At 36.3% G+C, this 72,089-nt stretch overlaps 4 protein-coding genes, 1 long non-coding RNA gene and 1 pseudogene across 7 annotated transcripts in view; 3 read left to right on the top strand and 3 right to left on the bottom strand.

The window, feature by feature from the left end:
* Window positions 1-4,470: 4,470 nt before the first annotated feature.
* Window positions 4,471-7,240, bottom strand: LOC147496812 (uncharacterized; annotated as a pseudogene).
* Window positions 7,241-15,631: 8,391 nt separating this feature from the next.
* Window positions 15,632-20,802, top strand: LOC147496811 (protease Do-like 7). 2 transcript variants are annotated; one of them, XM_086562489.1, is made up of 7 exons: window positions 15,632-16,072; window positions 16,247-16,327; window positions 16,402-16,469; window positions 16,564-16,666; window positions 18,857-18,936; window positions 19,005-19,232; window positions 20,454-20,802. In XM_086562489.1, the coding sequence occupies exons 1-5, from the start codon at window positions 15,908-15,910 to the stop codon at window positions 18,884-18,886; spliced, it is 447 nt and encodes a 148-aa protein (XP_086418615.1). In that variant the 5' UTR covers window positions 15,632-15,907; the 3' UTR covers window positions 18,887-18,936; window positions 19,005-19,232; window positions 20,454-20,802. The 2 variants fall into 2 exon arrangements, with proteins under 2 accessions (XP_086418615.1, XP_086418616.1); XM_086562490.1 differs by lacking the exons at window positions 15,632-16,072; window positions 16,247-16,327; window positions 16,402-16,469; window positions 16,564-16,666 and adding an exon at window positions 18,452-18,737.
* Window positions 20,803-30,393: 9,591 nt separating this feature from the next.
* On the top strand, window positions 30,394-31,040 carry LOC147496810 (uncharacterized). Its single transcript, XM_086562487.1, has 3 exons — window positions 30,394-30,480; window positions 30,580-30,672; window positions 30,766-31,040. The coding sequence occupies exons 1-3, from the start codon at window positions 30,397-30,399 to the stop codon at window positions 30,928-30,930; spliced, it is 342 nt and encodes a 113-aa protein (XP_086418613.1). The 5' UTR covers window positions 30,394-30,396; the 3' UTR covers window positions 30,931-31,040.
* An 11,933-nt stretch (window positions 31,041-42,973) lies between these two features.
* On the bottom strand, window positions 42,974-43,510 carry LOC147496809 (uncharacterized). Its single transcript, XM_086562669.1, has one exon. The coding sequence runs from the start codon at window positions 43,508-43,510 to the stop codon at window positions 42,974-42,976; it is 537 nt and encodes a 178-aa protein (XP_086418795.1).
* Window positions 43,511-46,924: 3,414 nt separating this feature from the next.
* LOC147496808 (uncharacterized) lies at window positions 46,925-50,520 on the top strand. 2 transcript variants are annotated; one of them, XR_015196661.1, is made up of 8 exons: window positions 46,925-47,030; window positions 47,144-47,206; window positions 47,288-47,425; window positions 47,522-47,633; window positions 48,389-48,455; window positions 48,570-48,735; window positions 49,492-49,557; window positions 50,249-50,520. It is a non-coding gene; the product is annotated as an uncharacterized LOC147496808 (long non-coding RNA). The 2 variants fall into 2 exon arrangements; XR_015196662.1 differs by lacking the exon at window positions 50,249-50,520 and adding an exon at window positions 50,137-50,225.
* A 21,291-nt stretch (window positions 50,521-71,811) lies between these two features.
* Window positions 71,812-72,089, bottom strand: part of LOC147496807 (uncharacterized) — a 578-nt gene continuing 300 nt past the window's right edge. The window contains exons 2-3 of the mRNA XM_086562668.1: window positions 72,024-72,089; window positions 71,812-71,934 (exon numbers count right to left, since the gene is read on the bottom strand). The exon at window positions 72,024-72,089 is cut by the window's right edge and continues 28 nt beyond it. Coding sequence (XP_086418794.1) covers window positions 71,812-71,934; window positions 72,024-72,089 — 189 coding nt within the window. The remainder of the gene's footprint in view (window positions 71,935-72,023) is intronic.

The following is a 72,089-nucleotide window of genomic DNA, read 5'->3' as shown; positions in this document are numbered from 1 at the left end:
ATATGAGGAAGGAACATCTTCATCATGTCAAGACTTTCAATAACAGGAAGTGCATAGGTAAGATAATCGTTTAGCCAATACAATGAGGGGGAACATTTATCTTAGATTTACCACACTACACCATAACACTGAAATTGCAACATTTAGGAAAATTGATTACTAACACTTCTTCATCCGTTACAATTGTTGTCACACAAGCCCTTCCGTTATAAATGTTACCAACCGTTACATATTTTGTAGGCAAATACCTGATTTATTTTGTCACATTTGATCAATATTATGTGACGGATGGAGAAGTGTTACCTATTGAAAAAACAAAATAAAAGAACAAAATGAAAACAAATGAAAGTGGGTTAAAACTTTGGGGGGAATGTTTTCTTTCTCGCGCTCATCTCTCACCCCTTTCAATAACAAAAATAAAAATGAAGAGAAGCACAGAGAAAACCGCTGTTGTCGCTGCCGCTGCCGCCACCGCTTCCAGTGTTGCTAACTGGGGTAAGTCGTCCTTTTCTCCTTCATTGTCTTCATCTTATCTTCTTCTTCCTTTGTAACAATAAGGGTTTTGGATAGGGTGTTACATACACAATCAATTGCTCCATCTACTGAAGGAAGCTTCTTCTTTGGCCTGCAATTAAAAAGATGATTCACTAAATAAAACATTACCTGGTAGACGTGAGTTGATGTTATACACAAATAGATTCTGGGAGTCTTCCTGATTGCATGGTAAGTACATACAAAAAAGGTACTTGGTGTCTGCCTGATTGCACAATTGGACTCCTATGACCAAGACTTTTACGCAGTCAAAATGCTCCCATAATTTGGTTAAGGCTTTTAGTGTTTCAATTTTTAGAAAAAAAAAAGGAATTAGCTTTTGGGTTTGTGTAGACATAAGATTATTAGGGTGTATGTTAACAATATATAAGTATAAATTGTCAACCATGGCAAAAGGTTGCATCTTTATATGATATATTTATTTTATCTTAATGTTCTGATCATGTTGGCTTCAAATAGGGAACCCAAATAGCAAGTCTGTTAACTTTTCACTTTGATTTCAAGTTAATAGTTTATTTAATTAACAAAGTTGTGTGTATTGAATCTTATCACTTTAGGTTTTGAATTATGTACTAAAGCTTTTTTCTTGAAGTGTGTTTTTAGAATTTGAAAATGGGTGTTTCTTTCAAATAATTATGGGTTACTTATGATGGTGCTTAGATCTAGTCTATTGTTATTGTTGGTCTTCTCGCTCCAAAATTGATTAAGCTTGATGAAGTCCTCATTTAGATACATGATTGAATGTATAATAGAATGGAATTTTCTTTTTATGTTATCGTTTGTCATTTTAATAATTTCTCATTTATGGTGGCACTCGCAATTGTGTGGATTTTCTTTTTCAGGTGGCAGGCTTCATTGTACTAATTTAACCCATTTTTGAGCTCCGTCAACGCAAACTAAATCTTTGTGTTACTGGTCCCAAGCCCAGATACAGAGCGGGGGGATGATTGGTTTTACAGGTGATGAAGTGAGAGTAACCTCAATTGTCCCTTAAAGCATAGGAGTATGTTAATTTAGTTCCCGAGTTAAATAAAATAGTGTCTACAATTCAAGTGTTTGGTAAGTTATTGCATGTAGTTGTGTTCCTTTGATAGTTATCTATCTTTTTCTTCTAACGAACACTGAATCTTTTGCTAGTTTCTTGAAGGTGAGAATTGTTCGTAGCCTCAGAGGTTGAGTTTTCTGGGGGCTTTTCTTGTTATAGGTGATGGCATGTTCTTCTCCCTTACAAAGCAATTTTGTTATGTATATTATATTTCCACAGTTTTGTGACTTCTAATTACTAATTTACTAATGAGGCAGTAAGCTTTGTCAGACTGGGATTTATAAAGTTCAAAAGCATGGCTGGCAATCAAATGCAACCAATCTGTGATATGATGTGGAGATGGAAATTTTCTACATGCTAAGATTGCACTTTTTCGAGCCATAATGGTTTTCTTACTTTATTATGCTGATACACAAACAATGGGGCTATTGCAAGTTTTCGAAAGATACCAAGTTCATAGTATTTGTGGTAACTCATGCACCCAAACAGATTATAAGTAAGAAAAATCCCACATTCTGCTCTCTTTAACTGGAACATGTAAAGAGAAACAAATGCAAGACAAGAAATGTTTGGTCATGGAGATGAAGCTGCAGGGTATGATGTTGTTGTTATTGGGTCAGGATATGGTGGTTCTGTTGCAGCCTGTTGAATGTTGATGGTAGGGATTAATGTCTGTTTGATGGAGAAAGGTCGCAAATAAGAAGCCCGGGACCTCCCAACCAATAATATAAAGATGTTGTCTATAGTAAAGATAGATAGCCAGAAATGGGGATTTAGTTTTGGCCCTAAAGATGCTTTAATTCAAGTTAGTTTCAACTTCTTTTTCATAGAGTTGAGTTTCTTAAATTATTATTGCAACAACTGGTGGTCCGTATATTTTCTGATTCTGGGAGAATCCTGCGACTCCTTTTGGTTGTTGAATATCTGAAGGAGATATATTTGTTAAAAGGAGGTTACAACATACACTCTCTTATGAATGAGGGAGTAATAGAGCTTGTGGGGAATGAAGAAGAAAAGGATTGTCAAACTGCATGGGGAATTAAGTATCTTTTCTCATAAGAAAATGTCTACTTACGTTGTGAGCTGGATCCATCTTTTCTGTTGGGCCTAAGCTGTGGTATCATACCATTTACCAACCATGACAATGCTAGGAGGGCTCTCTACCAAGAGAAGCACTCCCAACAAGCAATTGGCCGGTTTCCCCACCACAAACCCAAAAATTAGAGTTGATATTTTGTCTCATTAGTTGTACTATCCCCAAAGACCTCTTTCTCGAACAGTGATTTCTGATTGTCTTGGAAAACATGAGTATTCCCTAGGGAAAAATGTTCATCCAATGTGTGAAATCTACAATGGATGAGAATGCCATTGTTCTTTGTAAACGCGTTCACCGGGGTACATCATGAATAGAGCTTCGTAAGAGCATGGCATGTTCCGAATAGAGCACATCCATTGTTACAAGGTCGAGGTTAAGAACAAAGAGATACTTGAAACTAAATGGATGAAGTCAAAGGATAAGATAGACTTTGGAAAAATGCCTAGCAAAATTGGACGTGTTGACAGCCTTAACGGGGATCCCCTTTATAGGTGGGAACTTGCAAGGTGGTGTTATAGTCATTGACAAATGTGCAGATTCTGGGGCAGATCACAGCATCAAACTGAATCACACTGAAAGAGGAAAGTGCAAAAAGTTAACTTGTCAGTAAATGATGAAGGGACAAATTTCGTGGCTTTTTCTCTCCAACAGGTATATCCCCTATTTCCTCCTCTGTTTATCAGACATGATTGCTCGATTGTGATAATTTTCGAATCAGTTTCTAATACTATTGATGGATGTCAAAATGTTTGTTGTCTGTATTCTTCCTAGCGAAGTTTCCATGTGAGATACACATGTTTAAAAAATATATGTTTATATCTAAATCATATTTACTCAGATATGTGTGTTGGTGTCCGACACAGTGAGCTATCTGAAGTATAGGACATGGGGACTCAAGTAATTAAAAATAATATTATTGTCAAAATGTTTGTTGTCTGTATACTTTTTAGCGAAGTTTCCATGTGAGATACACGTGTTTAAAAAATATATGTTTATATCTAAATCACAATGACTCATATACGCATGTTGGTGTCTGACAAGGATACGGAATGTCCAACACAGAGAGCTATATGAAGTATAGAAGATGGGGACACAAGTAATTAAAAAGAATATTATTGTTATTACACAAGTGACAATTGATTCTTGCGGGTGAAGACCTTACAAAGCATCTGGAACTTTTAGTTTGAACTTTTAGTCAATTTTTTTTATCACATCTAGATCTTTGCATGCTGCTTTTAGGTTTGTAACCTTATATTCATCCTCCCAAACTTTTTTTTTTATAAAGTTCTATCTGCACTATGCTAGTTGTGAAGAATCTACCTTCATTGAAATTTGATGCTTATAAATATTTTGTCAAGCTTTGAATGTGATTGTTTTGGATTTGACATTCCTGTTAAATAATGTTATTTGATATAACATCTTTCATAAGTGGAAGGAACGTAGTCTGATGTTTTTTCAATGGTTTTGCTTCACATGCCCTCAAAAAGCATTTTTCTGAGCTCAATTACATGCATTAACAGACTTAACTATAAATGATTGGGTCATTTCCTTAGCTTATGAGTGTAGCGGTCTTTTTGAGCTCAATTATATATATATATATATATATATATATATATATATATATCTGTTTATTAATAGATTTGTTGTGAGATGCATCGTGGTATTTTTTAACCAAGCAATTGGCATAATTGCTTGCATTGATGTCATACAGCCATACAGGTTTACAAAATGCAAAATTATACAAGCAAAGGGTGACTTGTGAACGATTCTGAGGTTCAAAACATCCTTCAATGTCTATTAGCTCAAACCTTCTGGCTCTGAACTCATATCTTCACAGACCTCTTCAAGTCTGTCAAGGAATCCCTTTCTAGAAGTGTCTCGAAGACTAAGGCATCTAATCGCAACACATTTGATGACAATGATGCAGCCTCAAATTCTCTCCATAACTCTTTCTTCAAAGTGTTTTCTCCTGGCTGATTACCTATATTTGTTCTACTTTCAGGTTCCTTCCAGATAGGAGTGCTATCAACAAATGATATACTTGTACTTCCGAGTTCTTGAACAAAAGTTTGCTTAGCTAACGGATCCCTTCGAACATCCTTGTACAATGCAGCTGCAAGAGATGTTGTTTGCTTGTCAAGAGTGCAACCTTCGATGGATAATTTCCCATCAGTAGCCAAACTTTTCATAAGATTTTCGTCTGGTGGCTCCATTAGAACATAAGATTTGAGAGGTGACATACAGCAATATGGTGAATCGATTTGTTTCCTACCCATTCTTGCCTGCTGAGGCCCAAAAAGCTCAGGATACTTTAATGTAAGCCTCTCAGAGAAATAGCTACTCAAAAGTGAACTAGTAGTTTGGCTTCCAACATGATATGGAGTTAACTTGGGAACGTATCTGTCTTGCTAACAGGACTCTGAGATTGGTTCTAGCAAAACACAAGACTTTGGAGGTGACAATTTTGGGCGTGGGGTCATAAGAAACTTGATTGTGATTCCGTGTAATATAAACTTGTTTGGGGATACAAAGCCATGATCTAAACTACTTTTTGATTTCGGTAACAAATGATTTGCTATAATTGTTTCGTATTGATTTCATTTCCTTTCCTTTGAGCAAATCCTCATCAACATGATGACAAAAATTCAATGAGGGGATCTCGAGGTTAGTACTAAAAGGGGCATCTGTTGTTCTTTCGAAGACTGATCTAGACAAACCACGACGTTTGGAGGATAGTTGTTTCGATCTGGGTAATGGCGTAAGCAGAAACAGTTACCTTTGACTTTCGATGGCACACTCACCACACCAAGACACTAGGGGTGACGGAGACACTAATGATTCCAAATCAAAATGTACTGGGCTCTCATCAACATTTTCAGAAGTAAAGGTTTGGCTCGGCAAAAACTGTGCCAACTGATTTTCAGACTCCTTAGTTAGGCTCGACAATACACTTTTGGTAATGCACCTTGTACATGTTAAGTTGTAGATGTTAAGGCACCAATTAAGTTGTACATGTGTGTTAATGCCGAACCTATTCTATGTATTTTTGTTGCCTTCTTTTGTCCGTATGTTTGAGCATGCATGAAATTTCTGATAGGGTTATATACTAAAAGCATTACTTTTGTATTAACTCTAATTCTTTATAGTTTGAATGAGAATCATATGGGCAAATGTTGTACATATTATATATGTTATTAGTTATATGTATGCGTCTAATACTTTATATTGTAGATAATATGGTGTGTGGTGACACATAGAAGATCATATCATCAGTACCTTATAAAGTATAAGTAAACGTTCACAACCTAGATGGATTTTGACAAACCATTGGTACGGCTGTAATATAATTTGGTATTAGTCTATCTTGACTACAGGATTACACTAGTACACTTTGTGTGTATTGAACAGGACCAAGTGAGGTTGTTTCTCTTTATACTGACTATATAAGAGAACAAACACATCTATTATTATGGATGCTTGTCCTCTTAATTCGGATATAATAATGGGCACTTACGTGCATTGTACATTGCTTTAAATCATCAATGAGGGAGATTCATTTGTGAATCAACAAACTCGATGGATTGGGTAATGACATTGTATGTAAGGTGTGTTATTGATTATAGAAGGAATACGTGACCCGCAGGAAGTCGGGTTGATGATGTCCCCTTAAGGAGCTCATAAAGATTGTCATGTAAACCCTGTAGGTGGATTTAATCCGACATGATAATGAGATTGAGTGGTACTACTCAAGGACATAAGAAGTTGATTAATGTAGTCGTCAGTAACTTGACTTAATCAACAGGCATTCTATATCTTAAACATGGGGAGATCAACGAGCATATAATATGGAGCTCATAAATGTAACACGTAATTTGGGATTAGGGCAGTAGTACAACAATGGCCTTTAGTGGAATAAGCTATTTTTTGACGGACTTGGGCCATGTGTTCTGGGCGAACATGGGAAGCCCAAGCCCGTTAGGAGACCTAACCCTGATTTCTCCTCATGGTCCCTGTTGTAGCCTATAAATAGAAACCCTCTTTCTCTAGCTGAACACCAAGGTTTTGGTTAAGAAAAGTGAGATCCAAATTCGGTTCCAACTTTGTAAGTGAGAGAGGCCAAGAGAGAAAGAAGAGGCTGGAAGATCGTTGCCCACACAACGTCCATTCTAAGGATAGGAATACAACAGAAGATCAAGAGGTTGCTAATTTTGTAGATCTTGGATTCTCAGAGATATCACAGCTGATCTAAAGGTATAATTCTAAACAAAATCGTGAGAACCTTTATTCCGCTACGTATGGTTTTCACGATTTGTAAACTGCAACCATAACGGTTCCTACAATTTCCCTCCAATTGTTCCTCTTTTTCTCCTTGAAGTGACCTAGTACTACTAACAATGCATACTAAATTAATGCAGACCAATTGGCATCAGTTCATGGTTCCACGTAGGGCTATTCAATAAAAAACCGAAACCGTTTCTTAAATTATTATAGTGCAATCTTAGAAACCTAAAGCTTTGTTTCATTATCAAATAACTTGAGAACTCCATTTTCAGAACATACGTTAAGTTCATAGTCAATAAGAGTATAAGACAATTAAATTTTTTAGAGTGCTAGGCATATTGTATTTGTTTTTCAAGCTGCTCCTGAAATATAGTATGCTCCTAATGGTAATCATATATTGTGTTTATCGGTTTTATGAGAACTAAAAGGCATATACACCAAGTGAGACACACCATACTAGGTGAGTAGCAGCTTAGACTTTGGTGTTTATCTTGGTGAGTAGTAGTTTAACTTAGAAGCCTTAATCCTTATCATCTTAAAACAGGTGAGTTAGAGATACCTATCATATAATTGCAAGTGTGCTAGACCAAGAACAAGATAAGAGAGCTTCTCTTAAACTTCATTATCTTATGCCTTAAACAGATGCTAATCTCTCTCCTTATTTACTTAGTGAAAACAAAAACTCATCTCTTACTTAGTAGAACCAATTAGTTGGAAGCTTGTGGGAAATCTTTTGAAGCATTTCAATAGGTTAATTATTTGATGAGGTTATGTTTGAATTGTTGATTGGGCAGAAATTTTCAGCAACATTCTTGAAATATCTATCATCAATTGGCGCCGATGGGTTTCGATCGATTTCCTCACTGGGTAAGTTGTCCTCCCCTTTTAATAATTTGTCTTTCATTCTCTCCTCCTTGTTCTTCTTATGTTCTTCTTCTCTTCCTCCCCTTTCAATATTATGTCTAAGGTTCAAAATTGATTTCGGATTTCTAATTTACAAATGTAGGTATCAAACAAGCTGAGATTTCTAAGTGTTCGATGTGTTCAAGTGTTCTTCTTATGTTTTAACCTATTACGCATATTTTATAGTTTCTTAACGTCTTGTTTTTATGAATCTAACTTAGACAAATTTTACTTACTATTATGTATCGATCCTCTCTATTTTCTTAGTATTTTCTTAGTTTTTGGTGTCATTGGTATGGTTGCAGGTGTCGATGACTTTTATGATTGCTAAAGGAAGGACAATGTGAGAGATCAAAGGGTTTCGTTTTAGAGCTATTAGGACTAATTCTATCCATGTATTTTGTTTACAAAAGACTTAATGAGATTATTGATTGTTATTATATTTTTGGTTATTATCTCATTGTTGAATAAAATGTAATCAAAGTTAAGACTTGCGACTTATGAATGAATTATGGAGTATGTTTGGTTTAACTGTTTTTTTTCTCACTATTGTATCTAAGTGTATGTTTCCAGGCTGTGTATAATATGTGGGATGTATACTAGAAGCAGGTGGCCCAAGAATGATTGGGACCAGAATATTGAATTATTTTTTTCAGATGTTTCCAAATTTAACAACGGTTACGTATCCGTTACAAATTGAAGCTTTAGTAATGGTTACGTATCCGTTAGAAATGGAAAATTGCTAACACTTTTATTTGTTGGAAATGAATTAGGAACAAAATTAATAACCGTTACTAATAAATTTACTAACGGTTAATAAGTGTTGCTGAAATTAATTTCAGTAACACTTTATAACCGTTAGTAAATTTTCTAACACTTTATAACCGTTACTAATATCCGTTACTAATATTTGTCACGCTTTTGTGTCAATGCAAGATAACCGTTACAAATAAGCTGTTATGGTGTAGTGTCAGTTGCAATAGGCTCATGAACCAGAGCCAAATGACCAACATCCATCTGCTCCTCTAATAATTGAGCCACATTCTCTGCATCATCATCTGTTCCATCACCTGTATTCACTACTCTTGTGTCTTCAACTAGAACATTAACTGACTGACTACCCATGGTTGCCAATCTACTAGATACAGGACCATCTAGACTAGGTAAAGATGAATCAATCTCCACCTGCTGCAATACCTCTTTGGTCATACTCTCCACCTGATGAGAGTTAGTAGACTTCAACATAGAAGCCACATCAAATGTCACATCTCTACTCAAAACAAATTTCTTATCTTTGGGATCCCATAGCTTATAACATTTAACTCCACTTTTCAGACCCACAAATATAGTTTTCCTTGCTTTAGGATCCAACTTACCATCTTTGACAAGAAAGTAAGCAGGACACCCAAACACACGAAGGGAATCATAATCCTGAGCAGGTTTACCAGACCAGACCATACCGCCATAGGAGTTTTACCTCCAATTGCAGCCGAAGGCAACTTGTTAACAAGGTAGCATGCATAAGTCAAAGCCTCAGCCCAAAACATTTTGCCCAATCTAGCATTGGACAACATACACCGCACCTTCTCCATTAAAGTATGGTTCATGCGCTCAGCTACCCAATTTTGTTGCGGCATACCTTTCACTGTGAAATGCCTCTCTATTCCCTCATCTTGACATACTTACAAGAACAGATCACTGATATATTCACCACCATTATCAGTTCGGAGTCTTGTGATCTTTCTACCAGTCTGAGTTTCAATCAATTTTTTCCACTTCACAAAGCTATCTACGACTTCATCCTTGTTTCTCATGGTATATGCCCATAAAATCCTAGAGTAATCATCAACAAAATGTCACATAATAATGTTTGTTCTCTCTAAGAGAAGCCCTATGAAGAACTTTGGCACTGATACCAATTTGTTACGGAAACAAATGCAGAAGCATGCCAATTGGAACAAAGAAGATTGAATGTGGTGATGGAATCAGCAAAAACAAATTAATAAAAAAAATACTTACCAATGCAAAACGAATAACCAATATAATAAAAGTGGAGACAAGATTTACCAATGCAAAACGAATAACCAATATATATATATATATATATATATATATATATATATATATATATATATATATATATAAACAAATAGAGTACAATCACTGACAAACGAATCCCAAAAAATTCACAAATATCTCTTACAAACGAAGCTCACAAATCTCACAAACTAAACTAGTGTAGAACTCCTAGCTTACAAACTTGAGCATATCTAATTTGAGCTTAACAAATCCCACAAACCGGTCTCGTACTTATAGAGGTCGTAGGTATCGAATTGGTATTCTAATTGGTTTCTAAAAAACCAAGTTAGAAATAGAACCATGTGTGATGGGAACCAATTAGGAGTTAGTTTCCTATATCGAAATAAACAAGTGGCTAGTGTTTGTTTCCAATTGTGAATTTGAACTTTACCAAATTCAAAACCAATGTCCCCAACCACATGCCCTTAATCAACAGTTATATCGGTCATTTAGAGGAAAACCTAGATGTAATAGTATGGGAGGATGCGAGTGGTTGTAATTACACTATATTTTAATCAGTACAGGTCAAGGTCTGCATAACCCTTAACTCTTTAAAACAATCGCTAAAAGGGGCGCAACAAATCAAGTGATAATGGGGTTTTCAGTGAAAAACCTAGATATAATAGTACGGGAGGATGCGAGTGGTTGTAATTACACTATATTTTAATCAATACAGGTCAAGGTCTGCATAACCCTTAACTCTTTAAAAAAATCGCTAAAAGGAGCGCAACAAATCAAGTGATAATGGGGTTTTCAGCTTTGGTTCTCTTAATAATAAGGGTATTAGGCTTTGGTCCAGACTTTATCATTTACTAGACTTTGATCCTCCTGCCCGTGAATCAACCCCGTTGACTAACATGTGGTGTTAGTCTATCTCAGCTCCTACTTTCTTCTAATACTCAGAGTGCCCTTAACGTGCCACACACGTGAGTCTTTGAAAGAACACATAAATTAGTTTTTAGTCCTTATGTAAATATCTTAAATTTTTTATATTTGTGGTCGATCATTTGTATTGGCAGATGATTACTTCCTATCAATGTTGCCACGAAGGCTAGCTCATGGTGGGGTACGTATGGTTGGCTGCAACTCTCAATAGGATTTTCACAACCCAACCATCAATATCGATAGCTTGAAGCAAACATTGGAAGTTGAGAGCTAGTTGAAGATGAGAGGATTAACACCCAAGAGGCCAAGAGAGAACATCTAACATAGCCTTATGTTGAATTAAACACCTAATTAAAGAGACAAAACACAAAGATTTATAGTGGTTCGGTGCCAATGCGGCGGCCTATGTCCACGGGAGAAGAAAGAGATATTATTGCTTGGTTGGTTTTGTTTTTGTGTTACAGAGATGTTTATATACACAACATGAGTGCATATTCATGTCTATAGTTTCCAAAAGGATTGGATACTTTCCTTTATAGAAAACATACGAATCTAGCAAATCTCTGTCAAAACCGACTAGGGCGCGCCCCACGCTCCAATTAGCCTTGCTCAAGGCGCGACCCGCGCTCTTGCCTTGGTCGGCCTCTAGTACCTTCAGCGCGACCCGCGCTCGACTTGGCCTTGCCCAAGGCGCGACCCGCGCTCTCCTCTTTCTTCTCCCACACTCCCCCTCAAGTTGGTGCGAAGATATCCAGCGAACCCAACTTGGAGAGAATATCATGGAACTTGGAAGCTGGAAGTCCCTTGGTAAAAATGTCTGCAAGCTGTTGGTCACTTCGAACAAAGGAGGTAGTGACAATGTTAGACTATACTTTTTCACGCACAAAATGACAGTCAATTTTGATATGCTTAGTTCTCTCATGAAACACCGGATTTGCAGCAATGTGCATATCAGCTTGATTATCACAGTAAAGTGTAGTTGGCATATGCAACCCAAAACACAAATCCTTCAGAAGAGCGCGAAGCCATATGATTTCACTAGTGGTGGAAGCCATAGCCCTGTACTCAGTTTCTACACTAGAACGAGCCACTACACTCTGTTTCTTGCTCTTCCAAGTGACTAAATTACTTCCCACAAAGGTACAATAACTGGAAGTAGACCTCCGATCAACTGGACATCCTGCCCAATCAACATCTGTGTAAGCAGTAATAGATGTATGCCCATTTTTCCGCATCCAAATACCTCTGCGTGGTGACCCTTTCAGATACTACAATATTCTAGAAACTGCATTCATATGTGGAGTCCTTGGAGCATGCATAAAACGACTAACCAAGCTCACTGCATAAGAAATATCTGGTCGGGTAATAGTTAAATATATTAGTTTACCAACTAATCGCTGATACTGACCAATGTCAATAAGAAAATCACCAGTGTTATCCAACTTGGCTCCACTGTCAATTGGAGAATCAAATGGTTTTACCCCCAGCTTTCCTGCTTCACTCAAAATATCCAACACATACTTTCTTTGATTTAGAAATATACCCTTTTTTGAATAAGCAATTTCGATCCCAAGAAAGTACTTCATAATACCCAGATCCTTGATGGCAAACTTCTTGTGCAGTAACTCCTTGAGCTTAGAAATCTCGATAAGGTCATTACCTGTGATAACTATGTCATCAACATAAATAAGAACAATAACCAAGCCTGACCTGCTAGATTTAACAAATAAGGAAGGATCAACATCACTTCACTTAAGGCCGGTCATAGCTAGAACAGAATTGAGCTTGGCATACCACGCTCGTGGAGATTGTTTAAGTCCATAGATAGCCTTTTTTAACTTGCATACTAATCCGACCTTAGTCTCCTTCGGATGTCCAGGTGGAATGCTCATATACACTTATTCTTTAAGATCTCTGTGTAAGAATGCATTTTTCACATCCATCTAAAATAATTTCCAGTCTTGATTCACAGCTAGAGATGTATTCATCTTTGCAACTGGTGCAAAAGTCTCCTTGTAGTCCTGACCATAAGTTTGGGTGAATCCCCTTGTAACAAGTCGAGCTTTAAACCTCTCTAAGGAACCATCACTGTTGAACTTGTTTCTGAACACCCACCGACAATCAACAGTTTTCTTTTCATACGGTAGAATAACAATATCCCAAGTGTTATTCTCGTCTAGAGCACGAAGTTCTTCTTGCATCACCTTTCTCCATACTGGACGAGAGTTAGCTTCTCTAAAGTTCTTGGGTTCTTACACGTCATCAACTGTACTTAAGAAAGCATTCACTACACCATAATAGGATATTTGCAACACGCACCTTTTTTGATTTGCAACGCTTATTTAGCGTTAGTAAGTTTCCAACGTTAAATAAGCGTTGGTAATGTTGTAAAGCGTTGCTTTATTTGAGTGAATTTCCGGAATTAATTGCTAACGCTTAAAAAGCGTTGGAGAAGTGTTACAAACTTAAAAATTTCGCGAAAAATTTCGCGAACAGAGGGAAACCCAAAATATCGAAATATAAAACATAATTTTTTTTTTTCTCTACTCTCTCTCTCACCGCCGCATTATCTCAAGATCCCTAATTTTCGCACTCCTCACTCAAAGAAAACAAGAAATGGATTGTTGACATGCATCCTCGACCCAGAAATCATAATATTCTTTAGACCACATACTTGACATCCAACTCATTTCCTCCATATGGTATCGCGGTGTTGTTGTACAACAGATCCAAAAACAAAAAAAAACCTTCCAGATCCACAAAATTCGTCCTTAGTTGGTTTTTCGTCTCAACACATCCAAACAAACAAACCCCAAAGAAGCAAAACAGAAATTAACAACAGCTACAGGTAATTGCTTATTCTTTTGTTCTTCTTTGTTTCATTTGTGAATTGGCATGATATCGTTTTTCAAAAACCCAAATTGTTTTTGTGCGTTTTTTTATTAAATTGGGTTCGAAAATTGGCGAAAATCAATATTCTTTGAACTAATGTTCTGATTTTGTTATCTAATCACAATCAATTCCGGAATCTCATATAGTGATTATATTTGTTGAATACTACTTTCAACTCTTATTATGTTTAGTAACTGTAATTTTTATGCAAATACTCTAGTGTTTGTCTTTTTTGGTGGTGATTAAACTTGATAGCTTTCCTATTTAATAAGCGATTCAGTTTCCAAAACACTTGTTTAGGTTTGGGCTCTTTGGGACACTTGCCTTGGAAATATCATTACCTTTCACGGGGGTTCTTGTAAATCTGATTTTGTGCACACTCTTTAACATTGCTGAAAATTGGAAATGTAGGGTGGTGGTAGATCTTTCTTGGGGAAACCATTGGTAGAGTTGCAGGTGGTGCCATTGCAAAGATTATTCTTAGAGCATATCTTTGGAACATAGGTAGGTTTCTTATGCTTCTTTCATAATCATGTAAAGTACAGTGTTTGTGAGTCAACAAAAATATGGATCCTTTGAACTTTCGCAACCTCAAACTATCTGAAGTGGTATCTCCTAATGGGCCGAAACAGTTATGAAAGGATAGGCGGGGTAGGAGAGTTCCACCCTCTGTTACATCTACTATGCATGGGAAAGGGAAGAATGGATGGCAGCATGAGGTTGCGACAATTGATCATAGTTCTTCTCGGGGAGATGATGACAACAGAGACTAGATTCCCCTTTCAACGATGAATGATGAAGTGGAAGATAAAACTACAGGGCCTGCACTAGTGGTTCCATCACATGTTAGAGTCATCGGATCGCTAAACTATGTTCAGTGAAGTTAGTAGGTCGAGAATATGTGATACTGTTACCTCTATGCTTGCGGGTTCTAGTTTGCGCCAAAGAGGGATGGATAATTCTGGGATGGTTCCTTTTGCATTTTACCTTCCCTGGGTCACCGGTTCCTTTTTCGACGATGCTTCCGGTTTTAATCTCCCCACCGAATTTGGAAATTCGACGGTTCTACAAATAATTTTGATAGGGAGGAGACAATGGAAAAAGCCATAAAACCAATCGGATCGAACTTTGATTATTGAGAGAGTCTTGACCGGTCGGAGATCTTGATGGAGTTCTTGTTTTACAAATCATTCTCGCTTACGTGGACCCATCGAGGAACCATGTCTCCCAACACCGACATTCTTCACGGTGACTTTGCTAGTCATTGGCAAAATTTGCAATATGGAAGATTACGCCCAAAATCCACGCTATCATGGTCCTCCAATTTATCCTTCTCTGTTATGGTACCCTCTGCGTATTTGGGGCCATATTCCATGGGAGGGTCTGGAAGACTGTTTCACCCAATGGCAATATCATGAGTCACTCATGAGTTATGGCCCTCACCTCGTTTCTGTTGCACCATTTCAGCCTGGTTCCAATAGGCCAACCCGATTGTATATCGGCGTTATGGTGATGAACTACCTAGGTATCGGCGAGACGGGACTTACCTTCCAAATCTTGTAAGATGAAAATATTTCTTGCAACCTTTCATTGATCCAAGATGTACCTAATTGTAGTATCTTAAATATTTGGGCTATGTATCGGTTTAAGAAGTCTCATCATCTTTTGAATATGGCTGCAGTTTAGCATCTTAGTTCAGTTCAATTGGACCGGGCATAAAATACTTGTGTGTGTGTGATGAGAGAGGAGAGGGGAGTCTAAATGTGTTCCTTTACCGGTGTTCTCGCTTTCATTGCATGAATCGTTGGTTTAGAAAGAAAATGATTTTAAGCCATCTTTTCTCATTTCTCCCCTCAAGTGCATTATATAATTTTATCTGTCTCTCTATATTGTCTCCTTGCAGAACCAATAGAGAGATCTGATTTTTGTTTGAACTTTTCAGAAGGTTTCTTTGAAAGACCGCCATTCTTCAAATAGCAGAAACCAGAGAGGAAATTACAACCATGATCATAATGACCGTCATAGTGACAGAGAAGGAAACTGGAACAACAATACGAGATCCCGAGTAGACATTATGTTTAATGCCTTTGTAATTACTTCAAGACTTGGTTTATTCGTCTCTGTTGACTATAAAAGACCACCCTCATTCGAGCCCGCACTAGTAGTAAATATAAATGGCGAAATCGAGTGCGGACGATGAAGAGTTACGAAGAGCTTGCCAAGTAGCAGTGGAAGGAACTAGTTCTTCTTCTTCTTCTTCGAAGATTGTCATGTGTATCAAAGTTTGGGACAAGGTCGCGAGAGTAACGTGGCTAAACCTAGAGTCCTTGCTCTTTCAAGTACGTATAATTAATCTTTTCAATAATTTATTATTATTATTATTATTCATCATTTGTTTATTAAAGGTCAGAAGACTACAGCGTTGCTTCATGTTTTGAAATACTTGTTCTTGAGGTCATTTTCTCTACTTGTCTTTTTTTATTAACTGATTTTTTCTTTTCTCCCTGCTGTAGCCTGCCAAGCTGTACAAACTGAAGCATCTTTCTAAAGTGGAGGTTATTTCTAATGATCCCAGTGGATGTACATTTTTTCTGGTAATTTCTCTTGAGTTCATATAGTCATATACGTGTACGCCTGTTTCCCTTCTCTTAATTTAGACCTGTAACAGGGATTTGACAACCTTAGGAATCAGAGTGTTGCTCCATCTCAGTGGACCATGCACAACATTAATGACAGGTAACTAACTTGAATTCTAAAACATGCCTATAAGTGTAATATTTTTACATCCTATCAATAGTTTATTGGGTTAACTACTGTCTTATGTTTGTAGGAACCGTCTTCTGCTGTGCACCTTAAACATATGCAAAGAGGTACTGGGCCAACTTCCGAAAGTTGTGGATATAGATATTGTGGAGCTGGCTCTTTGGGCTAAGGTAAGTAATGGCATGCATTTTTCTATTTATTTATTTTTTTCGTACCTTTACCTTGTTTGCTAGATGCTGGAGTCTTCCTCCTCATTTAATGAGTTAATGGAGAGGTATACTTTACCATAATCTTAAGGAGGGTTATGTTGTTTTATAACTCTTAGGCTCCAATAGCACGGACGCGGTACATGCGTGTCCCACGTGCTAGGGTAGTTTGGACCCGAACTGGGCGCGTCTTGGACACTGCATGGAGGCTTTGAGATGTCTCTGTGACTCTTTTTTTATTGTTCCTATGTTTATGAATCTTGAATTATTATGATATGACACTACACCATAATAGGATATTTGCAACACAGACCTTTTTTGCTTTGCAACGCTTATTTAGCGTTAGTAAATTGCCAACGCTATATAAGCGTTGGTAATGTTATAAAGTGTTACTTTATTTAGGTGAATTATAGGAATTAATTTCTAACGCTTAAAAATCGTGTGAGAAGTGTTGCAAATTAAAATCTTAAAATATAAAACATAACTTTGCATTCTCTCCCCTCTCTCTCTCTTCGCCACTACACTCTCCAGTCTCCTCCCTCTCTCTCTCTGCCCACACACACTCTCACCGTAAGAACCCTAACTCCTGAAAACATTTTGGGTTTTTCTCGTCTTCGCGGATTTTCTATCAACTAAAACCCCAAGTTAGTGAGTTGGGACTCTCGAGATTTCGATTTGGAACATGTTTTTAAGTACCGATTTAAAAATCAATTTTAGCGATTGAAAAAGCTTGCTTTTTTACCAATTTAATCAATGCTTTCTTCAAAACGAGAGCAGAGAAAAATTCTAGGGTTTTGTAAACTTGTAATCAAGAATGGGTTGTGTTTTAAATCAACTGCAGTAAAGGATGAAACTTGCAACTTCGTCAGGGTTGGGGCAGCAAGTTCAAGAAGGTAAACAATTGTATTTGGCTCGTGTTTCCGATTAGTTTGGTGTATGAAACATCCTTTAATTGAATTATTCTGCTAAATGGTGATTACGTACTGTGGAAATTTCTAATAGGGGAGAAGAAATGTTTGAATTCAGAGCTATGGCACGCTTGCGCTGGTCCTCTCCCTTCCGACAGTTGCAAGAAGACGTTGCCTAGAGCCATCCATTTGGCACCTTCAAATTATACACTCCGGTTCGATGCAGGTGTTGCATTGCAAAAGTTCTCAGCATTTACACTACAGAAGACAAAGAGGACTGCAGATGAGGGTCGTGACCCAATTTCTTTCTTCTCGCCATTTGTAAGTGCACCTCGGAGCTCGTTGTGTGTGCATTCCTTCCGGTTGGAGCCCCTATTCAAACGACCTGAATTCAATTGGTTTTTTTTTTTTTTTTTTTTTTTCTTTCTTTCTATATCATCCATTGAAGTAAATGTTGGTAGTGTCATGAACACGCTTATTCCTTAATTCATTGAGAGGATCCAAGATCGATTAGGGATGTTGTTGTCCGAGGATATCATATGCCTCTTTGGTTGCAGATTTATGTTGTCTTTGTTTTTTTACGTAAGGGTCTAGCGTGTGTGTCTTTTTATTAGGCAACTTAGTTTATGAGCCAAACTCGGTGCTTGACAACTTCCCTGAAAGCTTCTTGTTCCCAAATTGCTTGCTCAATTGTTACGGCTTTGACATGACCGTCAAGAAAGATCAATATTGTCATTCCATTTTTTTTTTCCAAACCGGTGTAGTTGTTTCAGTTGGCTGTGATAGCAAGTGAGATAGTGGTGAGAACACTTAAATCGATGACTAGCTTTTCCAAATGTGCATCTTAGTTAAGTTTCCTAGAAAGAGTAAGACCAGGATGTCTCTGTTGTGATTATTTAAAATGAAATGATTCTATGGACCATATCTACTGCTCTGTCTTAATGTGTCTGTAAATCTTTTGGGATGACAGAACCTGCTTTGAGACAAGGAGATTCAGTCTATCTTGTGGGTTTAACTAGAAGTCTGCAGGCTATATCTAGAAAATCCCTGTGCTGCTTTGAATGTTGGTTCCGTTGACTACCCACGTTATAGAGCAACAAACATGGAAGTTATTGAACTTGATACAAGTACTTATTTTTCCATGTCTTGGATTTATCTAGGTGGCTGATTTACTACGGTAGTTACACTTTATGTTTTTCTTTTCTATGATTAGTTTCATATTGTTCTTATTTTCTTTTTGTTCCAGATTTCGGTAGTACATTCTCTGGTGTGCTAACTGATGACCGTGGAAGGGTTCAAGCAATTTGGGGAAGCTTTTCGACTCAGGTTTGTTTAGTGCTACTTCTTTCTCTATGATACTTATTGGTTGGAAGAGCTAACATACCCGATTGTAGCTAAAATACGGTGGTAGTACATCTGAGGATCATCAATTTGTAAGAGGGATTCCAGTATTTGCAATTAGCGAAGTACTCGACCAGATAATTTCTGGTGGTAAGGGACCTGGACTGCTGATAAATGGAATCAAAAGGCCAATGCTTCTTGTTATAATATTGGTAGTTGAACTCTATCCGACACTGCTTTCAAAGGCCAGGAGTTTTGGACTAAGCGATGATTGGGTTCAAGTATGTTTTCATCTTCTAACTGTTTCCTTTTCCTTTAGAAATTCATACATATTTCGCAACGTTTTTCACCTTTAGTATCATTTACCAAAAACGCTGATTTATTGGTTCATATGTGGGAGAAAAAGTACATGGAAGCCAATATGCTCATAGTTCAGGCAGCTAGAACAAATTCAGGTTCTGAGATAAATCAGTGTTTTTGGACTAAAACTATATTATTTATTTTGTCTACTCTTTACCTCCAAATTGTTAGATACCATTTTGAACTTGTCTCCTGATATGAGTTTTTGTAGTTTGTAGCTTCTCATTAGAACTGTGGTTTAGTACTTTGTATGTAGTGGTGAATTCTTGGTAGTCACAGTGTTTTTAAAACACATTTGATTTATATGATAAACAATCCCTAACAACAAACAATACAAGAACTCACAAATAAAAAGATTAAAAAAGAAAAAGGTGAAGTCTCTTATAAACTGATAAACATGCGGAGATGCAGGGTCAGGTGTTAAATAAGAAAAACACACACACACACACAAAAGGTTGCAATGTAGTATCGATTGCATCACTAAAATGAACTTGACCGCTTTTAGTCTTGTCATGCCTCACTTTTCTAGATTTTCATTATAATGTTCTTAGTGCTAAGATCCTTTGTCTCTTTGTCCGTAAACATGTAGCATTACTCGAAAAGTATGGCATTAACTATGTGTAAACAAGCAACAGCAACTAGGGAAACTCTACGACCATTGATAAAATTAGACATATATGTCGGGTACCTTCTCACTCTTATCCAAAGTAACCCAACTTTTAGTACTAAATGTTATCGATTTTTGTTAGCCAAAGTATACTGATTACAGATTAATAAGGGTATAACAAAGCAAGCAATCAAGAACATGTATTTCAAGCCTTGGCTCTTTTATATAGATATTGTTGATTCTCTGTTATTTTTATAGCAGGACTAAATCCTTTTTTCAACGTAAAATGTGTGCAAGAATAGATTGTGAATCACAAGTACTACACCAACTAAATATTACAACTAGTTATAGATAATTGATAACAATAATATAAATGAATAAGAAAGCTAATCTGATTGGGGAAACTCTGAATTATATAAATTGATGATGCAAAAGAAACATGAAATCCAGTGTGCCATCCTTGGTAGTCACAGTGTTTTTAATTTTTCTTTGCATTGTTATTTTCTAATGGCTATTCATTGTATTGATAATCCAGTCGGAGAGTGCACAAGGAGATGCTATTGCTAGAGCGATGTGTTGAGGGCGTGGCGGGGCAGGTTTCTGTGGTCGTGGAAGGGGAATGCGAAGGCGTTGAGCTTTTTGGGTTTGAAGATGCCAAGGACTTCCTAGAGTGAAAGGAAGATTTTGAAAGCAAGGGTGGTTTGTTTCGTGGGAAGTTTGCTTTCTGTCCTTAATTTTGTTTGCTTCAGTTTGGAGTGAGTTTGTAGCTATATATATTTGTCTAAACCATTCTTGTATTCATTGGATTATTGTATTCATTGGTTATTGTAGGTTTAGCTGGTCTCGCTACAAAATATGAGAAATTATTTTTTTTTTATTAGCAACCCATCAGCAACGGTTTATAACCGTTACAAATGAATTTTAAATTATGGAAATTTCTGTTTGCAACGCTTTGAATTTTTGTTTGCAACGCTTTTTAAGCGTTGGAAATTTCTGTTTGCAACGCTTTGAATTTCTGTTTGCAACGCTTTTTAAGCATTGGAAATTTTTGTTTGCAACGCTTTGAATTTCTGTTTGCAACGCTTTTTAAGCGTTGGAAATTTTTGTTTGTAACGCTTTGAATTTCTATTTCCAACACTTTACCGACGCCATATTTGCAACGCTTAAAAAGCGTTGCAAAAATTATTAGCAACGCTTTTTTGCCGTTGCAAATAGCCTATTATGGTGTAATGATGATGTGATGAAGTGATATTGACATACGTTATATACTCCTGTAGAGGATATGTAACATTATGCAAAGAATAAAAATTCATGTGAGTCACTGGAGGATACCGTTCTCTATCAAATTTATAGTAATCGTTGAGAGTTACTGGAGGTCGTCTCTCTCGTTCAGATTGTCTAGAAATTAAAAAGAAAAGAAAAAAAAAAAAAAGAAAAAAAAAAAAAAAAAAAAAAAAAAAAAAAAAAAAAAAAACTCTCTCTCCTAATCGAACCGCCATTCTTTAATCGAATCGCCCTCCACCACCACCGGTTATTAAATCACCTCAACCAATGTGAATAACCCTCCCCCATCGGATCGGAGAACCGTTTCAGTAGAAGGTACGCTCTCCATCACTCTATTCTCTCTCTTAGGGTTTTAAATTTGATTTTTTGGGGTTCCAACTCGATTAGCAAATGAAATTCATTCTAGGGGGTTTACTTAATTCTGGCTACCCTGTTTTTCTCTACTATTGTTTTTCAATCATGGGTTTCTCACAAATTTCTTATAGAAATTGTTGCTGCAAGGTTTCTTCTCTGGGGTCTCAAACAGAAGACTTTCTAGAAACCAACCTGCTGCAGGTACGTGTTCTTCTTCCATTTCTTTATTCTTTCTTTCTGCAAATTAATTGTATAAGAACAAACATGCCCAAGTTGTTATTTTCTGTTTTAGTTGATGAAGAAGTGGAAATGTTACTCAGATAACTCAAACTGAGACAGTGGAGAAACATTTTGAGCTTTTTGGCTATTTGATGAGTTACATTAGAACCCCTTTTCTCCTTTGTCCTTAAATTTTATATACTGTATAAAATAATGTAGTTGGAATTTTTAGGGTAGGGGGTTTTATATTACGAAGTTATATAAAACCTGAGTACATTGGTGTCTTGGTAATACTATTGTAACATTGTTAAGAGTCATGGTGTAGAGTTGGTGGTGATAGGAATAGGCATTACTGATTTTGGGCTGAATGTAAATGTGTAATATGTGGATCGCTACGAGTTAGAGTATTAGAAAAAATGAAGTGGGGAATCTGTTAAGCTTGAATACAGTGACTGTAACACGTGTTCAAGTAGTTGGAATGGATGATCGAGTATGTGTGGATTTGTGTGCTCTCATGAGACCTAGCAAAGGACTTCTGGGGCCAATACATGCCTATGTATCTGTTCCAGGAGGAAGGACCAGCTATCTTTCAGAGTTGCAGGCAGGTAAAGAGGTTCTGGTAGTTGATCAGTGTGGACGGAAAAGGACAGAAATTGTTGGGCGGGTAAAGATTGAGAAAAGACCACTCATCCTTGTCGAAGCTAAGAATAGTTCAGATAACCAAACTCTCTACAGTATCCTTTTGCAGAACGTAGAGACAGTTGGCTTAGTCTGTCCCTCACGAGGAAATGGATATATGAAGATGGTAATTCCTGTGACTACACTTGAAGTGGGAGATGAAGTTATGTTAAGAGTGCAGGGTGAGGCTAGACATACAGGAATAGAAATCCAAGAATTCGTACTTGAGAAGTAATCCTGTGACCTGCCTATCTCACAGCATACTACTAAAAGAAGGGCTTTTTGTGTCACTTATTTTTTTTGTCTTGTGTCACTTACTAGAAAAAAGTGACACACAGAGTTTTGATGTGTCACTTTTTTATAGAAGGAGGGCTGATGTGTTGCTTTTAGGAAAAGTGACACAAGTAATTTTATTTTTTGTGTCCCATTATTTGAAAGTGACACTAGTGGTTTGCCTTGATGTGTCACTTCTGGATGTAAAAATATCGAAAACAAAAATTAACAAATTATCGAAATAAATAAGCGACACGAGTAAGAGTACGAGTACGAATAATTACTTCGTATGCCATGAAACTCAAAGTTATCATTTTGTGCGCGCCGCTATATTTTTTAGTTCCCTCCCAAAAACAACTAACTTTCTAAACCTAAAAGGAAACGGAAAGGAAAGAGAATAGAAATAGAAACTGAAGGTGTTTAAATCACTTCGTAACTCATCAAAAAACAGAAGAAAAAAACCAGAAAAGCAAAACTGTCTCGTAACCATTCTTCTTCCCAAATTCTCACCGGTAACGCGCGCTCCTCACCCATCTCTCGTCCATCCCTCGTTCTCCGGTTCGCTTTCCAGCTCTCTCTCTCTCTCTCTCTAGCAAAAAAATAAAGGTAAGATTTTTTTTTCGTTTTTATTTAATTGTCTATGTTTTGGATGCTATTAATCTGTTCTAAGTTTTGTTTTTGTGTGGTAGCTTGATCTATTATGTTGCTCTTTTCGGTTGTTTCTTTGGATTTTTTTTGCTTTTGTCATTTGTCAAAAGTCGTGGGATCTCGAACATATCGTCGACCACCTCTAATCTCCCCGTTTGATCGTGTTGTGCCCTTCGTTTTTTCCTCGCACACTTTTATTGTTTGGTTACCCATTGAAAGTTGTATTACAAAGAAAACGTTCTTCTATCCTGTTTTGGCCTCGAGCAACTTTTTGCATTCTTTTCATGTTTCAATATCTTTACCAAAAATTCTTTGAAGTATTTTTGTTTTACTTAATTTTTTTTCAAGTAAGAACCCTTCTCTGTTCATAGGAAAAGGGCATTTGGGTATTACGTGATGAATGTTGCCGACATTAATAACACTTGCTTCTCCTTTCCAAGACCTGTTATTTTAGATTTCGATGCTAGTTTGCTTCCCCACAATTCTTTGTAGCTAAAAAATTGATATGTTTTTTTTTAAAAGTAATGAACATGGTTTTGTGATTTTGTCTATTATTGTTAGATACAAATAAGAAAAAGTCAAATGTCATCTTTGTCTCTATAACCGCTGGTACCCCATAATAAAAAAAGAAATACAAAATTGATATACTATTTGGTGGAGAAATCTAGTATAGGGAGGAGCAAATACATACAAAACTGTTATTGTATGTGGGTAGTAGTTGCAATTTATTAATGGTTTTTTTTGTATGTGTCTTGTTTCTTGAAATGTATGTGCATCAGATCCATGTGCTTAATGACTTCACATGCTTCTATGGAGGTCCCATATTCTTTGTCTCATATGTCATATATTGTTATCTCCATTATGTGGTGGAGGCACGATCCATTTGCTCTTTGATTGCCATGTTACCCTGTGTTTCTTCTTTGAAAGGGCTTTGGATTGCATTGTTTGAGCTCTATCAAATATATCAAGTTTAGATAACTATGTTAGTTTTGATATGTCCATTTGTATTTTGGTGAGCGGTTCTTTTGGACCTTTGCTTTAGGGAAATACTAGTATTATGATTGCAGTATGCATTAGTGAAACTTAAATCTCTTTTTAATGGACCTTTAAATGTTGTTTGTACTTAATTGATTCATTTGTGCCCATTTCTTCTTTTGGATTTTGGTGAAGAAGCAATGCTTGGAACCTAGACTGGACTGGATTGTTATATTTTTTATGAATCATTTCCTGTAGGCAGGGCCGACCCTGACTTAGGAGACTCATGAAATCGAAAGAGATTACACTTGTCATTGTGTCTAGCATTTTCTATAGATCTATAGGAATTTTATGGTGTACTGGATCAAAGATATATGGTTAGGTCTGTATATAGAATTTCATTGACAAATTGTCAGTTAGGACCCTTTGCATTGCTTTTGGTGCCCTAATGTTTCAACTAATTCATCCATCTTCTGATGGGCATAATAATGAATGAGTGCAGTTGTGCATTTTATGAATGTTGCAAGTGATATCGAAGTTCATATGGCGAGTCTTTTAGCCTGAGCACAGCAATTCTGAATTCCTGTTGTCGCATGTATGTTGATTGTTGTATTTTCAATCTGTTGGCTGTTGATATATATTGTTTGTAATTTAGTTATTTCCTGTCCTTGTAAACATCAGGATGAGAAGTTTTACAGGGTACCAGTTAATGTACCCACTTTCTTACATTTGCTAAAAGCCTAAAACTACTTCGTAAGAGCCACTTTTGAATTTGGTTCAATAAATAAAAATTGGTTTTATATAAAAATGCAAAACAACATATGCAAATGGGAAGTAGGTGCACCCTTTACACTTAATTTGTTTCTCCTTATGGTATATGATTTAGTAAATCCCCTTTGGCTATTACGTTTTAGAAACTTCGAAGTAAAAAAAAAGTGGTATGGTACATCATTTTGTTGACCCGAGTACAGTCGCGAAGAGATTTTTTAACCCTTGTATATATAGCCCACCTCATCTAATTTGGCGGTCCCTTTGAAAGTGAAACACTTATGTTTCAAATGAGATTGTCATTCGAGAGTCCATTTTGGTTTTACGGTACAAACGATATGCGGTGTGAATTCTTGTAATATAAGTTCAATGAAGTTTCAGCAGTTATGTTCCACTAGAGAGAAGTCACCGTGGAACTCCATGTTGCATAAAGATTTTTAGTCTTGCATTTATCTTTGTATTCTCGAATCAGTGCAACATTCATTAATCTCCATCGGCTCCGTGCCCTTCAGGACGGCGAAATATATATATATATATATATATATATATATATATATATATATATATATATATATATATATATATATATATATATATTATTCAAGCGTGTCCGGGGCATTATCCGTTTCCTATATTTTTGAAAAATGCCGTGTCCGCGTATCAGATCCGTGTCGCGGTCGTGATCATCGTCGCATGTCGGTATCCGTGCTTCTTAGCTTCTATTTGGTTATTGAGAGTAGCCTAAATTGGTTAGTTAGATTTCCAATGTAATTTGATTTTGCATAATACCATTATCATATCATCTTAGACTTACTTAATGTTTTTCCTACTAATGTGTCATGTGTTGATATCATCTTGCCATGATACTTTATTTTTGAATGTGTGGTCTTTGTACTTGATTTTTTTTTTTTTTTTGACTCTGTTTTTCTTTAAGAGATCGGTTTGTTGCATTTTGCTACGATATGGATAAGTCTTGGATGTCCAAGGACCGGTTAACAAGCGAATATATTCAAGGAGTTGAAAGGTTAATTAGTGTTGGAAAGGAAGAAGGAAGTTTCATACGTTGTCCATGTAGAGATTGTTCAAATATCAACGAGTTAACTAAGACTGAGGTCAGAAATCATCTTTTCGAACGTGGTATTAGCCAAGGTTACACTATTTGGCGGTTTCATGGCGAAAGCTCTCTATTTTCGAGACCCGACTAGTTTTGAGAACAAGACACTTTTGGACATTATGATGAGGTTGAGACTTCGAAGATGTTGGACATTATGATGAGACCTGAGACTCGAAGATGTTGGATATTATGATGAGATTGAGACTCGAAGATGTTGAACGATGAGAGAAATGGCGAAGGCTGCGGAGAGGACCATTATGGTGATCGATCCCGAGAAATTTAAGGAATTGCTTGAAGATGCAAACGCCTTTGTACGAGGGTTGCTCAAAATTCACAAAGCTATCAATAGTTATCATTTTATTTAATCTGAAAGCAAATAGTGGGTGGTCTGACACAAGTTTTTTGAAGTTATTGAAGCTATTGGGACAGATGCTTCCTCAACCAAATCTCTTGCCGAAATCCTTGAATGGAGTCAAGAAGACATTATCTGTTTATGGGATGAAGTACGAGAAAATACATGCATGTCCAAATGATTGTATACTCTATAGGGGTGATAAATACAAAGATGAAACTATGTGCCCTATTTGTGGAGTCTCAAGATATAAAGAGAACAAAGAGCGACCAACAAATCGGTGGAGTACCAAACCAAAAGTTTTGTGGTATTTTCCACCAATTCAAGATTCAAGAAGATGTTTCAATCTGCCCAAACATCAAAGTCAATGACATGGCATGCCGATGAAAGGGTGGTTGATGGTAAGATCGCCACCCAGGCAGACTCTCCAGCATGGAAGTTGGTTGACGAAAAATATCCAGAATTTGCAGCAGAATCCAGAAATCTTCGCCTAGCACTTTCAGCTGATGGAGTCAATCCACACCGTACTCTTAGTACTAAGTATAGTTTATGGCCTGTTATCTTTGGTCACATACAACCTCCCACCGTGGCTATGCATGAAAAGAAAGTATATGATGCTTACGATGTTGATATCAGGTCCAAATCAACCTGGAAACAATATCGACGTCTACTTGGCACCCTTGGTTGACGACTTACATGTTTTGTGGGAGATAGGGGTGGATGCTTATGATGTGTACCGTCATGAATCATTTATACTTAAAGCCGTTTTGTTATGGACAATCAATGATCTTCCTGCGTATAGCAATCTTTCTGGGTGCACTGTGAAAGGTTATTTTGCTTGTCCTATTTGCGGCGAGGGCACGTCTTCAACCAGGCTTAAGCACTCTGGGAAGAACGTATACACAGCCAATAGAAGATTTCTTCCGCGCTATCATCCATATCGAAGACAAAAAAAAGCCTTCAATGGTAAAACAGAGCTGCGGGAGGCACCTGAACCCTTAACTGGTTTGAAAGTACTAGAAGAAGTTGAAGGGATCAAAGTCATATGGGGAACAAAGGGAACCATTACGGGTGCTACCAATTGTTTTAAGAAGAAATCAGTTTTTTTTAGCTTCCATACTGGAGATATCTAGAACTCCGACATAATGTGGATTTTATGCACACGGAGAAAAATGTATGTGACAACATTGTTGGGACCCTACTTAACATTCCACGTAAAAATAAAGACACCATTAAGTCTCGTCTTGACCTCCAAGAAATGGGTCTAAGGACAGAATTGGCTCCAACAATTGGGGAAAAGCGATCGTTCTTGCCTCCGGCTTGTCACACACTATCTAGAGATGAGAAAAAAAGACTATGCAAAACTTTGCATGAGTTAAAAGTCCCAAGTGGATACTCTTCGAATTTTAGGCCTCTTGTCTCGATGCAAGATCTAAAACTGCAAAATATGAAGTCGCACGACTGTCATGTTTTGATGCAGCAACTTCTTCCGGTTGCAATAAGAACAATTTTGCCAAAGAATGTGAGATGTGCAATTATTAGGCTATGTTCTTTTTTTAAGGCTATTTGCTCGAAAGTAATAGATAAGGAAAAATTGCCTCAAATTCAGGGAAGACATTGTGCTCCACGGTATGTTGTTTGGAAAAGTATTTTCCGCCATCATTTTTCGGCGTTATGATTCATCTAACGATTGCACCTTGTCGAGAAGTTGATCTTTGTGGTCACGTATTCTACCGATGGATGTATGCATTTGAGAGGTACAATGAATTATATATTACCCTTCAATATTTCTTAATGCGCTTTTCTTTATAAACATTACTATTGTTCAATCTCTTAGGTACATGACCGTGTTAAAGGGCTTTATCTATGTCGAAATCGATAGGAAGCTTGTATTCTTTGAGAATTACATTGCAGAGGAAGCAATTGAATTTTGTAGCTTAATTCTTACGACTTAGATGCAATTGGGATTCCTCTCCGTAAAGATAACACTACCACAGATTTGATATCATCCGGAAATCTTCCCGAGGAAGTACCCATAGTCAAGTAGATAGAAAAACATTGGACCGGGCACATCTCTATGTGTTGCAAAACACAAGAGATGTTCAAATTTTACATCGAGTAAGGTTTCTTTAGTTGTTCACTTTAAAAGTCTATTTTAGTTCCTTGGTTTCGATTCGATAGCTAACTAGTTTATTTTGTGGCCTAACATGATAGAGAACATATGAACTATCCGGAAGGAACAACAACCTAAGTAAATAAAAAACCCACATGGTTGCATCTTTGAACACAATCGCTCATTTAGTGATTGGCTTAGAGACAAGGTATATTATAAATTGGTCTTTTTTTTGTTTTGTTATTTTTGTATGTTAATTTAACTTAGATTAGGACTAAAATGTTTACACAACAACAATACGAGGTTTCTTTGAGAGGGGAAATCGACAACAAGGTGTCAAACACCTTGAAGTGGGTATCGAAGGGGCCTTTGGCACATGTTTACAAATATTCTACCTATGTCACTAATGGTTATCGTTTTGCCAACGAAGCGGCAAGGCGCTTTTACTGAGTAAATCAAAATAGTGGCGTGAGTTTGATGGCAACAACACCACGGGTTTCAAAGCATGAAAGGATCAAAACCCAATTTTTTGAACATGTCTTTCTCTACGGTGTTATTGCTGAAATATGGTTGCTTTCGATTATACAAATTTCAAGATTCCAATGTTCAAGTGTGATTTGGGTTGATAGCAAGAATGCAATTAGGAAGGATGACATGGGTTTCACTTTAGTGGATCTTGGTAGAGTTGGCTATAAATCGATTCCTTCATCCTAGCTTCTCGGCCGAGCAAGTTTTCTATGTACGATCAACTTGACCCAACGTGGTCAGTTGTTGTAGAATCTCCTCAAAGATGCTTTCACGAATCGACGGCGATAACGATGATGAGCTCGTTGATGCTCATGTAGGAGATGACAATTTTGTTGAATTGCCAAATGTTGACTCATTGGATGTTAATGACGAATCTCGGTCGGTTACGTCCGTGAAGATTCTTGAGGGCACTTGGGTTGAGCATAAAGAAACTTCTTGATTTATTAGTTTTCATTGTTTTTGTGGTGGAATCGATATTTGGTTTGTTAATAAGAGATTGTGACCAACTTTTGTCATTTATGTATTGTCCTTACGATTATTTTGGTTACATTTCAAATTATGATATCAAGTTTTTGCCATAGACATGCTTGTTGCTCTTGATCAATGTCATCTTCTAATGATTTTCCTATTCTATAGTTTTTTTGTAAGGTTTAGTTAGATATGGATCCAAAACAAGTGCCAAATCATCTCGAAAAAAGGAAGCATCAATCGAGGAAGGTGACAATATTACAAGTGTTAGGGGTCAAGCTAAAAACTTTCACTCACTAAGCATTTTAAAGGTAAGCTTGTGGTGGAGTTTAATGCGAAAGGAAAGATCAAAGGTGCATTTATTGAAGCGAGTTCAGAATTGGGTTGGCACACTAGTTAAAAATATGGTTCCACTAGCCGAAAGTACCCAAATTTGGACCGAAAGTTGACAAGCAAATAAAAGATGATGTATGGGATTGAGTCTTTGGTAAGCGGTTGTTTTGCCTATTATACTGATTTTTGAATTATTATTATTGTCTTTATAGAAGTGTAGACTCATCTCGCCTTGGTTATTTGTAGGAAAAATTTGAGGCAGATCCTAAGTTTAGAAAAAAGGATTGCAAAGAATGTGGTAAGATATGGCGGAAATTTAAGAATTATTGCACAAAATATTTTGTCATACCTTACATAGATGACCCGATCTAATGAATCCACCAAAAATCTATCCGAATGTTAAGAAGCAAGATTGGGAGAAATTTGTAAAAATAAGGTTATCGGAAGAGTTCCAGGTATATATCTGTCATTTCCTTTGAATTTTCATTTCTAATAAATTTATAATTTTGTTAAGGTGTGATAAACTAATATACTATTTTCATTTGGGCTGTTAGGAACTAAGCAAGATTCAATTGGAAAGAAGAAACTTGAACAAGTATAACCATCGACTAAGCAAATTAGGTTATGATGGCCTTGTCGATAAGATGGTAAGTAGATATTATATTTAAGTTTGTTAGATAAAACCAACGTAGGTAATCTAATATTACTTGGTTGGTTTGGTTATTTGTAATTGATAATAGATAGAAGCTGGGATACCTATTGATGAAGATGATAGATCTCTTTTGTGGCGTTTAGCTCGACAAGACAAAAGTGGTGAATATGCTGATGATGCCACAAAGGAGGTAGTTCAAAAGATTGTAAGTATCAAGCTCATCATTGTATGTGTGTTTGCGAAGCATATTTGATATTGTGTAGGATACCTAGCTTGATATATTGATGTATTTTTGTACTGATCTAGATGATGTGGTTCCCTATCTAGCTTGATCTAGCTTCGATTTATGATTTTTTTTTTTCTGAACTAGCAAGCATAACGATGAACGCTCCGACCTGAGATTGAATGTAGTCTAGTAGTAGGCACTTCTAGGCACCTTTCCATCAGGGTTCGGTTCCAAACCCCTTTTGAGAGATAGCTTTCAAAGCTTCTACGGGCATGGCTTTTCACAGCCTTTGCTTGCTACCTTTGACTTCGCCGCTTATCCCTCCAAGGCTTCCTTTCTTGAAAGCTTCCTCTCCTTTTAAGTGGAGTGATCTTTCGCTTCCTCGACGCATACCCGGAAATAAAGATCAGGGTATCCCCTATTGAGTAAGCCAAAGCAAGCAACTGTCTTTAATTCTGACGGGAAGCTCCTCGCTTCTGGAGGGTTTGATGGACTTATTCAAGTGTGGGACATCACTTCAGGTAGTCTCAAGTGTACACTTGAAGGTCCAGGAGGGGGTATTGAGTTGGTTAGGTGGCATCCAAGAGGATATGTGGTCTTAGCTGGTTCAGAGGATTCCACAGCATGGATGTGGAATGGAGACAAGAATGTCTTTTTGAATATGTTTTCTGGTCATAGTAACACTGTCACGTGTGGTGATTTTACCCGTGATGGTAAAATGGTTTGTACTGGTTCAGAGGATGCATCATTGAGGATCTGGAATCCCAGAAATGGAGAGTGTGTGCATGTTGTTAGAGATCATCCATATCATACGGAGGCAGGTGAATAAAAAGTTATTATTCTCTACCGCATCGTTTGGTTCTCTAATGCATCTCTTTTCATGTTAAAAATCTTCTTATAGTTGTCTTCTTTTACATTTTTCACACTATCCTCTGTGTTACCCATCAAATTAATATTTGAGCTAGTTTCAGTGATGGGGTTGTTGGAAAATGTTGTCGATTGTTCTTGGAGTTAGTTACAACTTATCTTCTAAAAAAGGTGAGATTTTTATTTTTTATCTATTCTTTATAATAAGATTTCAGCTCATTTGCTTTTCTTGCTCCTTATCTTTTTGGTGCCACTTCTTTATGGAAAGTTACTTTCCTAGTCACACTATTATTCCTCTCTTTCTCACTCCAAATAAGAATCAAATAAAAGCCTCTTTTAGTTTTTCTTCTTGGTGTTCATTACACTTGAGGTTAAATATACAGACTATTGAGTGCTGGTCTTGTTGAATGTATTGGTGTAAATTGGGGAACTATGGCCACACATCAGTTACCACCTAAGACTGTAGTTCAGATGTTACAAGCTAATGGTATTAACAAAGTGAAACTATTTGATCTGCTCAAAATACAATGAGTGCATTGGTGGAAGTGGGATTGAAGTAATGGTAGCCATTCGACGATGGAAACTTGCGTCGATGACAAGCTACAAAAGAGCTAAGCAATGGGTCAGCAGAAATGTTACTAGATTCAATTTCAATGGAGTAAATATCAAGTAAAGTTCGGTTACTTATCTTTCTTGTTCAATCTTGAAGTAATTTAATTATATGAAGGTGTCTATTCTTTGTGATCTAGACTTGACTTAAGCTATTTGAGTTTGTACTTATTTGGCATGCTATGCTTGTATTGTAGTTTATACCTACATCTGTTTTAATATTTTGTTTATAGACACACTTGAAATCAGCTTTAGTTAGATTAGTTGTTTACCATATCGGATATGGCCTCATATGGGAAGTGTATATCAATATTTGGTCAATGAATAGTAGTGCTAAAAATGTTTTAGTTTATTAAATTGTTTTGAATAGTTTATCTGTTTAAGTTGTGTGACTATTAGGTATAATTGTATAATTCAAATCTTCATCTTAGAATATCTTCTTATGTTGATAATCATAAGGGGATCGAAACATGAAAAAGGTATAAGTCCGGGATTAGAAGTAATTCAAATCTTCATCTTAGAACTGACACGGTGGATATTCCATCACTAGTTCCCCATGTATTTATATTAGAAGTAATTTTGAAGCGGGTGATCTATCTAATGTTTTCGATTGCCATAATTCTGCTTTTACATTCATTCCATTTCGATTGAAATAAGCCCATTTTGCGTTAAGTTTATACTATATACCGGAATATGTCCGAAATCGGACTTTCAGTGAGACAAGAGGATCTGAGGATGGGAGTGGTATTGAGTGATAGTGATTGAGTTTGTTCACTTGGCTCATGGAGGTTACATTTTTGTAAGAACGAGTACTCACGAAAAAGTAGATAAGATTAACAATGCTTGAGTTGCTGAGTTGCTTATGAAAATCTGATCACTTATTTGGCTCATCTGAGTACTTGCTAACATTTTTTTTCTTGTGAAAATATATTTGATGCAGTATTTAATATTCTGGATCTTTTTTTTTTTACCTGTTAACGGCTAGTTGATTAGAATTGCATTTTATTTTGTTTTAGTGATATATTAGCATTGGGAAGGTCATCTTGAATATTATATACTTAAGCATTCTTATGCCAAAGTTAATAGGTCGTGCACCAAATTATCTAGCAGACAATTGTGAAGGGTTACAAGTTTTCTTTGCTTTAATAAAGCTTAAGTTCAACTAATGTAGACACTAGATGGTCACAGCAGTTTGAGAACGATTAATATCATTCGGCTGCAAAAGTAAAATGGGTTCAGTTTTGGCAAAAGGATATAGTTACAGATAGGGAGTGTTTTCCTCCGTGGAAAGCGCCAAGGGTGAAGACTCTCATAGTTTTGGTAAGGGAAAACAAGTTGTCGATGTTGAAATTTGTAGGCGAAATGGATAAGCAAAGGGCAGGTGACCTATTTATTGTGATGGATTGGTTGCATACCACCGTGCAGCCTATTTATTACGATAACGCACCTATTTATTAGTTTGACTCTCATAGATCCTACTTGTTTTCTGTCTTAGATCTTTGCTGATTTGCCATCCGCTTTCACGGAGGCTGTAATGGGTGGTGTTATTTGCTCTGCTGAAGGCATTTGCATGCATACCACCGATGCTTGGATGCATTGTGCTTGAATAACAAAGGCCCGCAAGCCGTTAAGGATTACAATGCTTTGAGGTCCTTTGTAAGAATATTTACTTCGGGGCGTATGTGCGGGCTCTTTCGGGGATGCTCGGGATCATTGTCTGAGGATTGGATGAACTCTACCGATATATGTATTTACTGCATGTGTACTGCATCACAGAATGTGTACTGTATGTGTACCGTGTACTGCATGTGTACCGTGTACTGCATGTGTATTTACTGCATGTATTTACTACCGTGTACTGCATGTGTATTTACTGCATGTCACAGAATGTATTTACTGCATGTCTACCGTGTACTGCATGTGTACTGCATCACAGAATTAAACTCTACCGATATATGTATTTACTGCAAGTTACTGTACACTATTTTCAGTATTTTGCTCTTCTTGTACCGTGTTTTGCCATTTTGGCTATTTTCCTCGTCTTGTCCAAATGTTAGACTTGGTCTTGTGGTATTGGCGTACTGCCCACACTTGTGCCACTTCATCGTAAGGTTTAAATTATCACAACTTTGAGGTTAACAACACCTCAAGCAAAGGGTGTTGAGCTAAGTTGGACTCTATATGCATTAACTTGGTCAATTTCTTGCAGATACTTTTCTATTTATGGTTAGTTCATCCAATTGAACCACCTTACCTATAATAGTATAATACTATCTTATTTTCTACGACAAAGTAATATTTCTTTTTTCTTATTATAGTATAGATATAGAATAAGTATGGCTCCACCTCGGATGAAGCAACTATTGCTACTATAGTTGAGATGGGTTTTACTTTCGAGCCTTGAGGCAGGTGGAAACAAACAGTGGAGCCGCCTAATCGAGTTATGAAGATATGGTACACAATCCGGTTGAACCATAACTTTCACCGGATCTCGAGTCACCACACGCTTGACCGATATCTCGCCAACTGAAGTTGAGGTGTTGGCAAGATCTACAATTCAATATATCGGTATCTACTCATCTTCTCATGCGAAGAAAGATAAGAATAATCCGATCATAAATTAGCTTAATTATTTACATATCGATATTATCTCCTACACATTGACTAAGTTTTCTATGATGGTTTTAACGATATACTACTCTTGCAAAAAACGAATGACAATCTTGAAAATCCGCCGTCTTCGTCTCTTCTTAGAACGCCTGTGGTCGCTCATTCGTTGATTTTGAATTTTATATCTATTTTTGCAGGAGGAGCTGAAAAATAAGGTAGAGGAGGGGTTTTGGCAACGGAAGGAAAGAATGACATACTTACTATGGCATTGGGAACTCCGAGCCTAGTGGTCGAAGTTAGGTGATGGTGGACAATATCGACTCCCACTATGTACTTCAATCTTCCTAATAAAAGATCAAAGAAATATCACGAGGATTTGGAAGTGAAGTTGAAAGAGAAAGAAGCTCAAAACGAGAAGTTGAAAATTTTGGTGCTACATGTGCTTAAAGAACAAGGTGAGACTAATTCACCCGTGACGACGAAACTGTTGGCGAAGTTGCTCAAGCAAGGACCAAAACTTCGTCAACTCGTTGCCATTAGAAAATGTGGAATCTAATAGTGCCAAAAGTGATAATAGGCATAAGGTGATTGGCAAGTCTAAGCAGGTAAGTTTTTTGGCTTTAAATTTGTATTTTTGATTTTCTACATATTTCAAGTGTTCTCTTTAACTAAACTCATATTTAATGTATAGAGAAAAGATGGTGGTCAACAAAAAAGGTGTGACTTCAAGTAAAACTTAAGTCGAAAAAAAATGTACGAGGTAAGCTCATTCTATAGTTGCCTTAACCATGTTATATTCATTGTGGTATAATAAATGCAGGGAATGATAACGTAGCTTTTTTCATTCCTTTATTCCAAGTGCTTCACATATACTAACTTGATGTACGCCGTCATATAGTCAAAATAGACAACGGAAAGAGCATTGTGGATTCGAAAAAACTTAAAGCTAAAGATGGGAAGGTAAAAAAAAATATTTTCTTAATTAAAAGGTTGATTAAATGTTTGTGTCAAATTTGTTACTAGATAATCCTGTCTTTGTTTTGCTTATTTGTTATAGGACCAAGATTGTAGATTGGCATTGGGATCTAAAGACAACATTGTTGCCGAGGGTCGGGTTTTAGCAAGGAAGGGGCCAAAGGATACCATTTCACAACATGCCTTTGGGAGAGTCATATATGAAGGTCTCAATAAATAAAGCATTGTGTGGTGATGCCTTTCTCCCGGTTAAAACGGCGATGAACATGTATTTGTTAAAGATGCACGATAAACTTCGTTTGTGGCATGGCCTAAGGAACTTGTGATACTTAAAAGTGACGAGGTAGTATAAGGATATGGATATTTGTATGGTAATTTATTTAATTTTGTTATATAAATATCAATTTTGTTCATCAACTTTTGTTAGGTAGAGAAGCGTATTCCACTTCAGCGGGGCAGTATTCAATATAAGATCGAGAAAGTTTGTGGATTATTGTCGACAAAATAGTGAAAAAAACGCTTTTATAGAAGTTCCAATGGTTGGAACTCTTTTCCATGATGAGATGGAGGAAGTCACGAAGTTTCAAAAGATGAGTTGATGGATGTGTGTGAGAAGAGAATGTTAAATGGTAGCTGCATTATCTCCTACATGAGGTATGAATAATTTGGTGAACTTATTTGTGTTAGTTATAATTTAACTTTTCATATCGATGACTTAACGAGAATGTATATATATGTTGTAGATATTTATATGCGACTTTTGGAATTGCTTTCGAGCAAAGTATGCATTTGGTAACCCAGGAAAGTTTTACTATTTATACAAAAGATGATGAGAAGGCTCGATATATTGAGGAAGTTATCTGAAGAACACGGTGATCGTGTGCTTTTAATTCCTTTCAACCACAGGTAACTGTGTTTATACATTTGTAGTACATATACATTATTTTCATATAATTAAAATTATTTTTATTTTTATTTTTATTTTTATTTATTTTTTTTCCGATTGGTTATATAATTAAAAGTACTTAATTGAATTTGTATCCACATAACTGGTCATGTAGGGGGCATTGGGTCTTAATGGTTCTTGACATACCATCAATGGAAGTGTACTGGTTGGATTCTTTTAAAAGATTTTCGTGGGCGCGGATCCAGCTTTTAAATTATTAGTAAACACGTGAGTTTAGTCTTTATTTATTGTATTTTTCATTGTATATTTGATTCTATCTTGAAAATAATGAGAATGAAACAAATGCATTTTCATTTTCAGTGCGATCAAGACATCAAATATGTCCAAAGGAAAGAGAAAGATGAATCAAATCCAAATTGGAACTATGTGACAGTAGAAGCTTAGTTTCTTTGGAATACAATACAAAGTATCTTTCAATTTGTGTATGTGTTAATGCAAGTATTAATTATGTATAGTGCCCACAACAACAAGGAGGGATTGTATGCGGATATTATGTATTGGCGCTTTTATCGCGAGATTTAGTAGAGGATCCCGGTCCACCGATAAAAAGAAGGTGACTACAAAGTAGCATTATTTTTCATATAGTCTTAGCTAGCTTATAAATTGGTGCATTTGTAAATATGGTAGGCAATGCATTGCCACGCATCATTTATTTTCATAATATTTATAATATATTTTTCGTCGAACGTATTGGAGTTCTCTAGCAAGAAGAGTTACACCAATGAAATAGATGAACTTCGTCTTGAATTCATCGACTTTATCCAACAATTTATCGAGTAGTTAATTTGGGTAAGTGGGTTTCCATATTTTCCCTTTGTTTATGTATATATATACTTTTCTTATTTTTTTTTTTTTTTCTTACTTGTATAATATACCCTTCTTGATTCACTTGTTTTTAATTTTATATACTAGTCATAGTGGAATGAGCGACTTCATGATATGATGCAGTGTCATGGATCGATGGATCGATTTAACGGATGATGAATAGATGGCAGCTAGGTTTTGGTGTTGGAAGTCGCGCACAATAAGCTAAGATATTGCTAGGATAGTATTGGCGTTATGTAGTTTTTTTTTTTTTGTTTTTTTTTTAATTATGATTCTTTTGGTATTGGAATGACTTCTTTTGTTGAGAGTCAAACTAGATGAAAAATACTTGGTTTGATTGATGAAATCAATAGAAGTTAATTGTTTTAAATGTTGTTTCTTTCTTCTTGAGTGGATGTTGTTTCCGTATCATAAAGCAGGTTAAAGTGATTTTGGTTGTGATGTTTTGATAAATGTATGTGGATGTTGTTTATGTCATAAAGCAGGTTAATGGGATTTTGGTTATGACGTATATGATGCAGGTTGAGAAATGAATACGATTGAATACTAAAATGAGAAAATGTTTTTAAAAAAAATTATTTTCATTTGTCTCACTTTTGAAAAAAGTGACATAATATCTATTCAAAGTGACACAACTGACCACTCTTATGTGTCGCTTTCTTTTTCATACGAGTTATATGGAGTTGATTCCCAAAAGTGACACAAGAAGCAAGGGGCTTTTGTGTCACTTTTGACGTACTTGTGTCTCACTTTGGTCCAAAAGTGACACAACTAGTATACTTAATGTGTCACTTTTGACGTACTTATGTCTCACTCTGGTCCAAAAGTGACACAACTAGTATACTTAATGTGTCACTTTTAACGAAATTATGTCTCACTCTGGTCCAAAAGTGACACAACTAGTATAATTTAATGTGTCACTTTTGACGCATTCTTATGTCTCTCACTCTAGTCCAAAAGTGACACAACTAGTATACTTAATGTGTCACTTTTGACGCATACTTATGTCTCACTCTAGTCCAAAAAAGTGACACAACTAATATATTTAATGTGTCACTTTTGACGCATTTATGTCTCACTCGGTCCAAAAGTGACACAACTAGTATACTTAATGTGTCACTTTTAACTTAAATTATGTCTCACTCTAGTTCTAAACGGATACAACTAGTGTCACTTTTGATAAAGCATCGTGTGACACTTTTTCTTAAAAGTGACACAAGAGGTTATTCTTAAGTGTCACTTTTATTAACAAAAAGTGACACATTTAGTAAGGCTTTTTGTGTCACTTTTTGGTAGAACTTTATGTCGAGGGGCTTATAGGTCACTCCGAATTAGTTTCAAAAGTGACACAAGTGACTTCTTGTGTCACTTAAAAAGTGACACAAAAAGCCCTTCTTTTAGTAGTCAGGATGCAAGTTTTACTAGATCAGCAACATTATTAACAAGATTTTGTTAGCATTTCATAAATGTACACATCTGAATATTAAGTATTTTAATCATGTAATGGACTTATTTACACTTTTAATCAAGTAATGGTAACTTTCTCTTTTAATCATCAACTGATTTGTATCCAGTTCCTTTTGGCCTACTGTCTTTCTTAACGTCTCTAACAGGATAATACCGATGATCTGAAAGAGTCACCCATACCCAATATGGAATCCTCACCTGTTATGGAAGAGATTGATGCAAAACACAGGTTCTTTGAATCTCAGAAGATCCAGAACATAGCAGGGAAGAAAATCAACACATTAGCAAAGGTGATATACTAATATCTTGCTTTGTTATCTTGTAAAGATCCATGTATATTCAAGCCTTATCCCCCTGTGGCGTGTCTGTTACCATTATGTTATTTATTCTAGGAAATTTCATTCCATTCAATTGGGTTGCTTTTATTAAATTGTTAAATTCAGCCCATTTTTTAGGTGTAGTGGAGGACATCTATGTTTGTTGTTTGGAAGTAGCTTTATAGGTGATGGAGGGTGGAGTGACATTCATGATGAAAGTCTCCTGGCAGTAACACTTTGTATCTTGTGTTTATTGTTGTTGTAGTAAGTTGGGACTATGATAATGATTGTTTAAGCATAGGGGTTGGAAATAAATCTTTTTAAGTACATATCCAAGTATGCTAGAGGCCTTAAAATTTTGATTCATTTATGCCAGGTCAGGGATTTTTGTACTAACTTTGCATCAGGAGGTACTAACTAACTAGTATATTACTATGGTGGCCATGGATTTTTTTTGCTAGACAGAGTATCTCAATTCCTAGATGGTAGTGTTTTTGTCCTTAAAGGTACGTGCCATAATGGATTTTACTTTTGATTACTTTTTGATGGTCAAATCGATAATATTCTTTTTTGCAAATGTTTGTCATATTTGTCTACAGATATTTGTTTGTAGATAGTTAATGAGTATTAGATAGTTAATGAGTATTATTTTTCTCCTCCGCAGATTAACTTGTTTTACTGGCAAATCAAGTCTCAGTTTAGATGGATATATATAGGATGTGGCGTATATGGATACATGCATGGGGATGTTCGCTAGATTTATTTTGTTATTTTCACTATGTATAACGACTTGATTTTTTTTTTAAGTATTTGGATTGATCTATGGAAGACGTGGATTATTGATGTATTTATTTTTATTGGAGTCTGTAAACTCGCTAATATTAATGGAAAACTTTCTTGGTTATTATATACTATTCATGTTTTGCGCCTCTTGTTTATTTAAGTTTATTATTAATTCTTGTACATTAATGCTAGTGGAAAATACAAAACAAATAGGGAAGCTTTGTGGAAACAGGGGAACAATAAATATCCAAAAGTGTCCACTTTTGGTAACACTTTTATCGTCGTTAAATATCACAAAACGCAATTATAGATGATGACTAGAACGATGCTTTAGTGATACTAAAAATGTTGCTAACAACATAATTTTTTTTTTTTAAAAAAAAATGGACTTGTAGTGACGATTATAACATCGCTAATAATGCTTAAGTTTTCAAAAAAATTGAACCTTTACCGACGATAGATACGCTGCGACTAAGGTCTTAATGGCGGCGATTTTAGAATCATCACAAAAAGTACATCTTTTGCGACGTTATTATATTGAGAACACGAAAATGAGTTAGCGACGAAATGGAAGGAATAGCGACAATTTGCATCGTCGGTGAAGGTCTCATATTTGGCGACGTTGTAAAATCGTTGTTTTGTATCTTTGCCGACTATATCATTACCTACGATGGCGGGACACTCCAAAAGACGTCATAAAATATAGTTAGTGACGTTTTTTCAATATTCAGCAACACTTTTTTTCGTCACCAAAGACCCCATTTCTTGTAGTGTGCTTTCGCCAATTGCTGGGAGAGGAGCCAAATCAGCCGTAATAACAGCTGGGAGAGGTGCCAAATCAGCCGTAATAACAGCTGGCTGGGAGAGGTGCCAAATCTGCCAAACACTCTCCCTGGGACCGATTCCCAGATACAACTGAATCGTGAAAGAAAGCTTCAGATTCCACAAATCTTACATCACGAGAGACAACCAGTTTCCTTGTCGTAGGATTGTAACATATGTAGCCTTTCTGTGTGGTAGAATAACCAACAAACACACATCGAGTAGCCCGGGCATCAAATTTATCTCGATGAATAGCTTGATGATGCAAATAATAGACACACCCAAACACTCGAAGATGAGAGAGATCTAGTGGCCTAGCTTTGAGCACTTCCAATGGGGATTTAAAACCAAGAACCTGACTAGGAAGACGATTAATCAAATAGGCAGCAGTTAAGACGCCACGAGACCAATAGTGCTTAGGAACATTCATGCCCAACATAAGAGCATGAGTGGTCTCCAAAAGGTGTCTATTCTTTCTTTCAGCCACGCCATTCTACTGAGGTGTGCCAACACAGCTAGTTTGATGAATTATCCCCTGGCTACGAAGATACTCAGGTAACATACCTTTTACAAAACTCAGTGCCGTTGTCAGATCTAAACGTCTTGACATTAGCACCAAACTGGTTAGTAATCATAATATGAAAATCCTTGAATACAGTCACAACCTCAATTTTTTATTTCAATAAATATAACCATGTAGCACGAGATTTATCATCAATGAACAACACAAAATACTTATAGCCATCATAAGAATTAATAGGAGTAGGTCCCCATAAATCAGAATGAATTAACTCAAACAAGTTATTTGACACAGAATTCGAGTTTGGAAATGATAAACGAGTTTGTTTAGAAAATTGACAAACATCACAAACATCATCAGAGTTTAAAGAAAAATGCGGAAACAAATTTGATAGGACATGACTAGATGGATGCCCAAGTCTTTTATGCAAAATACGACTCTCAAGTAAATCACTAGCTTGACACGCTTTCTTATGCGACTTCAACAAATAGAGTCCATTGGAATAAATTCCTTCACCAATCGTCCTCTTCGACTTTCGATCCTGAAAGACAACAGAGTTAGGAGAAAAACATGACATCACAATTTAAAGAATTGGTAAGTTTTCCAACAGATAGAAGTTGAACAGGGAATGAAGGAACAACTAGAGGATCACTCTTGAGTTTTTTATCAAAAAAATTCACTTGACCACTACCTAGAATGGGAACGGTGGAACCATTTGCTATGGAAATATTATGATTTTCAGTTTTGGACACAAAATTATGGACAGAGGCAGGGCAATTAGCCATATGATCAGTAGCCCCTGAATTAATTATCCATGAGTTACTATTTTCTGGCATAGTAAAATAGGCATGTAAATTACCCGACACATGAGTTGAGGCAAACTGACCTTTGCTAGAAGACATGGACTTAGTGAGTTGTTGGAGAATTTGACTCAACTGATGACTAATATATGAGTTGGACATTGATGTCTCGACAACAGCAGCATGCTCTTTCTTGGACAGTTCCTTTTCCTTCTTAAGATGTGGATATAATTCCCAACAACGATCCTTGGTGTGCCAGTTCTTTCCACAATGATCACAGTGAGACGGTTCCCTTTTTTCCCTTACCCTTTTCAAATCCCTGTGACTTCTTTCTAAAATCGTTTTACGCAAATAATCTGATAGATTCATAGATTGAGGACTTTACCTCGGAGTTCATGGTTTTCTTCCTTGTTTCCTCCCCGAATAGTTGCACAAACAAACAAAGCAAGTGATGGAAGAGTGCTTTCCATTAGAATGTTGATTTCAGATTTTCATATTCGGTTTAAGACTACTGAAATCTTGTGAAGATTTTATCCTCTTCAGCCCATTTAAACAGAGTCTTCGCATCAGTGGTGTGTGGACGATATATGTTTAACTCATCCCATAATTTCTTCAAATTCCCAAGGTGTTCTGTAAAAGTTTGCTCACCTTGTTGCAAAGCACCGATTGCGAGTTGAAGTTCAAACACACGAGCAGAATTGTTCTGATTTTCGTATAAATCTTCAATTGAATCCCACATCTCCTTCGCAAAATCAGAGAAAGTAAAAATCCCAGCAATAGTAGACTCCATAGAATTGAGTAACCAAGATCGAACAAGCTGATCATTGGAAACCCAATTCTCATATTCGGCATCATCAATGGCAGGACACACCTTTGCACTATTAATGAACCTTAATTTCCTCTTTCCACCAAGCGATAGCGAAACCGCCCTAGACCACGGTATATAATTCGTTCCATTCAAGAGAACTGATGACAGCTTCCAACCAGGATTAGAATCAGTCTCTGTTGTAACAGTAGACTTTGGGTTTGGTTTTGGATCTGACATAGTGTATTGTGTTTATCTAGATTGATTTAGAGATAGATTAAGCACTCTGCTCTGATACCATGTAGAATTAAACACCTAATTAAAGAGGCAAAACACAATGATTTATAGTGGTTCGGTGCCAATGCGGCAACCTACATCCACGGGAGAAGAAAGAGATATTATTGCTTGGTTGGTTTTGTTTTTGTGTTACAGAGATGTTTATATAGCACAACATAAGTGCATATTCGTGTCTATAGTTTCCAAAATGATTTGAGACTTTCCTTTATAGAAAAAATACGAATCTGGCAAATCTCTGTCAAAACCGACTAGGGCGCGCCCCGCACTCCAATTAGCCTTGCTCAAGGCGCGACCCGCGCTCGACTTGGCCTTGCCCAAGGTGCGACCCGTGCTCTCCTCTTTCTTCTCCCACACTTTAACTTCCTCACACGCCAACATGGTTGACTCAGCTAGTAGTCTCTTGGATAATTAGTCTTACACGAAAAGAAATGGTGTAACATTTCATTGTCACCTATTTAAGTTAAATTATAAGCTATTATTCTTCTCATAAAGGGAAACTGTAACTTTAGGGGAACTTATAAGATTGGGAGGAGAAACTTGTACTCAATTATCTATTGTGCACATATAACGAGCATTCATTTAAATGCTCAAGGCTTAGCATTGTAAAGAAACAACAATTCAATTTAAAGAGAATATGGGTTGTAATGGAGGTTCACTGAAGCTCTCAACGAGGATGATTGCTTTGTTGGCGTGTTTTAGCTTAATTTTAGCACCTAGAGCTCAAGCCTGGAGTGAGGGTTATATTATGACATGGCGGATTGCTCAGGTACAGTAAGTAGTGTAAGATGAAATAGACTTAGGATGTATCATGCGGCAGCGCTAAAGGGCTAGCACCCTTGCTTCACCTTAGTTCTTCGATTAGGTGTCGCATTAATTGCGGCACAGAATTGTCCCTCAACAGTGTAGAATGTAGCGTGAACTACGTAAGTATATTTATGTGCTCAGTTGCTATAACCGTTTAGAGCATTCCCAATGTAAATCACTACGAGGGGAAATTGAGAGTTTTCAACTTTGAATACCAAAAAACCCTTGCCCAATGCAAGAGTGAAAAAGTCGGTGACTTGTAACTAAGTCACAACAAGAGTAGCACTTGCTACCAAGATTTTCACTGAGTTGTGAGCTTCGTACGAAATGTTTTATTCCGTCTCGTGTCTTTTTTTTAATTTTTTTCGTTTTTTTTTTCGCGTGTTTTTTCGACTTTTTTTCGGTTTTTTTTTTAACTTCGGACAGGATGTTTCATTCCGTTCGGTGCATTTTTTTTATTTTTACATTCAGACGGAATCAAACATTCCGCCTGAAGTTTAAAGTCACATCTGCATTGGGCAACCTTTTTCTTGTTTTTCACAACAAAGATAGCAAAGAGGGAAAATAGTCCTACGTGGAGATGAAAAAAAGTTGTTTCTATTGGGAAGGCTCTTATAAGGCCAATATTCATCTTGTGTTGGTCAAAAAGTGGGTGAACTAAACAACCTATTGATAAATGTCCACCCACCCATAATTTTTGTAATAGGAATAATTAGTAGAAAATATCAAATATTTCTTGTGCCCTAGACTTGGGTATTGTTGTCCAGCGAGTAGGCATCAATAGATGCATGGTATTAAACGCCTCTAGAATTTAGCTAGAATATAACCAATAGTTGGGACACAAGGTAATTGAAGTAACCTGTATTATTGTGTAGATTATATATGATCCAAATTCTAAAATACTCACCGACTCACGTACATAACGACGTTTTGTTGTATTTTTGGAAGAAGACGTACGTATGGTAAACTTTCAATGTTACATACTGGCTGCTGGCATCGTTCTCTCCATGGCTTTCTAAATAAATTGAGTCACTAAACATGACGAGATCATTTCTAAAATATGTAATTTAGATTTCAGTGTGTAACAAAGCGCAGTATACTAGTCCATATCTAAAAATCAAACAAGAAAGGATGTTGTAGTAAGGTAAATTTAGTTTAGAAGGACTAAAGCCAAAACAACGATATTTACAGAAGGACTAAAAATTAATTTACGTGTTATTTCAAAGACTCAAATGTGGCACGTTAAGGGTACTCTGGGTATTAGAAGAAAGTAGGAGATAGACTAACGCCACATGTTAGTCAACGGGGTTGACTCACAGTCAGGAGGATCAAAGTCTAATAAATGATAAAGTCTGGACCAAAGCCTAATACCCCTATTATTAGGAGGAACAAAGTCTAAAAACCCCAGTGTTAATTCGTCTTCTATTTGACGTGTGGGTAGATATCAATCTAACATAATAGAGAAAACTGATCTCGAGGAATTTGAGAGTTAAGTAGTGGTCCTAATTGAAACTCTCAAAGTCAATTTATGGCTTAGATCTAATTTAATGCCTCGAGATATGGTATACAAATAATTTAGCACTCCAAATCTAATAAAATCGTGGGATTCCAAATGGAATAAAACAATCAAAGTTTGAATATGATGCAAATTCATAATTAATGGCACTATAATTGTGCTAAGTCGCAACTATTAAGAAAATAAAATCTCTCATTCTATCTCGAATTTTAGGCTTCATTCACGTAAGAGTCCTTTCCTTTATACGGTAGTATTATTTTATTTGGTGTAGGATATTTTTGAATACCTTTTGTGAATAATGGTCAACTTTCTATGGTTGGTAGCCCTACAACATACATTACTATTTTGTTTGGAAACTTGGGCGTTTAATTGATATACATGCTAACAATTATGACGTGTTTTGTTGTACACGATCATTTGAACAAAGTAACTGAAAGAAGCCAAAGAAATTTAAACGGGTATTGTACATCTAATTAAATTACCATATATGTGTAAGTTAACATTTCAAATGACATACCAAATTAAACACCGTGATGAAGTCACGGGCAATTTCTAGTACAACATATAAGTCACAACTTTTTGTTAACTAAACATATTAGGGCTATTTAGCTTTTGGTGCACTTTTTAATTGGATAATTTGTAGTTGGTCACCAATTGATCGTTTATTTGCATTTGGGCCAAAATTGACGGTTGACTGCATTGACTTTGAGTTGACCGTCTTGCTCTATCTATAATTTCCTAGAAATGGCTAAAATGCCCTACATATGCCATACACACGTGACTTAATTGTGGACCAAATTAACATAAATATTACTATTAACAATATAACACTACACCATAATAGGATATTTGCCACGCGGACCTTTTTTGCTTTGCAACAGTTATTTACCGTTAGCAATGTTATAAAGCGTTGCTTTATTTCGGTGAATTTCAGGAATTAATTGTCAACGCTTAAAAATCGTGTGAGAAGCGTTGCAAATTAAAAACTTGAAATATAAAACATAACTTTACTCTCTCTCTCTCTCTCACCGCCGCTACGCTCTCTCTATGCCCTAACTCTATTTACTCGGTCTGACTCTATTTGCTCGGTCGATATTTTAGTGATAAAGGAAATGAATTCGGCTTGTTTTCATCGTTTTTGAGGTTTTCTTCATATATAAGTTGTAGATCTTGAAAAAAAAAATAGTATTAATATGATTTTTCACTTCAAATTTTACTAGATCTAACAATTAACATCTCTTTGTTTGTTGAAACAGACTCAAAACTTGCTTCGTATAGCAATATAGCCTCCTCCTTGTGTCGAACTGCTTTTAACTAAGGTTTTTATTTTAACTTTTCATTTAATTTTCTCATGTTTTGGTGTAAGGATCTGGCCTGATGTTGTTTGTTGCGTTAATAAGCCCAACTTAGGAGAAACCCATCTCTTTGGGGAAGAAAATAGGGTATTGTGTTCATCATGGCTTCATTCAGCTGGATTCTTCAACTCCACTCCACAAAGACCTCGTTTTTACTCGCAAGGATTGGATTTCAACATTAATGTATGCCCGAACTTCACATTATTAATTCAATAGTCATTAATAAATTCTCATTGCTTGGAGAATTTGATAGTCCAACCTTTCTTGGTTGGCTTGCAGGTTGCAGCAGTAAGGTGCATGATGAGACCAAAAGACTTTGCGCCAATAAGTAGAAGACCCATGTTGGGCTAGAATACATCACATAAGGCAACTTTAATTTTGGACTGACGAGGTGAGAGCTTCTATTATGACATCTCAAACTTCTTTCAAACTGGAAACACATGAGAAACTGCTCCATTAATTCTGTGGGTTCCCCTGAAAAATGGATATTGTTTGTTTGTCCAAATCAATCACCGTTGTACACAGTGTGTAGAGTGTTGGACCTGAAATTTTTTTGGCATTTAGAAGAGTTTGTAAGAAGCTTACTCTTAAGTGCTTATGTGGAGAAAGGGTCTTTAGAAAATGATAATCTATGATTAGAGTTAGATTAGAAAGTTAATTTGTTTCATAAATGCACCCATAGCTAGTGGGAAACATTTTACCAGCCATTGTGAGAGTAAAATGTTACCTTCCATGTAGATGGGATATTGCTTGTCGTTTGTATCTCCAAGCAGTGAAAGAAAATTGGCCTCAGATTTTTTTAGGTAGCTGGGCTACTCTTCTTTGCCTGTTCATAGAGTTCTCGTCTTGTGTCTTTCAGGAAACAATACCCGTGGTTAAAATAAAAATTCAATTCTATGTTTCTCCATGATTAATTTTCTACTTATACATGAAAAATATTGCTTACCTGCTGCACTTGAAGGTGGAGATACATGTTTGCATGGTAGTAAGGCTAGATCCTTACTACTAGAGATTGAACTAACTTTACTGTAGAGTCCATTCATTTCGATGGAGGGTTTACTTTGCTTGGCATTTCTCTCTGTCCATCCAAACACATTTGTACCTTGTGATTATCTTGGGGAATCTAGTAGTGTGTTTGTTTTGTAGGGTCGAGTAAGTACGCAAGACGTTTTTTCTTTTTCCAATTCAGACTTAGTTCCTGGAAAATATGAAGGTGCTTCTCAGTTTCCATTCTATTAGTTTGTTACCTTAGATTCTTTTTGGATTTGTTAGGTTTCAATGGATTGAATGATTGACTGTGGAATCTTATTTTGTGTGTATTGAGTAGGAGGATTGAAACTATGGGAAGGTTCACTTGATCTGGTCAAGCAACTCCACTTGCAGATTCGGGAGGGACAATTATCTCTTCTGTGACCGAACATTTTAGAAGCCAGGAGGTTTATACTCAGTCTATTCCTAGAGTTTTCTTCTTTTACGACTTCTCTCCAATTAAGGTGAGTGAATTGAAAGCTGCCTTTCAAAATCAAGGCAAGTACTAAGCATATTTTCTCAAGGTTCTGAGACTCTACAAGGTTTTGTCAGAAATGTTCAAGCTAGGTTTTGCAATATTATATTTTAGTAGCATCGTTTATCTTGACGTATGTTCGGAAGCCAAAAAATAGTATTCTGATATCGCATTTAATGTATCATATAACTCGGTATCTATTTCTGCATCTATTTTATGTTTCTCATTTTCAGTTCTGACTTGATTTCTAGTACTTGGTATCTAGTACTGACTTGGTATCTAGTATTGACTTGGTTTCTAATATTAAACAATTGCTTTATTTGACAATTCAACAAAATTTAATACCAAGAATGCCATACTCACGGAACTTGTTAGAAGTCATGTTTCTGCTTTATGCTTAATGCTTGATGATTGTATGTAATCGTTCTTATTGCATATGTCAAAGCCGGCTCTTTTGTTCTCGACTACCTGTGCCCATCTTTGCCGGGAGGTTCTCTTTCCAATCCTAACAAACTATCGAAACACTTTTTGGTGGATTACGAACCTTACCTAGGCCTGGCACGCCTGTTGAATTGAATTTTGAGTTTTGTATTTTCTAGTTATGCATAACGCAATCCTGTGAGTGTGTAGTGAACACTCAAATGACAAATGTTTTTGTTATGCACAGATAACAAAAACTCACACTATTTGAGTGTGAGTTTTTGTTATCTGTGCAAATTATTTTTTTTTTTGGAAAAATTGCAAGTGAGCTTCAATGAGGAAACAGTGCCACTGCTGCACTTCTTGACAAATGTCTGCGCGATTGTTGGAGGTAAAACTAAATGGTCACATCACATTTTGCATCTTTTTTTAGTTTAAATTCAGTTAGGGGCATACGTTATGGAAATAGTAGTATGGCTTAGTACTTCAAAATCAGCACTATTATCTAAAAATTAGAAACCAGTTTAACTGTTTAAGTAATCCTAGCTTGGATCAGTTGCTGCTTGATCCCCTCTTGCCCATACCCTACCCCCCTAAGGCTAAAATGAACCTAGTTGGTTGGTTCAAAGCCACTTCAAACCATCATATGTATGCTAGTTTGCAATCATTTGATTAACTTGTCACATGAACTAGAAGGTTAGCTATGATAACTGTAGTCAGGTCTGCATCTCTTGGCATATGCATATAGATAGTTCAAGGATGGAAAACAAGAATAAATATAGGGAAAAGTAAATTGGAAAATGCATAACTGACAAGTCTCACCTTTCTCATATTTCTAGGACTTCTAGGTGTTTTCACGATTTTTGACCATCACTTTTTTATTCTGTAAATGTTCCCGCAAGCACTTCTTATTGTTAATGACCATGGAACGTCCCTTAATTTGACAAACATGCTTTCCATTTTAATGTAGGCAGTTGTAAGAGCTGGAACCTTTATATTTGCTTCACATATCAGCTATATGCAAATTATCAGCTTTTCAGTTCATGCCAACATTACTCGGTTTGTTCCTTGCCTTGTAATAGGTTTGGATTGGACAAAGAGCATCCTGATAGGAATAAACTACACAAAGAACAGATTGGTGCTTCTCTGTCCAAAAGCTCGATAGTTCCTTGTCAGGAAAGCACCAGATCCAAGAATTCTGAGAACTCAAGGTCTCAATCTCAAGCATGTACTCCTGAGCGACTGAAATCTACTGCTGATTTTGGTAATTTAACACCACTGCTTGTTTATGAAGAAATTGTATTCTATATTCACATAATATGGGAATCTATCTAGAGTAATGGTCTCTGTGGGATCAGCTTTTGTTCCTTGAAGATTACTGAAAATTCTTGATCAATTTAGTAATTTCTTTAGTTTGATATGATTTCGAAATCAGGTTAATATAGTTTCATCCTCAAAATTCATAATTATGATAAAACTTTACTGCAATATAGTATCCAGGAAGGTTTTCATTATTGCCTGTGTGATTGGATTACTCGGCTATTGAATGCTCTTATATAATTTTTTTAGGAATTCTCTGGTAGTTGAGTTTAAAGCCTTAAATTTGAACTACTGCTAAAGTCTGGGCTGAGACACATTCTCAAATTCTTATTAGGGCCAAGTTTGAAGAACTGTGTTCGGACCTCCTTGATAGGTTATGACTTTCTATTTGTCAGAGTGTGATACACCATATGGTGTATGTGTATGAGTATGGCTATGAATACTGGCACACAGTAATATCTATTTATTGTAGGTTTAGATGGTCTCGCTACAAAATATATGAGAAATTATTGTTTTTTATTAGCAACCCATCAGCAACAGTTTATAACCGTTACAAACGATTTTAAATTTTTTTTTTTAAAAGTAACTAACAACTTTGCAACAGTTAAGAACCGTTGGTAATATTTTTAACAAATTACTAACGCTTAAAAAGCGTTTGTGAAATAAAAAACCGTTGCAACGCTTAATTGTACGAATAATAGTCAGACACTTAATTGCAAAGCTTAATTGCAATGCTTAATTGTACGAATAATTGTACGAATAATAGTCAGACACTTATATGGCTTAAAAAGCGTTGCGAAAATTATTAGCAACGGTTTTTTGCCGTTGCAAATAGCCTGTTATGGTGTAGTGTAACCAAATACTAAAAATTCCAAATAATAGTCAGACACTTGACAAGATCTAGCTAAAGATTTGATTCAATAGCCATATAAGAATTTTTTTACGATAACAACTTAGCCAACTTACATCCTGCACCTAAGCCAAGTTAATTAGCATACACATGAAAATACGACCCAAAAATGATGGGTGCGTAGAAACAAAATAAAATGCATATTATTCATTTTTGCATATATATATAATTGTACGAATTAAATAGTCTCGATCATTACACAAATTGTTTTGTGGTAGGAGCAAAACGAAACTTTGCGAATATTATTATGAACATGTTTGAGGTTAAGTTGTGATAATTCAATTGATATACTTAGAGGTTAGAACGTGTTTGTTTTTCATTAGCTTTTATACTAAAATAATTGTGAGATATTGTTCAAATTGGACTATCTCAAGCCTAAATTTGAACAAGATTCTTATATCTATATAAAGATGATCGATTGCAGAACACCTCGTACGATTTATTACTAGTGTTAGTCATGGGATTGAACAATCTATTGTTGATTCAATCGCTATCATTAGGTATAAACTAAAATAATATAATAAAGGTTGGTAAAAGAGAGTGAATATTTGAGTGACCATATTATCCAATTCTAGAGTTTTAACTTTCAAGGAGCCAGTGGTGAGCTTATGCTAATGGGGGAGGTGGAAGAATAAAGGAGTATAATAGATAATATAAATTTTTAAAGGTGAGTTTATGGACGTAACAAGGGGAGAATATTAGCACTCTAAAGTTATTGTTTAATGGTACCAAGAACATAAAATTGTACACCCCAATTAGCGGCTAATTTGATGTCAATTTAGAGTTGGTAATTGTAGTACTACAATTCATAACATGTCCATTTATAAATGGCCGCCGGTTAGCATGATAAAGGAAGCTGAAAAGACCACTAGGAATTTCCTATGGAGTGGGGATCCAAATGTTGCAAAAAAAAATTACAGTTAGTTGGGAGAAGACTTATAAACCTTTATGTGAAGGTGGTCTAGGTATTCGAAGACTAGGCGAGATAAATAAAGCTCTGTTAATGAAGATGAGTTGGAATCTGTTTCAGGGTGATGACGATTTCGCAAGTTTCATGCAGAATTTTTTTACAATACTGATGGAGAGATGATAAAGCATTACAAAGTTACATCTATTTGGACTGGTCTCAAAGAAGCGTTGATTGAACTAGAATAACATACTGATTGGGAGGTGGGAGATGGTAGGTCCATAGACCTATGGAGGGACTATTGGCTTGATGGTTCCTCGCTGAAGCAACTCCTAAATCTGTCGACTGAACATCTTAAAGGTTGTACCACAAAGCTACAAGCAATCATACAAGAGAATGACTGGAGAATATCTAATGAGTTGCAGGCACTACTTAATGAGCTGAGAGAGGCATCTCCCTCAACAACATCAAGCTAGCTGAGGAATGTAACAAGACCCAACTCGGTTTTCGTGTCTCAGCTAAACAACTTCAGAGTACTCACAACTTCATTAACGTTAGAAATTTTGTTTGAAGTGTTTGATGCTTTGCAGGCATAGTGATCGATATCGATCACACCCTTTAGCAACTTTTGGATCGCCCAGAAAGACTAGCTAGTATTTCGCCACAAAAGTTAAACGTAATGTACATTTGGTTATGCAATTAGTTCTTAGAATGTTTAACGTTGACATTGCTCAAATCTCAAGAAACGAAATACGCAACTGTTGCATACAATTGTTTCAAAACATATGCTAGCAATTAAAGGAAAGTACTCCTTAAAGTGGTGGTTATGCCGTCGATCTTGATCCCAAAGTCTTCAAAATGGGCAACAGGAAACCATGAACAAAATAAGCATACCAATCAGTTTGAGCAATAGTTTACATTTTTTTTTTTTTTTGAGAAAAAGAAGACAGAGAGGGAAAAAAAAATAGGGTAAGGAAGGAGAAACCCAGCACCTGTTGAAGAAATTGGATCCAGTAATTCTACCGAGGCAGGCATTTTGGCCCGGTTTAGTGACTGGCTGACGTGTCTCCCAATTTTCTAATGCTCTCTCAAATCCACTACTCGAACAAAGAAAACAAAATTATTCTATTACTCTTCTTATTCCCAATTTCTCATCTAACACTTCAAAAAATTCTGTTTTATACCCTTACCCTGTAAATTACATGAAAACCCCTCATCACTAAAGAACAGAAAATTAGAAGAAAATTTTATTTGAGAACTGGGTTTGCTAGAAAATATGATTTCAAATATTTATTAATGAAAAAGGGTTTTCACAAGTTTTGCACTTGTAAAGAGATTTTGTCTCCAATCAAAACATAAAAACACCATCCTCTCTCTCTCTCTTTTTAAAAAAAAAAAAAAACTAAAAATTGGTCTTGTTCAGTGTTTCACCCGTGGAAGAGAGAAGGGGATTAGAGTTGGGAGTCAATGTTACCTACAAATACAAAAGAAAGGGATTGGGGGCTATTTTCGGTTTTTTAATTTTTTTGTCATGTGAGAAAGAGGTTAAAGAATCATAAATAACTTGTCATGTTATCCATGTCACTAAACTAGGCCAAAAATAACGTCGCCCTAGAATTATTGAATTGGATCACTTGTTTTTTGTAGCATTGAAATCTTAGTGGATTCTACAATGGTTAGTTACCAATAAAAAGTGATTCACAATCTCACATACAATGGTTAGAAATGACTAAGAATTACTGACAAGTGCCGATATCTTATTTGACCCACATGCCCACATACAACTTCTGCCCACATACAATTTCTGCCCACGTATAAAATTTACTGCTAATAAATAGGCATTCTTTTAGTGAGAAAGTGTGTTTTCAACTTTTCATCAAGCTCAAATTCATTGATTGAACAATCATAATACAATCCAAATTCTAACCCAAATTCTAACCCAAATTCTAATCCAATTTCTATTCAATTACAATCTCCAATCCAATATCTAATCCAATTTCAACCTAATTTTAATCTCTAATCCAATTTTAATTTCAATCTCTAATTCAAGTTCAGTTTCAATCCAAACCAATTCAATTTCTAATCCTTCAAATCTCAAACCAAACCAAATTCAAAATCTAATTCCTTCACTGTATGATCGCAGGCCCATTTTCAACAATAGCCCAATATTTCATCAGGACCTTTTCTTTCTGGTAAAATCCTACACTGTAAACAGTGTTAGTTCATAAAATAAAGCAAGTAAGTAGTTGTTTGGCCAATTTCTTTAGATTTGCTTGATGTGGCCTTGGATTCAAGTCTCGTGGTCTCTTCATAAAAATATTAGATTTTCCATGTGAGTTCAGAACTCTAATTGGGTGTTTACTTCTTTTTAGATACTTTGCTTCTTTTCTAACTCCAACTGATCTTTGACGTGTAATAGACGGTTATTATGTGGAGATAAATTTCCTGGGTATCGTGCTTTTTCCTGTGATTGGGATCAAATCTTGCTAATGTCTAAACAAGATTTAACAGAGATTACATGTTATGATGGTTGTCTTAATCTAGACTCTTTTCAGTCTTAGTGCGGGTTGAGATATCTATGGGCAATGATGATCTGAATGAAGAGGAAGCCATTTGGCGGATTAATTCTATAACAATGAAATTATGGATAGATTGTTGGGTTTTCTTAACACAGATGGAATTGTATGAATGGGCAAAAAATGAAGCTGAATTGAGACCACTTGAATGTGGTTGGAATGCTGGAGGGGTTGGGCTATATAAGTGGTTACTGGAAGCTCAATGGTTCTTCAGAGTTCATCAACCCAAGTTATTTCAATTACTTCTTTATATGAGCCCTAACACCAACAAGTTACTGTCTCCCTCCAAAAATCCCAATCCTATTGAACTTCTTGCTATAAATTTTGATGCCAAGATGAAGATGCCTTACACAGATCCTCCTATGATCACCAGTTCTGAGAAAATGAAGAGTAAATATGTGGGCTACAATAAGATGACTTTGTTTGGTCGAGTTCTGGATGGAAGGGTGAATTTGAGCACAATCAGATCAGCTCTTGAAAAAGCACGGTACCCTTTTAAGATAGAAGACATGGTTTTTTATAAAGCTGAAATATTTCAAATTAGGATGGAGTCTCAGGAACAGGTGGCTGCACTTATGCTGGGGTAGCCTTGGATTGTAGCTCATCACATTTTTCAAATCATTCCATGGATGGAATTTTATGAAACTAAGGAGTTGAATTTCTCAAAGTTTTATGTGTGGATGCATTTAAATAACTATCCTAATGTTTATTTGGATAAGGAGATTATTGAGGGCAACCTGGTTGAATCTGGTTATTTTGACATGTCTCATCTAAATTTTTTAGAGATTTATCCTAAGACTGAAACACAACCTAATTGTGTGCAAGTTAAAGTGTTGCTTGACGTTCACGACCCAATTCCGCCAGGTTTTCTTCTATTGGAATCCATTAATGGGGTTGACTGGATTTCTTTTGTCTTTGAGTATCTGCCAGTTTTCTGCTTTAAGTGTGGTTTTATAGGGCATCATTTCGCAGCTTGCAATGTAATAGAAGAAGGTCATGGGAATGAAGTTAGAGTTTCACCAGGAGGACAACGCTTTCAGTTTTACTCGTCTAAAACTCAGGTTATTCCAAAACCCATTGGTGACCGCTTTGTATTTGGGTTCTCTCTGTTGTTTGGTACTGATATTAACCAACCACTTCTTCCACTGATTACAAATGTGGGTGATTCTTCTGTGAATTCGAAGCTAATGAATACAAATGTGGAACAAACAAAAGGACCCATGATCATTGATATCTCATCACCTCAACTGAATGGTACTGTTGGTCCAAGTAATGAACATGAATGGCAAACTACACAAGATCAGTTGCCTCTTACTGTGGAAGCACACAACCCTAGACAGATGGGGTTTTCTACTCAAATGGCTTTCTAGAATTTTCATCCCTTGCCTGAACTCGAATGCCTGCCAAGATTCACCCAGATTTCTAGTGATCCTAAGAATCTCTACTTTATTGATTTGTCGCAGTTACAAGATCATATTGTCCAGGAGGAGGTTTACTCTTTTAAAAGATAGGAAATCTCGCAAAGGGTAGCAGGCAAAGAATTGATGAAACAAGACAAGGAAAAGGTCAATGACATGGTGGAAAGTTTCTTTGCGAAAGAACGAGAGGCCAGACGAAAAACTCCTGTTCATGATGACCACGAGGTGGCTGCTGTTCGATCATCCCAACATAGTGCAAAAGACTTCAGCTGGAAAAGAAAAAAAAATCAGTCGGTTAAGGGTTCTGGCCGTAAGCAGACCCCAAGGAATCCATGAGTCTGTTATCTTGGAATAGTCGAGGGAGTGGCCGACCTTCGATGATGGAGGAGCTGAAAAAGAAAATCAATGATGTTAGGCCTATATTTATGTTTGTTATGGAAACTAAGTGTTCTGTAAATAAAGGAGTCAGTTTAATTAAAAGATTAGAGGATTTTGAGCCTTTTGTAGTATCAAGCCAAGGGTTGTCTGGTGGCTTGTGGATATTTTGGGAAAAAAGTGTGGTGGTCAAAGTTATTATGTCCGAGTCATGGTTCATTCACTGTAAACTCTCTGTAAAAGTTAATGGAGTAAACGAATGTTTTCTTTTGTCGTGTGTCTATGGCAACTCAAAGTCTTTCATTCGGAGATTACAGTGGCCTGTTCTTGCTATGTTTAAACCGACAAATGATGAATCATGGTTGCTCATAGGGGATTTCAATGAAATAACATGTCAAGAAGAAAAGTGTGGTGGAAAACATTTTAATTATTCCAAAGTTAGGCCTTTCTTGGATATGATTGATGATTGTGAGTTGTTGGATTTGGGGTTTGTTGGTAGTATTTACACCTAGACTAATAGACATAATGGTCGTAACAGAATATGGGAAAGAATTGATAGAATGATGGCAAATGAAGTTTGGCGTCAAGGTTCACTGATTGTAGAGTTCTGCATGAGTTGGCCACCAATTCTGATCATAAGTTCTTGATTTTAAAGTTGATTCAAGACAGGGTAAATGTCCGACGGCCTTTTAGGTTTGAAATAATGTGGGCGCAACATGGAGGATGTCAGGAGCAAATACAAGATGCTTTTCAGCATGAGTTGCGTGGTTCTCCTTCTTTTGTTTTATGTAAGAAGCTTCAAAACTGCCAAAAAAATTTAAGATGGTAGAATAAACATGTGTTTGGTGAGGTTGAACATAAGTTGGGGGTTGTCAAACAGAGACTAAGTGAGATTCAAAGTTTGATAGAGAATGCAACTGAGACAGAGGAGTTATTTCTGGTAGAAAATGACTTGATACTGGAACATAATGATATCCTTGTGTAGCAAGCAAATCATTGGGGGCAGAAAGCTTGTTTAGACTGGTTCTAATTTGGAGAGCAGAATACTTGATTCTACCATAATATGGTAAACAGTCGAAGAGATAGAAATTATATACACTCAATCAAAGATCGAAATGGTGGAATTTTAACTGAAAGGTGACAGATTGGTTATAGGCTCATGGAATTTTTTGAGGATACAATGACTACTTCAGAACCTGATCTTAGGTCGCAGATTTTCAATGTTCAAGCGCCATGTCTTGATGAAGAGGAAAAATTAAGTTTGTTAAGGGGAGTTGATAATGACGAGATTGTGACTGCTCTTAAGCATATGAAGCCCTTTAAATCTCCAGGACCGGATGGTTATCAGGCCTTCTTTTTTCAGCATTTCTGGCATTTGGTGGGTGATCAAGTATGTGAGACAGTCGAGTCTTTTTTCCTTCATGGTTCTTTCTCCCTACAACTCAATCATTCCTTCATTGCCTTAATTCCAAAGATCATGAATTCATCACTCCCGGAACATTTTCGACCAATCAGTTTGACTAATGTTGTTTATAAAATTATCTCGAAGATTATTGTAAACAGATCGAGGCCTATCATTCAAAGACTTATTGGTCCTTTTCAGACTGCCTTCTTACCCAAGAGAAGTATTCATGACAATGTTTTGCTTGCAAATGAGTTTTATCACAAGATAAGAGGACATGGGAATAGGAAAGCAAAATATTTTGCTTTAAAGATTGATATGCAGAAAGCTTATGATAAAATCGAGTGGAGTTTTCTAAGATTGATGCTTACTAAGTTCGAGTTTCCTGTTCACTAGATTAACAAGATAATGTTTTGTGTTCAGAATGTTTCTTACTCTGTGCTTCTAAATGGTGCTGCACATGGTTTCCTTAAGCCTTCAAGAGGGTTAAGACAAGGTGATCCCCTTTCTCCCTATCTTTTTATATTGTGTTCAGAGCTTTTATCATTGAATTTCTTGAAACTTAACAAAGAGGGTCTCATTCATGGTTGCAAATTGAGGAAATATTGTCAGCCAGTGTCTCATTTAATGTATGCGGATGATCTTTTAGTGCTTGGTAAGTGTGGATTTGATGAGCAGCATCAATTGAACAATCTGTTAAAGGAGTATTGCAAAGTGTCATGCTAGACTATCAACATAACCAAGTCTCAAATTATCCATCACCCAAAATTGCATCGGAGGTTTGTTTACTTTCTACGGAGATGTTTCAGTATGCCTTCTACTTCTGTCATGCCAGTGTACTTGGGAGTACCTAATCTAACTGGGAAGGGTAGAGTTCAGAAGTTCAGCCCTCTACTGGAAAGACTTCAAAGAAAGCTTGTAGGTTGGAAAGCAAATTGTTTATCTAAGGCAGGCCGACTCACTTTGGTTAATGTAGTTTTATCCTCACTGCCAACTCATGCCATGTCATGTTCCATTTTACCTGCACAGATAGTGGATAGGATAGATATTATCAGAAGATCTTTTCTATGGGGAGATACGCCATCAACAAGGAAGCTTTATTATTTCCCCTGGCGATTAGCATGTATGTCAAAGAATAATGGAGGACTGGGTATAAAGGAACTGCAATTACAAAATTATGTTTTACTGGCAAAGAAAGGATGGGATTTACTGAATCCAGCATCATTATGGGCTCATCATATGAAACAGAGGTACTTTCATAACTCCAGTTTTTTTAAGGCGGAAGTTAAACCTAGTTCATCAGTAATGTGGAAAAGGATTTGCAAAACACGAAGCATTATTAATGTTGGATCAGTTTGGAAGCTTGGGACTGGTACTTCTATTAATGCATGGGAAGAAAAATGGATTCCACATTCTGAGGATATACAGGAAATTAATGGGAAACCACCTGACTGTCTTTTTAACCTTGTTTATAATTTCATTGACATGGATACAAATACCTGGGATTGGGATAGGTTGAATGAATTTTGGCCTGTAGAATATGTGGAGAGAATTGTTTCTATGCCTATTACACCAAATGAGGAGGATACTTTGATTTGGAAATAGGAGGAAACGGGAGAATATTCGATGAAGTCTGCATATAATGGCTACATTCAGTTGATTAATGAAACAAATACAGCGGTTCAAGATAACAATATATACAAACATGTTTGGAAGATGAAAGTATCGTTTAAACAAAAAAAATTCGTGTGGCAATGCTTGCAAGGTGTCGTCCCAACAACGGATTTATTGGCATCTCATCATTTTCAAGTCTATCCTGAATGCACCCTGTGTGAGAGATTTCCTGAAACACAGTTTCATGTTTTTTTTAGTGTTCTTTCTCGAGAGCTATTTGGTGTGGAATAAATTTGAGCGGACTTATTGATCAGAGGAATATGAATGGTGTCAATTTTAAGGAACAGTTAGCGTGTTTAATCAAGGATATCAGGACAATGCAAAATGGCGATGTGCAGTGTTGCTACTTTGTTGTGGTCTTGTGGAATATTTAGATGGCAAGAAATGACACAAGGTTTAAAGGTAAATGTCCTTATCCAGTTAGATACATCAACAGAGCTTCGAAACATATAAAACTAGTTCAGGAAGTCATGTCCCGGCAAATTCACAGAGATAAAATTCTGGTTTATGTTAAATGGTTCCCACCTGTACGCACAAAAATGTGTACCTAGGTTTATGCAATTGATTTTAGAGTCGCCACTAACTTTATCAAGGAAAAGTTGAGTAAAACATATGTGAAGGACTAGCCCTCGAAACTAGATGATTATTGGGTTCGGGAGTCAAGGTACGATGTGGGAAGGTGTTAGGCACCCACAATCGCCTGGTAAAACCAAAATTTTACTTCTATTGAGGTGCAAAGTTTTAAGATAGGCAAACGAAGAAAGCTTGAAAAATAATCTACCAAGTTGGATGATCTTCACTAAATTATTCAAAAGCAAATGACTATATGCTATAGTAAAACTAAAAAAACAAATAATCCTAATATGCAATACTAATTAAAATAAAAGAGAAAATAAAGATGTCACCTTGTTTGGAATGTTGCCTCATACTTGATTGTAGATTGATTGATTGATGATCTTGATTGATTGTTGATAAATGATGATGATAAACTTGATCTAGAATTGACAACTATGATTTTTGGATTGAAACAGGTGATTTGAGAAAAAAAACAACTTTTGGTAAAAAGAAGCTTTTACTCAAGATTGAAAGAGGGGAAAAGAAGGCTAAAGACGAAGAACACGAAGAACTTCATTAGAAAAACCTCAAAGTCGAAATTTTACATTCAACTCCAGATTAAACTAAAGAAATTCTACTCTAGAATGATGAACTAGAAAAGAAAAAAAAAAGAAGAAGAACACTCAAGAAAAGAAAACTACTAGGCTATTAGCTCTGAATAACTAGGTCCAGATTATTAACTCCGAATTCCTAGCTCTAGCTTGCTCTAGATTATTTTTTGTGGGTGAATGAGACCCATATTTATAGCTTTTGGGTGTGGATTTTAATATGGTAATGAATTTGATCCAATGGCTTAGTATTGATGAAGAAAAATACAATGGCTTGATCTCTTTCTGGTTGCACCTCCTAAATCTGGCCCTTTATTCAAGAGGTGGGATAAGGGGTGCGATCTTGGCCCTTGATCTTTGAATATTTCAGATGGATTAGGGCAAAAAATCAAGCCCTACACGTCCTCAATGAGCCCATAATCCAGGGTTTCCAAACTTGGCTCCAAAATGGCATATTCTCTAGAATATTTTTGATTTCTGGGATCAAATCAAATCAAACAAATAAGGAAGGTTCTCTAGGTTTTTGGCGGCTTGAAAATGGGCTAGAAACAATAATGAAAAGGTCCAAATTGATCTGGATCCACAGCCCACGAGCACGGGTCCAAAATCTACAAAAAGGCCAATTTTGACCATGTTTTAAATGCTACAAATTTCCTTTGACTGGGTCAAAATTAGGCAAACTCTTCTTCACAAAAGTTAATTAATCCATTAGGAAGGTCCATGAACTCTTAAAAATACCCTTGGGTCGGAATCTTACTCCAAAAAATCATTGCACTCAACAAAGTCGCATTAAAATTTGAAAGCGGGGATAGGCAAAATTAGGGTTTCTGAAATCCAAAAGGAACCTAGGCAAGCTTGTACTCATTTCGAAGGATTTTTCAAGGGGAATTCAAATATAAAATAATCTCATCCAAAGAAAGAGTGGAAAAAAAAGAGATTTGGGCTCCAAAGGGTTACAGGGGCATTTTGGTCATTTTCAGCTCAAAACTCATAAAGCAACGAAACTTCAGTCATAGCTAGAACATGATGAGGAGAGTCTAAAGACGCTAAAAGAAGATGAAAAGAAAGAAGATTGATGTAGAAATGAAGACTCTAGAAAGCAAATCACCTTATATGATTATATTTAATTCAAGGCAAAATCATGAATGAATTATGCCTGGGGTGCAAAAATGGGGTGTCTACACCACCCAAGGACGGATTTGTTAAACTCAATATTGATGGGGCTTCTCTTGGAAATCCAGGATATACGGGGGGTGGATGTATTCTAAGGGATTCAGCAGCTATTCCTATATTTTATGCGACCAACAATGAAACAAAGTTCCTTGCTCTTTTATATGGACTTCAAATCTTAAAAACAACAGGATATATGAAGGTCGAAGTAGAGACAGATTCTCAATTGTTGTTTAATGTTTTGACAGATGAAAAGGTAAACTGCAATTGGTTATTAGTTAGAATCGTTACTCAGCTTAAGCTATTGTTGCATAAATTTCAAGAAGTACACTTCAGTTGGTGTTATAGGGAAGCAAATTGTTCTGCAGACACTCTTGCTTCATATGCAGCTGCTCAAGTAAAGAATTTATGCTTGTTAGGGAAATCAAATGTAGAGTTCTCATCTGGCCCTTCTGGAGACTTGTCTTTCCTTCCACCTTTTTCGTCTGTATGGTGGCATAAAGCCCCACTGTTTGTACATATGCAGGTTTTCTCTGATGTTCTGGGCATATGTAAATATCGTTTGGTTTAATAAAAGTTTAGTTTGAAATCAAAAAAAAAAAAAAAAAAACCTTTTCATCATTGTCAAAACTGAACTTAGCTGGGTACATACAATAAACTAGAGGCCCGTTCCGTTTAGCCCACTGTGCGAGATCATGGGCTTCAGTTCTGCATAGATCAGATTGATTTCTCACTGTAATGGTATCGGCGTATCGCCACACGGCACAGCGCTTGAATAAGATACTTTGAAAAGGATTTCTGTACCTCCGAATGCAAGTACAAGAAATTTCTGTGGTCAAAGGGAGTGGTGCTGTACTAAAATTTTCTAAATCCAGACAGTAGAGTCAGCAGTTTACTAAATTTCAGCTAAGATCAGCTAGGATACTTAGACTAGCTAGTTGTAATAATATAATCCTTAAATATGCTACTCATTCAACTGTGGTTTCAGATCCTTAACTAACCATTGATTAAAGAAATATTTGCTGAATTATTTCATTATCAAGGACATTAGAAATTCAGGAACAGGATGGTAATACTTCAACGAATATACAGTGTAAATCACGTAATATTGCCTGACATTTGACGAGACCAATATACTGGTCATAATTTCGTGCTGGAGTTCATGCATAATCAAAGACCATACATCAAATTGCATGACTAGCTAGTTGGTTGTGGAACTTTTAACACAAGTGCTTGTGCTTGTGCTTGTGCTTGACTCAATAATTAATAATCTAATATAGTTGAACAGCTAGTATAGTCATATTGTTGAATTTTGTTTCAACTCACTAAAAGCACCCTTGCAATTTGAAGCCGATTCGTAGCTTGGCAAAATTGTGAATAGTATTGCTGACCAGCTCATTTGGCTGGCTCCCTCACGCCGCATTACTAATGTGAAAATAGTCTAAAGGACTAATTTCAGGCCAAAACAATTCTAGAGGACACCATTTTTTTTAGTAACTCACAAGGACAAATTCTAGCATTAAGTAACCCACGAACCCACTATTTCAATTTTAGTAATCTTCAAGGGAAAAATAAGTTGGCTCAACCTTTTCACATTTTTTTAAATAGAGCTTCTAGAGTACTCAGGCTACATCGGTGCACAGGAATCTAGACCCTTAGACAGTACTTCGTGATGCAATGCACACATATCTTTTGCTGTTATGAGTGCCCTAGATTGACTACACCATATACAATCTGCGCACACTAGCTTTTCTATTTTTTAAATACCTGTGTTTACCCCCTCCGTGTTATTGTAGATATAAAGCATAGATTTTTTAAAAATATATATAAATTTCACCCCTCTGTGCATGTTATATATTTATAAGACAAATAAATTTGGTGATCGTTCATACCCAAATAGATAAATATATCCAGTATGTGTTCATACTCCAGTATAAGTATGAACATGATTGTTCATACTCCAGTATGTATTCTTACTAATTATATATACATTATGTTGAGATATGAACAGTGACTGTTCATAGCTCATGTTGAGGTATGAACAGTGTTGATGTAAGAATAATGATTGTTCATATCCCAAATAGGTATGAATGAACAATGATTATTCATACTCCAATAGGTGTTCTTACTGATCATACATTATGTTGAGGTATAAATAATAATTGTTCATACTATATACACCGGGCCATTTTGGTTGGGTCGAGCCATTTATTATTTTGCATCAAGGGTATACTTGAGTTTTCATCTACCTAAACCGTTTTTTATTTCGCATCAAATGTATACTTGACCTTTTATCTACCTTGTCTTTTTGAGTGATTAAAAAAAGTGGTGGCGTTGAGAGTTGTTTTTCCGGCCATTTTGTCCTTTAGAGTCACTCCCTAATATATATATATATATATACACACACACTTTTTCAGCCTTTTAACTAAAAATGATAATAATAATCAATGCATATATATGCTGCATTGACAATTGAAAATTACAGCTTTGAAATATTTGTCCATTTGCAAATAATAGTTAAAATAGGTAGATATGGTCCAGAAATGATAATCACAGCTTTGAAAATTGAAATACTAAACTAAATTAAAAGTAATATGAGAAAAATAATAAAGCACGTGTTGTGACTTGGCCCATCAGTGTGTTTGCCTTGATATAGAATTTTTTATCTTTGAGTATAGGAATCTTTGAATTCATATTTGACGTTTCAAGAACAAGATTTTTGACTTTTTCTCAATTTTGTTTTGACCACGATCTTTGATTTTTTCAACTACCGTACTATATATGTGTGTAGTGTGTACTATATATGTGTACTACGTCGGCACGATTGGTATTGAATTTTATTGATTTCTAATAAGTCAAAAAGAAAAGATAGTATTAAAGTCAACAATTTTTCAAATAACTTGAACTAAAATGCAGATGGAGTCTCCCTCAAGATCACATTAACAACTCAAAATTGTACAAGCTGCCATTTTGAAAGCAACCAACACAAACTCATATCCGAAATTCTTTGGCTGAACCTTAGGCTATGAATCCTATGATGCTCTATAATTTCACTATAACACCTTCCCCTTCAAGATCTAACGGCTACGATATGAAGTTTTTTTTTTTTCAGATGAAAAAATATGACCGTTAAATCTTACAAATTAGGAAATAGAGTGGATATCACTAATATTTTTGAAAATGGAGAGGAAAGTAAGTCTAATTAACCCTAAAAGTATAGGTAATTAACAAAAGTATAAAGAAAAGGTAAAATTGATATGACTTCGAAATTGTCACATTCTTTAAGAGGGGTCGTCTGCCTTATAAAGGAATGGAAGCCTACCAACAAAAGTCTTAATGACATCAACACCAAGTGGAGCACCATGGTTAGCTAAGATGCCCGTACCAAAATTTACTTCCATCTCAGTTGAGAAGATAGCTACATTGTTCAAAGCTCCTAGAACATGGTGTGACACTGTTAGCTGTTGCTCAGTTGCCAAGGTCGTTGCCAAAGGGTTGCACTGCTGCTGTAGTTGAGAATTTTGGCATAACTTAATCCAAAAATCCAGTCATCCACTAATCACTCCATTCTGCTAGCTCCCTGCACTATGGCACAAAATTCAGCTGGGTAGTTCGTACATTGTGTTATGAAATCTCATGCTCAAGGCCCCTCAAACTTGACCTGCATTTGTTCTTGTGCACAACCCCACTACCTGCAGGTCTTGGGTTCCGTTTTATGACACCATCAACGTTCATTTAAAATACCAAAGGTGGCAGCCATTTAAAAGGTATAGTAAGATATCTGCTTAGTAATATGAGTTCAATACCCACACAGTTGAGAATTTTGGCATGTCAATTGCTTTCAATTGTACTTTTTGTTAGGAATATACAACTTAATTGTACTTACTCTTTACTAATTACCAAACTATACAAATCTTTTGTCTTGTAAGTGTCTTGTACTTCTTAATTAAATCCGAGCCTAGTGTAGATACACTATGTCCTTAAGACAGATTTTCCCCCTCACGGTGCTTGAAGGTTGATGGAAAACTATCTCCCAAGATAGACGGATTTCCTTCTATAGAAAGCTAAGACTTCAATTCTATAGACTCAATGAACACAACATAGTATTTGACTAAAGCGAGGAGGGAGAAGAGAAAGATCGAACTCGTGTGATCCGGTGTATCTTTCTCTCCAAATTCATCCACTATTTATAGGTGAGTGGTGCTTTCAAAACAACACACGGTGACTCTTGGGAAAAAGTAAGCAACTCTCTTTGAAAAGTCACATGTTTTGAAAGGACACACCATTTTCAAATATATAATTTGTTTCGAACCGAAGGTGCCTATTTGAAAAGGTTGCACCGGCATGATACAATCGTTTCAAACCCGGTCAAGACATTTGAAAAGGTCGCGACCTTTTCGGCATAATGCAGTTGTTTCAAACAAATGCATCATTTTGAAAAGGTTTTTCTCACATTACGTACTGTTTCAAGAAAAAACCCATTTCATCTTAAGTGGGGTAATTTGAGAGACAAACTACTCATTCATATTTAAATGAATTTGAGCAAATCATTTTTCTAACACTCTTGGATAATGTACATGCAATTCTGAAAACCATATATATCTGTGTATATAGACATTTTTTTTCTGTGTATATAGACATATAGCAGGGTTCAAAGAAAAATAAATCCTTGTTAATATAGTTCCAATCTAGATAAATCACGTAGTCTCAATCAGCTATGTATGTTGCGAATGCCATAACAATTGAATATTAAAATCAGATAAATACGAAATTAATTGAGCGAAATATAGAATGGGCTGAACGGCCATAAACTCTTAAAAAGAAACAATTACAATATCTAATAGTCCTTGGTTGTGACCATACATAATAATATACCTTTAGCAAAAAAATAATAATAATAATAGGAAATTGCCATTTTGTTTTTGTCGTAATTAGAAGAAAAAAAAACAACAAATGATCCACTCATTCAGTAAGACACACATTTATGCTTACACGTAAATCACTACATGTACTTGATACTTAACCTCTCTTGCAAACAGTTCGATCTAGTAATAGCAGAAAATTGATTATTTTGATTCATACCCTCCATATCAAAGGCGCACAATAATACTTTTACACACTTTCCAGTACTTTATATTTACCAATAGTAGTAAAGAAAGCTTTGTAGGTTTCAAGTGCAGTACGTAAGTTGTGCTTAGATCAAAAAGTTTAGGCAAGACCAAGTCAAAGATATTCACTAAGAACTTGATTTTATGGAATTAGTATCTACTGCAATGCTAACAAAGGGTCGTATAAGTATGTGATGGTGAGTACATAGTTGGTAGCTACCAGCCTTTAAGCTAGTTGAAGTACTAGTTAAAAACTCAAAAAACACCCAACCTTCATCTTCCCATCGCATCTTATTTACATGGAGAATTGTAAAGACTTCCTTAAATTTGTTTCTCTAGCTTCGATCTTCTCAATTTCTTTTCATGGATGATGCTTAAAACAATATGTTGCTTCTTCGAAATGATCGATGCATTTTCCGGCTTCTACCAATAAGTAATGGGATACAAATAAAACAATCACTACAAGAGAATAGGCTTTTAGCAACGCTTCAAAGTGTAGCAAAAGCTAGCCAAACCATAGCAAATTAAATGCTCTTTTGCCACGCTTTCAATAGTGTTGCTAGGGCGTTGCAGATAATGGTGAAACAAAAGACAATAGGCAACGCTCAAAACATTGCTAATACTCTTACTTTTTACCACAAGCAATAACATTACTGAAAGTTGTAAAAACGTAGCAAAAACTATTTTAAAGTTATCTTTCATAAAACATATAATTATTTTTAAAAAATCAACAGCCACGGCATAAACGTAGCAAAATGGGACATTGGCCACACTTTTCATGCGTTGCAGATAGTAGATAGTAGGGATTTTTAGACATTGGTCATAGTATTACTATGGTAATTAGACTTTGGTCCAGAAATGCTGAAATATTAGATTTTAGTCCTAATTTTGACACTTGACCGTCAGTCAATTCAGTTGACTGTGGTCATGCTGCTTGCTTTTTTAAAATTGCAAGAATGCCCCTGCGCATGCATCTCATGTGCTTACCTATTGAATTATTGATTGCACACGTGTCATTAAATGCATCTCACACACCTAAATAATACCGTTGGAATCCAACAGACTTGAGTTGCCACGTGTCAAAATCTCACAATAGGATCAACGGCCCAAAAAGGATAGTCGTTGGCAAATTGTTCTATAAGAGTCCAAACTTCAATTCTTCATGTATTTCATACTCCAGTTCTTCCTCCTCCAAATAAATTAAAAAAAAAACCCCCCAAAAAAAAAAAAAAAATCATCCAAACAGAAAACAAGCAAGCAAGAAGTTTGAAATATGGGTGGAGCTCCTTTCAAAAAATATTTTGCACCACAGGTAGGTAGACTTGCACTTCACCTTCCAACTCTTTAATAGCTGACAAGTAGGACTAAACCCTAATATTTAAGTAACAGCAAGGACCATGTCCTAAACGATGACATTAATACTTGGGTCAAATTCTAACTTTTTTTTAACTGTTTTTTTTTTTTTACAGATATACTAGCTATGCTACCAAGAAGGTCACACAGCTACCAAATGCCCTTACTTGAAAAAGAGATGCAATCAGGATAAATGTAGAGGCATTATGGATTTAGTCAAGTATGAAGATAAATCATGTAAAGTACATGAGATGTAGCTCCACTGTGATTGGGTTGGATGCTTCAATAAGGCTCAACTAACCACTGCTGACAACAAGCTTATTCTGTCAATCAAGAAGAAAGTCACATTTGTCATTAATTGTGATGCGTGTGGACATGAATGCTGCTATGTTGTGGAGTATCCAGAGTGAGGGTGTGTGTGTGTGTTGATGTGTTATGCAGTATTCCCTGTAAGGACATCTAAGTAATGAAATAAAAGTTCACTTCAATTCTACCATATAGCAAGTGTGTGTACTGTGTGCATTTCTGTAAGCAATATGAAGTATAACATGACAAAAAAAGTAATATATATAACACTTCAAGTAAGAAATAAATAACATGGTTTCATACCATACCATAAGAGTCATCTGATTGATTCAAATCCAAAAAATAGACATGTTATCCCAAAAGACACAAACATCAAATACCATAACCTAATACCAGTAGACAACCTAGAACTTAAGTAAAAGCAGTAGCCCTAAAACCATGCATCACCACTTTAACCCTCCACTGACAAAGGTTCCCCACTGACTTATGTAACTTATCTAGTGTAACCCAAAATGTAACTGAAAACTAAAATAAAAGATGGTAAACTAACATGCTGAAAGTACCAACTTCATCCACCTACTGTGTCTGGGTAAAGGGCTATGTAGCTCTATGGCTTGAATTCACTTGAGGAGTTGATAGTGTTGCTGCATCATCACCAAATATCAAGTTATACAAACCCCTTTTCCTGGATCTGGTGCCTGGTGTTGCTTGCACTGGTGGCTATTATGATCTGCATCATCTTGTCTTTCTACTCCTTCCTCTACCTCCTTTAGCTTGTGGTGTTGGTTCTTGTTACATTGGTGGTGGTGTTGCTTGCATTGGTGGATGTGGTTCTCTGCATCCTCTTGTCTTTCTACTCCTTCCTCTACCTCATTGTTCTTGCATTGGTGGTGATGATGGTGGCTGAACTGGAAGTTGTGGTGGTGTTCTGCCTCCTCTTGTCCTTTTATTCCTTCCTCCACCTCCTTCTTGTGTTGGTGCTTCTTGCATTGGTGGTGGTGCTTCATGTACTAGTGGCTGTGGTGGTGGTGCTTCATGTTGCAGTTGTGTTTCTTCCTGGACTTGACTTCTTTTCCTTTTCCTCCCTCTCTTATTGCCATCATTAGTTTCAGCATGTTCATCTGGTGCTTCTTGCACTTGTGCCCCTACATGTCATGTTCTACCATTAGCTATGATAAGCAATAAATATAATTAATACCAAACCATCACTAATTGAAATCTATTCAATTACTTTTGTCTTTACTCTTCCCTTTCTTTCCATAAATCCCCTTCTGTCTTGCTTCACAAGTTAAGGCATTGTGACCAAGTGTTCCTTTCAATGCTCATGAAACAAGCTTGGAGCTTACTAACAGAAGAATGTGATTGGTCTACTTTCATGAAAGGTAAGTATATCAACCGAACAGGCCGGGGATGGTCGAACTACAAAACCTCCACAGTATGGAATGGTATCAAATGGGCCTTGAGAGAAATGGAGCATCTTCATGGATGGGTTATGGGGAATGGCTCCTCTATTAACCTATGGAGGGAGAATTGGTTGTTGCAGAAACCAATATGTGACTACTTTCAAGACGAAAGAAAGGAAATTGTCAAATTTCAGTCTAAACTCAACGAATTCATTCAAGATGATACTTGGCAATTTTCTGAAATGATGATTCAAGTCTTACAGCAACTCGGCATTGATCTAGCCACTATTCAGAAGTCGGATAGCTCAAGAAAAGATACAAGGATTTGGACAGCCTCAACTACTGGGGAATTCACAGTTTCTGAAGCCCATGAAGCCATAAGGAAAAAAGTTACGAAACTCACATGGTGTAAATATATCTGGAGCTCCAAAGTTCTACCGAGGACACAGGGTATAGCTTGGAAGTTGGCACTTGGGGCAGCTCGAACAGACGATCAACTGCAAAAAAGAAAGATGCAGCTGGCTTCAAGGTGTTGCATATGTTGCACTCATGAGGAAACTCTGGAATATATACTATACCGATATACTTTGGCTAGAAGAGTTTGGAAATATGCCCGAGATATTTTCAACATTCGCCCGAAGCTAGAGTCCTTCAATGATGTGCAACAACAAGGCAAACATTTTAGCTCTCTCATACTTGATATGTGGAAAGCTTGCTCCTTAACAGTAATGGTGAGTCTTTGGAAGAATAGAAATAAAGTGTTGTATGATGACAAAGCTTCTAGCTATTCGCAAATTTGCTACATGGTAAGAAGGGCTACCATAAGAGCTCATCAACAATCAGCAAGTCATATGGAGAATTCGGTACATGACCTAAAAATCCTCAGGTCCTTCAACCTTCACTACAAGTTAAGAAGAGCTCCCAAGATCTTTGAATGCTTCTGGACGCTTCCTCCACCTGGCATCATAAAGATTAACACTGATGGGTGTTCGAGAGGAAATCCTGGAAGAGCAGGATGGGGACTGGTGCTTTGAAATTACAAGGGAGAATTCATCGGAGCTGCAGCAAGAGGATTGGGAGTCACTACCAATTACCTGGCAGAAATGATGGCCATAGTGGAAGCCATTGAAAAAGCATTAGAACTCGGATGGAAATATATATGGGTAGAAAGTGACTCGACAGCGGTAGCTCAAGCTTTTCATGAAAATAAGATGCATTGGAGAGTTAGAGGAATCTGGCAAACTCTAAAAGTGCAAGCAACATGGATCAACATCACCACCACTTGGAGGGAGACTAATCTTGGAGCTGATAGTTGTGCTAAACATGGTGCAAATTTACCACAAGGGGAAAGAAATGGTAGGATAGTAGACCTTCATTCATGAAAAATCTAGAGAATCACTACACCACCTACTTTCGATTTGTCCACTAGTATTTTGATGTATTTTGAAAGGTGCACATATGATGATACCTTTCCCAATCAGTTCTTCAAGTCCTTTTCTTTTATTGTAACCTTATTATTTATTATTCAATTACCTTTTAGCAAAAAAAAAACCCAAGTGTTCAACATTTTTTGCATTTTCTCTGAGTCTTATGTGGTTCATCTTCCCCTCTAATCCTTTGCTTTCTTAGCCTTCCAGCCTGTTTTGTTTGTTCAGGAGGCAATACCAATTCATTAGGACCTTCCTATTAAGAGAAACAAACACATTAGTTGTATTACTTGATTTAGGATATTTTGCATTAGTTAAAAAGAGACAAACACATTAGTAACTTACAATTTTTGGCCAATCCTCAATGTTATCCAGTGGGTAAAGATAATTTCCATAAGTTGCTCTGAATGC

The sequence above is a fragment of the Coptis chinensis genome, chromosome 5 (assembly GCF_015680905.1).
Source record: "Coptis chinensis isolate HL-2020 chromosome 5, ASM1568090v1, whole genome shotgun sequence".
NCBI classification, from domain to species: Eukaryota; Viridiplantae; Streptophyta; class Magnoliopsida; order Ranunculales; family Ranunculaceae; genus Coptis; species Coptis chinensis.
Note: the sequence above shows the minus strand (reverse complement) of the source record. Positions and strands in the feature narration are given on the sequence as shown.

Coding starts and splice junctions, on each gene's coding strand:
- LOC147496811 (XM_086562489.1), top strand. CDS start 15,908: ATGGCGAAATCGAGTGCGGACGATGAAGAGTTACGAAGAGCTTGCCAA. Junction 16,073..16,246: donor TAGAGTCCTTGCTCTTTCAA/GTACGTATAATT, acceptor TCCCTGCTGTAG/CCTGCCAAGCTGTACAAACT. Junction 16,470..16,563: donor ATGCACAACATTAATGACAG/GTAACTAACTTG, acceptor TTATGTTTGTAG/GAACCGTCTTCTGCTGTGCA.
- LOC147496810 (XM_086562487.1), top strand. CDS start 30,397: ATGAATCCACCAAAAATCTATCCGAATGTTAAGAAGCAAGATTGGGAG. Junction 30,481..30,579: donor GGTTATCGGAAGAGTTCCAG/GTATATATCTGT, acceptor TTGGGCTGTTAG/GAACTAAGCAAGATTCAATT. Junction 30,673..30,765: donor ATGGCCTTGTCGATAAGATG/GTAAGTAGATAT, acceptor AATTGATAATAG/ATAGAAGCTGGGATACCTAT.
- LOC147496809 (XM_086562669.1), bottom strand. CDS start 43,510: ATGTCAGATCCAAAACCAAACCCAAAGTCTACTGTTACAACAGAGACT.